We start from the raw sequence: 70,302 nt of genomic DNA on the forward strand, positions 1-70,302 counted from the left end.
TATTTACAGTTGTATCTGGAATTTCTGGATAAGTTTGAGAGGAAGTTTGTCGCCCAGGGAGCCTATGACACCCGCAATATATTCCAGTCTCTAGATCTTGCATGGACTTTACTTCGGATTTTCCCTCGTGAGCTTCTTCATCGTATACCAGCCAAGACTCTTGACCAGTATTACAACCGGGATGCTGGTAATTGATGATCAAACAAGTTCACATACCACCTTAGTCTCCTGCTCAGTCAGGGCCTAGTGTCACGGGCAATCGATTTGTTTATTTGATTTCTTGCCTAAGTCCACATTTCTTCTATCCAGCAAAAATATAATAAAGGTAAATCTGTTTTGAGTGCCTCATGTTCCAAGCCTGTTCAGTTAATCCGAAAGAAGACCTTATAAATATTGTGATTCCTATGCCATTTTTTACTTTTGGTTGGGTAAAATATTACTTGTGTTGCACACAGTTCGGGATGGTTGGACTTTGTGAGCTGCTGCTTTTCCAGTGTATGTTTGCTTGTTTCACAATCTTATTCATTTTGTAATTTCATTTCTTAGGATATTTGTAATCAGGATAGTTGTCAGTTAGACACTTCCTTGATGTATTTATCTGTTTTATTCTATTTATTAATAATTGAAACAAGCTTTTTAGGCTGGGGAATCCAGCAACACTGGCTTTTGTCGCTATCATTGTAGGACCAAGCTCCACATAGTAATATTTATCCATTATTATTTCCCTTGCACGGTACTTCAGTGCTTGATTGCTGGGTAAATACGGTTATTTCAGTCTGTGCAGGAAGCTATCACTTAACAGTAAGCACGCCTGACCAAATTATTGGAGTCGTTCATGTTGGTGTGTCTGGTTAATTGTGATGATCAATCTGCAAGCGAGCTTGATTGAGACCTTGCTTTGGCGGACTTGACTGTCCACAAATCCCACCTTTTGTTAAATCAAAGCCAAAAGGGGGGAAATAGACACTTGATGGAAATAAAAATATTGTAAGAGGAAGTATCTAAAACAACGATTACAGATCTTAAAAGCAAGATTTTTTATTTTTGTTTTGAAGGCAAGATATCCTTTGCAAACATAAATAACTAACAAGCCTTGAGCTAAAATCTTGAGAACCAAGAAAGAGAACTCTCATAATCTCAACCAATATCAGGTCTTCTCTCATTTCCGTAATTTTTCGAAAGTCTTTAAAAATGCACTTTTAGATTAATCAATTTAAAGATGTCTTTTTAGGTCAAAATACACTTCCGCATTGACCAATCCGAAGAGTATTGACGGTTGGAGAATAAATTATTTTTTTCTTCTCTCATACTCATTGGTGCTTTACTATCACTTTGAGCTGCTATTAGCTCAACTTATAGAAACATCTCTTGTAATTGGGTCACACGAGTTGAGGAAAAGGGATTGATACTAACATTTTAAATATTTTGTTTATTTTTAAATGATAAAAAAGTTTTTTAATACACTATTTTTCTTTTTTTCTATGACTAATGTTAATAATTAATATTGTTAGTATTTTGTTGGTGGAATCTTCTTATCACTCCACTCTCTAACTTTCCATTCAAGCCACGAAATCAATCATATATCTCCCTTTATTTGATAGAATCTTACATTTTTTTAAAAAAAATTAATTTAATCTCAATTAAGTGACAACCCCTCACAAATGGATCAATATGGTTGAAATTCTACTTAAACAAATGACAAAAGATGCACATTTTAAGGGTTTTAAACATGCAACATTTTGATATGATCATTGAGATCAATAGAATAATGACTCTTTTAGTTTATTCTATAGGAGGTATTTTAGTCTATTGTGTGGTTGGTATAGTTATCTTATTACGTGTCCAGATATATAAGCATTGTATAGTTTCGTTATTAGAAATCAATTAATGAAGATAAATGTTTGTTTTATTTTGTTATTCAGTTTCTCCCTATTCTTCCCTTTTTTTATTTTAGAACCATAATTTCCATAGTTTCATAGTGTTGATAGAAAAAGATCATACTATCAATTTGATGCTTTCATTGAGAATTGTTCATGGAAAATGCTACATATAAATTGGATTAAAGTACTTCGTTGTATGTGGATGAAATTGTCAAAAATGAAAAAGGCTATCATTGGATCAATGTTGATAGAGTGAAAATCGTCGTAGACATCGACTCTTAAAAAATAACAATGTTAAGAGTTTTACATTGAGTAGAACAAAATGTTCAATATGGCACTTAAATCATGAAATTTTTCCATCTAATAGTTTGATTTTGAGATAGACTTTCCTCACAGAATTAATTCCTAACACATTTTTATGGGCATGTCTTTAGTAGACATAAAGGTTCAAAACTTTATGTTCTGAAGAATGTTGGGACCAATCTTTAAAAATAGTAGGATTTTGAGTTTGATAATATTCTATTGTTGATTTGTTAAATTTTTAAAAATGAACTAGAGGAAATAACTTTAGGGATCTATGACATTTTATATTTAAGAGGTTAGAATCAGGAAAGTAAATTAAATAAATTTTCTTCCTTAAAATTCATCGTGACAATGACTCATCTTGAAGATAGAGAGCCAAACATTTAAATTTTCTTGCATGCTAATACTTGATGATGTAACATGTGTATTTTGGCATTGAAAGTGTGAATATCGATTTGATTATATTTGGTGTTTTATCATAACTTTAAGTGTATTCATCTTTTTCGAATGACTTTTGTTTGAGATTGAAATTAGATTTTATTTCTCAATGTTTTGAGCAGAAACTTTACTGAAGTTAAAGAAGTATTGATACCTTAAATAAGACCACAAGTCAACAAACAATAAGTTGTCCAGTTTTGAACACCATAGACCTTCTTGTGCATTATGTATCAAATGGCTTATTGTTTGTAAACTTAAAGGAATCAAGTACACATTAAAGAAATTTTGAAACAAAATTTTGTCTGAAAAATAAATGAGTTGTGAGCCTAATGTTTATGGGGAGGACAAAAATTATATTTGTGTATTGAATGTTGGGTTTTAATTCTTTAGAGTTATGCTTTACTTTGAATTGAGATCCAAGAACAGAAGGTTTGTAGACTCTTCTGATGGGTCACACTTGAAGATGTGTGGAATTCTCCACTCGGTCACACTTGAAGACTTGTGGACTCCTCCACTCAGTCACTCTTGAAGATGTGAATAATCCAACATGATAAGGCTTGTAGACTATTCCACTAGGTCAAATGTGTGAAATTCTCCACTCGATCACACTTGAAGACTTATGGACTCCTCCACTCAGCCACACTTGAAGATCTGAAGAATCCAAAACGCTTATGCCCTAAAGAGTTTGTCGCTTTGTCGACTGGACAAACTATCCAAAACAAGAAGGAGCAACGACGATCCAATATAATGTTTGGATTGAACCCATTACAATCTAAGCGAATGCAACTCAATACATAAAAAAACGTGATATTCAACTTATACAACTCATGTACGAGTGACATAATGACATTCGTACATCCAGTTATCCAAAATAGGTGGTGCATCACCGCACCTAGTTAGTCCTAAGATAGGGTGAAGCGATTGGACAAACTATTCAAAACAAGGAGGAGCAACAACAGTCCAATATAGTGTTTGGATTGAACCCATTACATTCTAAGTGAATGCAACCCAGTACATAAAAAAAATGTGATATTCAACTTATACAACTCATCTTTGTACGAGTGACATCCGTACATTTAGTAACCCAAAATAGGTGGTGCATCACCACACCTAGTTAGTCTTAACACAAGATGAAGTGATTGTGACCTGTACGGTAGACAGTAGAGAGGTGGCATGTCCGTGCACCTAATAAGACATAAATCCCCTAAGGCACCACAAGGACTTGAGGTGGAGTAAATGGGTCTGGATCAGAAGGCTCTTTTCCCATGAATATTCACCTATAAAAGGAGAAAATACAACTACGACAAATGATATTTGAATATTTTTGAACAATATATTATTCTCTCATAATGTTTGATATCACTGTATTTCTTGTTTACACACGTAAACAATTATAATTTCTTCATGTTGTTTGTTTGCAAGTGAATCGTTAAAGAAATTGGTGGAACATATATAATTATATATTTGATAAATGTTTGTCATTAATCAAAATTAATAATCTTTTTATATCTTCTAAATAAAAATGTTTATAATTATAATACATTAAGTATAATTTATAATATCGAATAAAAATAATACAGTTTATTATAAAATTCGTACACATTATTAATTTTTTTTATTATGTAGGGACTAAAATCAAATTTCTTTTGTTTCGTAAATATTAAAATAATATTTATTTTATTTTACAGAAATTAAAATTAAATTTCATTGATTGTGTATGAATTAAGTTTAAATTTATTAATTACTCAATTATTAAAAACTAACTACGTGAAGGACTAAGGATTAAAACAACAACATTTGTAATTTATAGGACTTAAATTACAAGATTTATTTTACAGAGATTAAAATCAATTTTCTTTTGTATTTAACAACGACTAATTGCATATTTTAAAAAAAATAATTGATAAAAAATAATTAAATTCTAATTTTGTTGTCTCTTTATCTCTCTTTAATGTATTTTGTTTATCTCTCTTAAATCTTTTTATGCTCACCATATTAGATTATCAAGTCTAATGGTGTAAACTAATCTTTATCAACTAATATTTTTATATTAATTTGTCTCATGCTTTTTATATTAGAGAGAAATAATATGTGAAAAATATATAGTTATATATAAAAGATATATAGTTTGGTATAAGTGAAAAAGATGAATATTAGAAGCATAAGTATTAAAAAACAATTTAATATTATTTGTATTTTGTTTTCAATCCAAATTAATTTGATTAATTTAATAAATAAACTGAACTTTTGAATTTAGTTTAGTTTTAATAAACAATTAAATTTAATATATATTTTTTTACCAAATAATTAATTTTTAATATTAATATTAAGTGATCCTATAAAAATATTAATATTTGTATTTAACTGATCATTAATTATTTGAACTCAATTATTTAAAATATATTACATCATATTTTTTAATTAAAAAAAATTATAGTTATAAAAAATAAATAAAACTATTTTCCTGAATCAATAACTTGATAGTTAACAAGAAAAAGATTTAACTATCCTACGCTAAAACTATTCTGTATGTTGATATGGTCTATATATTAAGGGAAGATGGCATAACATAATTTGAATTACGGTAAATTTATAAGCAACTATCTTTGGTTCTGTTGTACTTTCGCCGCAAAGAAACACAATGGACGCATTCGTCGATCACTACACGGTGCTAGGGTTACCTTCCGGCGAAGAAGCTGCAAACCTAACCGATAAAGACATCAACAAGGCTTACAAATTCAAGGCTCTTGAACTCCACCCCGACAAAAGACCCGACGACCCCAACGCCGCCTCCAATTTCCAACAACTTCGTACCTCCTACGACATCCTCAAAGATGAAAAGGCTCGAAAGTTATTCGACGACCTTCTCCGCGTCAAGCGCGATAACCAGCGCCGTCAATCTCAGCGCGACGGAAAACGCCGCAAAATGGTTTCCGATCTCGAAAAGAGAGAGCGCGAAGCTTTTTCCGTCGATCCTGCTGCGAAGGGGAAGGAAGAGGAGGAGAGGATTGCGAAACAGTTAAAGGATGAGATTGCGAGGATTCGTGCTATGCACGCTAAGAAAGTGGTGCCGGATTTGGGTGGAATGAGAGAGAGCGTTGGTTCCGGCGGTGGTGGCGGTGGAGTTGATCAAGAGAAGGTTTTGAAAGTTTCGTGGGAGAAGGTTGGTGAAGATTATTCAGCGGATAAGTTGAGGGAATTGTTTTCAAAGTTTGGTGAAGTTGAAGATGTTGTTATCAAAGGGAGTAAGAAAAAGGGTTCTGCACTTGTTGTTATGGCAACTAAACAAGGAGCTGTAAGTTTCTTATTTATTTATTTATATATACATTTTGAATTTTTTAATTAAAAGGTTTGCTACCTAAATTGATCTTGGTTGAATTGGTTTTTAAAATTGATTTTAGCTAATAGTGTTTTTTAAAGGTAAAATGATGTATGTTTGGATACATGAAGTGAAAGTGAAGTGAGTTGAAAAACTTGTGTGTAAAAAATGTTTTAAAGAAAACAAACAAATTTTAGTTTCAAATTAGAATCAAGAAGCAAAATCAATTGTAATCCAGAACCCCGGGACATACCAAAATCAATGTTAAGTCTTCAGAAACACTTCTAGCTCTCACCGAAGTGAATGTTTGAATTGGCATCGCATAATCACAGCGTGTCATTGCGATTTTGACAAAAACTACCTTTTGGAGTTTCAATAAAATAACGATGTCGCCGTGGTTCTGTCAATAGTCACCATCAATCCAAAATGTACTTAGAGGATGAAGAATCATTTAAAAAGTTGATGGCTTTTGGAAATTTCTAGTTTTGTTGGAGTTTCTAATGGTGTTGACTGTTGATTGATTTTTATCAATTTATGTAGCTGATCAAAGGCTTTGTTGTTGTTATTGTTATTTCTATTTGAATGATTGTTGTAATTTGTATGTGTGATATGCTGATTTGTGATTGTGGGTTTTTCTAGCTTGCTACAACTGGAAGTATGATTGGTCATCTTGCTAATCCATTGTTGGTTTTACCTCTTAAACCGGCAATGGCGGCAGATTCTTCAAGTGCTCCAAAGTCTGTGGAACCTGATAGGCTTAATAAACTAGTTGGGGCTGGTTATCAAGCTTTTGAGGATTCTGTTCTTATGAAACTGCAAAAGGTCAGCCATTTACTTATGCACTTTTCCCAGACATTATTTCCTGTGTTGAGTTTACAAATTATTGTATTAAACTTAAGTTTGATGACCACTGGGGTCTAGCACCAATGGTTGGTGCAGAATGTGTTTGAGTGATGTAATCCCAAGGTACTGAGTTCGATTCCTACCCATAAAAAAAACTTAAGTTTGATGCCAATTATCTTACATCATTTATGTTGGGTAGCACCAGATTTAAATTACAGTATTGGTCATAAGTGGTCAATGTAAATAATCAATCATTTATGTCGGGTAGCATCCAGATTTAAATTACAGTATTGGTCATAAGTAGTGAATGTAAATAATCAGGTTTTGATATACTTTTTTTAAAATCTACAATTGAAAGTGTGATATTTTTATTGTTGCCCATATATTTGGCATTAAAGGGCATATCCTGTACTTGGATATCAGTTTCATATTTTGGATACTGTAGTTGAAGCCAATGGAACTTGAGTGTTTTGCTTTTATATTATTAAAAATATCATAATAATTGTGAAGTAATGGTAATAAGACAACTTCATCTGTTATTCATTGCAATTGATAGTTTTCTGGTTATATAGAATATTTATTCTAGTATTTATGCCATTCAATAATAAACTCTAGTGAAGATGACAAAATCGAGCCCTGTCAACAAATAAACTGGACAGCATGATCTATACCTGGGCAGTACACCATTATCTTTTTCGTTCTGTTCTAGTTATCTGTCTATCAGACATTATCTTAGGGTTATATTAGGAACCAATTCTGAGTGAATCTCTTTCAATTTTGATGAATAAACGTAAACTGCTTCTCTGTACATTATGTGTTCCAGTGCCTTATAACAGTAATACTACGACCTCTGTCATTTATATCTTACCTGCTTTTTTGGCTTGTCTCTAATGCAGGCTGCAGCAAAACAAAGATGATGGTAAAAGATGTCAAACACTATTATTGATTATATGGAATGGTTATCCCCGGATCTTAATTCTTAGGTACTTGAACTACTGTTGTTGTCATCAATGATGCATAATCAGTCATTTGTCACCCTGAATCTTTGTATCTAGCTTTACTTCATGTGGAATAGTATTAGTATACTAGAGAACCTATGTTTTTCTTTTTGAAATGGAAAGAACCTATGGTTGTATTGTATTATGTCATATAAAATATATCTTGTGGCTGCTATTGTTGTTGGGGTATTATTATTATTTTGCATTCCATGTTTGACGAGTGTTTTCCCCGGTTTGAATAGCATGCATAGAATAACTAACTAACTTCAACATCTTTATCTCCTTTGCTTTTTAAATTAAGGGGAAGGTAAGTGGCGAGATTGCGAGGATTATATCTCCTAAAACAGACTGTGTTTTGCCTTTTTCATATTTGTTATACATAACAGAAAAGGGGGTTTGACAAGCAATATATATTATAAGTACAAATCATTGACCGGTTTGTTGTACTTGGTTGATTCTCAGGGGTCTGAAACTTGTGGTGACATGATTCAAGGAAGCATCCTTTTGATGAAAACCATAAACTGGAAGTTGAAGGAGGTGTGCGGTTTTAGTGCAGCCTTGGGTCCATGAGAAATGTTCTTGGTCTGCGAAAAGAGAAAACAAATGGTAGCAGATGCAAAGTCAGAGATCAATGGTTCCTATGATTGCGTAAAAATTTGAGTGTTAGTGTCAATATACAAGTCACGTGCTCTGGCTCAGCTTGGAATTCCTTCTGCTATCTGTATACAACACTAAAATGGGAGTCCGACACACTTAGTAGATCAAGTCTAATTAATAACCTTTTGGGAAATTTGAGATCCATCTAAGCTTACTCCGAACCCAATGGACGATATCAGGCAGACTTGGAATTGTTTGCAATAAACAATATAGGGTTATATGCGGTCAAGTATCCAAACTGGAGAATAATCATGTTCAGTGATTGTTTTAACTTTGCTGTATGCTTATTGATTTGTGCTATATTATTAATTGATTGTGCACGTGCCAAATAGTCTGCGAAGAGTGAAAGATATATATAGCTAAAAGATTACACAAACCAGTAAAAGGGAGAATGTATTGATCAAAGTGCACAAACAGTTAAACTTCATTCGACCTGTGTATCTAAGAGAGTATGGGACCTCTGGAGTTCTGGTAGGTCTTCTTTCCTGAGAGTTGATATTGACATGTAACCAGAAACGGACATTGTAATCCTTGTCTAAAGTCTTGATGAAAGAGAACTTGAGAATTGTTAATCCACTGAAAGTCTAGTCCATCAACGTGGAAAGCATTATTATCCATTAAAAACTAGTATGTAGAAATGGTTTTGGAATTCTTAATAAGAACAGCTTCTGAATGAATTCAGTATAATAATTTATTACTGTCAATAGATATTTTGACTGTTCAGTTCCAATTTAATTTGTGCGTCATGACAAGTGGTCATAGTGAACGGCCATTAAATTAAAGCAGACACAGTATATAATGAATTTACCAGGATATTTCGTTGGAGATTTGCAATTCATATTGCATTTGAATTTTTTTTCCCCTCTCAATTAAGGATATAATAAAGCGTTTGTTGTCTGTATTGAATTTATTTATAAACTATCAAATTTGTCACTGATTTTATAAGATGCTCTTAAATAGATCTTTAATATTACAAATATTTTAAATGTTTTGACTTATGAAAACATAATCATATCTGGTCTTCTATCAAATTTTAGACACAAAAACTATCAAATTAATTTATATAATTAGGTATGATTGATAAAATTAACGGTTCAATTAATTTAAAAATGTAAATTGACATTCTTACTTAAAATTAAATTTTATCAATCAACACTTCAAATATTTTTAAAGTAGCAATTTAAATTTAACAATCTAATATATATATTTTTTTATTTATATAGTTAGTTTGTTTATTTTAAATTATAATAAATAAATTATAGATGATAAAAATTAATTTTAGTTACAATAACAAAGGTAAAAGTGAAAGAAAAAAAATTATAAATTATAAGTTCATAAACTACTTAAATTAGCTTATAAAAAACACTATAAGCTATAAATGCATAAATAACTATTACTATAAGTTCGTTTCTTTTGCTTTACCAAACATAGCCTTAACACTTATTACCTATTAGGTTTTATATTTTGAATAATTAGTTATTATTAATTTGGTCCATAAGTAAAATAATGTTAGTAGGAAGGTGTACACCGCTGATTTATAAAGTTGTTTACTCTTAGGTTAGTTGTTAGTAATTCTTTTTTTCTTCTGAACTTAGACTCTCTTAAATTCAAAAAATAAAATAAAATTATAATGAGTATCACCAACATGGTATGACACAAGTGGTTATATTTAAATGTTTCAACCGTTTAATTGAAAATTTAAGAATTGTCTAATGCGTAAGAAAAAATATATGTTTTAAGAATTGATTTTTTAAATAAATTTTCTGCATATCACTGCGATTATATTCAAAGATACTTGAAAAGAAAAAAAAGATAATCAAATAGGATTTCAAAAACATTCTTATGTAAGACATGGATGATGAGTGATTATTATTGATTAAAGTGAAAGAATAATAATAATGTAAGATGAGAATATGATTTTTGAATAATTATTAGCTTTATTTTCACACATAAATCATAAGATTAGATATTTTTGCTATTTATATTGAATTTTGAGAACCAGGCCAACGAAACAAAAAGGGCTAAACCTAAAGAGAAACCGAAGGCGTGAACAATGTTTTGTTGATTGAATGTGGTGAGTGAGAGAGTGTAGTTGTAGACTAGGGGTGAGGGTTTAATTTGCTGGCACAATCAAAAAGTTATTTGTATTTTTCACTATTTTGTGTTTCGCGTTGCGCTTCTTAATATTATTATATCAATTCTTTCTTTCAAAGCTTCCAAAGTACCCTTCACTCTCTCTCTAACACCTCTTTCTCTCTCTTTCGAAAACCAAAACCCACCGAATTCGTGGTTTACTGATTCCGGCAGTGATGGCGGCGGCGGCGACACCATCGTGGCAACCACAGGAGCAAGGGTTCAAAGAGATCTGCGCCCTATTGGAGCAGCAGATTTCTCATTCTTCTTCCGCTGATAAGTCTCAGATTTGGAACCAAATTCAACAATACTCCAACCTCCCTGACTTCAACAATTACCTCATTTTCATCTTTTCCCGTGCTCAGGTAATTCATTCCATACTCTTTACTTTCATTTTCCTCAAAATAACTAAATAAATTTATCAAAGGTTCTTTTTTTATTTTATTTTTTATTTCCTAAATTTGCTTCATATTGTCTTGTTCTGCTTGGATTGGGAGATTTTTAGTTATGTGTAGGTTTTTGTGTTTGATTTGATTGTTCTGAACTGAACTGAGTAATATCTAGTTGACTGATGAATGTGATGACTAAATTATTGCTGCAATTTGGTAGCGTTACTCAAACGGTTGTAGTCACTGTTTGTTATTCTGTCGTTTTGTAACTACTTGGTAGTGTTGTTTTGTTTGTTAGTTAGTTCATCAATTTCCACCAATTTCGTAACTACTTGTTCTTTGATATCATATGTCTAAAAGGGTAAGTATGTGTATTTCTCAAATGCTTTGAAATCATTGAAATTATATAATTTAACTTCGATGGCATTGCCTGCAAATTGCAATCACGTATTTTGAGACTTTTTTTGCTCATGGAGGTGTAAAACACGGTATGATCATCAAAATGCATGTTTGGATTGGCGACATAGTCTGGCAGAATCATGTGATTTTGAAAAAAGCTACACTTTTGGAACTTTAACAAAATTATAGTGTCACCCTGATTTCGTCAAACTTTCAGTAATTCCAAATATACATGGTCTTTTAAATGCTAGTTTATATAAAACTACGTGTTGTGCTATGCGGCATTTCTGGTTTGATGGATTCCTGGATTTCCTGACGTAGCATTGATAACTGTGCTGCTTTCGTAATTTTCTTTTGACCAGGGAATATCTGTGGAAGTTAGACAAGCCGCAGGTTTATATCTGAAGAATAACCTGAGAAATGCATATAATTTAATGCGTCAAGAGTACCAACAATACGTGAAATCAGAGTTGCTGCCTTGTCTTGGTGCAGCAGATAAACACATAAGGTCTACGACAGGAACTATTGTCAGCGTTGTTGTTCAAACCGGAGGAGTTTCACGGTGGCCTGAATTATTGCAAGCCCTTGTAAATTGCTTGGACAGTAATGATCTAAATCACATGGAAGGTGCAATGGATGCATTATCCAAGGTATGCTCCCCATTTTAAAGTCAGTATAATCATAATATGCTTAAATTACTGTTCTAGCTAAAATTGTTCGTGTGTACAGAAATTATAGAGTACTTTCATTATTGAAGCTACACAGAACCCCTATAGGGAGGGGAGAGAGAAGGTTATTTGATAAAAGAGACCAAAAACATAATTAAGTAAAAAACCAAAAGGCGACTTATAGTTCTCCTTTTGTTTATCATCTCCCTTCTTTCTTCCCGTGATTCCAAATAACAGAAACGAGATGAAGGCTTGGCAGCTTTAGAATGGAAGATCTTATGCTTTGTTGAAATTTTTGAGCAGATAAAGTTCTTGATATTTGATCTCTAATTTGGTAAATTCTTATATAAAATATACAATTGAAAGTCAAATTAGATGGATAGAGGCTCTATGCACTGTTTTTTTTTAAATGGTTGGAAATATTCCATTTCCGGTATCAAAGACTGGTACTTCAGATTCCCTAGTATTGTTTCCATAAGCACATTTAAACACTAGTTATTTTACTGCACATGCAGATTTGTGAAGATGTTCCCCAAATTCTTGACTCTGATGTACCAGGGTTAGCAGAGCGTCCCATCAACATATTTCTTCCCAGATTATTTCGGGTAACATCAGTATTTTTTTCCCTTTTTGTTTTTGTTTGTGTGATTATATCTTCCAACTGTTCCTTTATTTATTTTTTTATTTTTTTGTTTCAGTTTTTCCAATCACCTCATGCTTTATTAAGAAAGCTATCGTTGGGTTCTGTTAATCAATACATCATGTTAATGCCTTCTGTAAGTATATCATGAGACTTTATCATCCCTGTTTTTTGGTTATTAAATATAACATTGATGATCGGAATTGATAATAGTAGGCTAATTCATTCTGTTTAGGCCTTATACGTATCCATGGATCAATATCTTCAAGGTCTGTTTGTTCTTGCAAATGACCCTACTGCAGAAGTGCGGAAGTTGGTAAGTTCTTAATGCCTTATTGTGTGAATGTATTTGATGTAACTCAAATAAAATATTTTCTGAAATCGTAAATTTCTGAAATACTTGATGCTCTCTTTCCAAATCTAGCTTATTTTGGTTGGTTTGGATAGGTAGTAGTTGAAGTCTTTCGTCATGTGGCACTGCCCTCTACTTTCTGCATATTCTATATTTTATGTATGCATTATTTGTACGACTCTGGAGAGTCAACCCTGGACTGTATTGATGTATGAAGAAACTTAATTTTTGATAGGTTTCGTTATTCATAACTTATATGAAGGAGATCGATTGACTCCTAGTTTCTCAAATCAGCTGTTTCTATTTCTTATTAATGTTGGAATTAATTGAGACCATCCTTATTTCCATTGACGACCAGGTTTGTGCAGCATTTGTTCAGCTGATTGAAGTCCGTCCGTCTACCTTGGAGGTGTGGGCTTCTTACTCTAGTTCATTTCAGTTTTTAAAGTGCTATGGGAACATTGCATATTGGGCTTTTTATTGCACTTTATAGATTCCAATCACATTACACTTCATATAAGTGTTAAGTTGTTTGAGTAAGTAGAAAACAAGAAGCTGGAAAATGATAATGTATTTCATCTGGAAACAGTAAAATCTGAATATGTTACTATGTCTTACAATCTTATCTTTTGTTTTATTTTGTATTAATACAATTATAATATTTGACATACTCAAACAAGAAAGCACCAAGTCTGGTGGTCATTTGCTTTATTTCAGATTAATTCGATTCTATCAGCTCCCTCTTTTCTGATCAATTGTTAACCATGCTGCAGCCACATCTAAGGAATGTGATTGAATACATGTTACAAGTCAACAAGGACACAGATGAAGACGTGGCCCTTGAAGCCTGTGAATTTTGGTACTATTTGGTTGAGATTTTATTTTGTTAATGTACAACTAGTAGATGGTGTTCGTAGTATATATATATATATTGTTGTGATGATTCACTAGGAAAGGAATAAACTAAATTATAATTGTTTGTTTTATGAGGAAAGGGGGAGGGGGAAGAGTTCGGTTGGATGGCTACTGTCTATAATATATTCCACAATGAGAAGTATATCCCACAACGGTGTCTGATCTTACAAATTTTTTTCTCTGTATAATATGTTCACTATGATGGCATATCAATAATCAATTTCCTGTTTCTGAAATCAGCACACTAATGAAAATAAGAGTTTGATGTTTCTATAATATGGTTATGCTGTATCCTAAATCCAGTAAGCTTTATAATCTTTTTCTTTTTGATAATTGCTATTGCAGGTCTGCATATTGTGATGCTCAATTGCCACCAGAAAATTTGAGAGAATACTTGCCTCGTCTTATTCCAGTAAATCTAATTATAGACATTTTATTTTATAGTTGTTTTACCGTGCAAGGTTTTAAATTTGAAATTTATCCGTTTCTGTTGCATCTTTGCAGATATTGTTGTCAAACATGGCTTATGCGGATGATGATGAATCCGTGATTGAAGCCGAGGTTTACTCTTTGATTGATTAGTGTTTGTTGATGCCTTTGAATTAACTCTTGTTAATTTTGATTATGTGGCTTTGTTTTTTTCTTTCAGGAAGATGGTTCTGAACCTGACCGAGATCAGGTCTGATTGATTTTGGCTGAGTTACTGGATTTCTTTAGTTTGACATGTTTCTAATTTTAATAGTTTTTTCTCACAGGACCTTAAACCTCGATTTCATGTATCAAGGTTTCATGGATCAGATGAAGTAGAAGATGATGTATGTTATATCTGCTCTGTTCATTGCTTATTATGGTCATTTGTTTAATCATTCTGTCTCTATTTATTATAGTTTTCAACTTTTCATAGCTTTTATAAGATGAAATGACAAGAAAAAGATGCTTTACTGATCTGGACTCAGAAATTTTTCATTTTCCATATTTAAAGGATGACGACGTTGTCAACACATGGAATTTACGGAAATGTAGTGCTGCTGCTCTAGATATTCTCTCGAACGTGTTTGGGGATGAAATCCTTCCTACTCTGATGCCTATTGTTGAGGTGCTGCTCTAGAATGCCTATCGTTGAACTGGTGATTTATAGACTGTATACATGTAAATAATGTGTTAAACAGAGGTGTAGGTATAGAAGACATAATGACCACAAACATTTTGTTTTGCTGTATACTCTCATTTTGAATATCCTATTGATTTGTGTTGTAACTGAGTTGCTTCTGGATACATACTATTGTATGACATTAATTTCTGTACATGCTGTTACTACCTTCTGAGGATACTCTAAAATTTGTAAGAATTTGATTAGGCCAAGTTGTCAACAGTCGGAGATGATGGTTGGAAAGAAAGAGAAGCTGCCGTGTTGGCACTCGGTGCCATAGGTGAGGGGTGCATCAATGGTCTTTATCCTCATCTGTTAGAGGTATGCTCTGTTATTTTCTTCTGATGACTTTAATGCAAAAGCAGATGGCTTAATTGTGGGAAAAAGTTTAATTTGTTTTTATATTTGATTAGTATATGGTAGACTGAATTCTCATTTCCCTCAGACAACTTCTTGTTTAGGCCTTACTAATCGTTGTACATAAATTTATAGCTTTCAGTAGATCTGCTTTTGTTCCAAAACATATGATCGCTTTTAGGATAATTCTTGCTTGATAAAATGCTTTGTATGGTTGTTCTCTTCTTTCATACTAATTTATTATGGTCACGTTCAATTATTCAATTACTGTCATGCCTTTCTGGATGATATATTTCCAATCCTTGTGAAAAGAAGTAAAACGTTTACTTGACTACATTTAGTTACATTTGCTTAGTCACCATCTTTCTTATTTTATTGAGTCAGGTTTTTTGATCTATTTTATTTGATCCCCACGGTCATACATCAATCAAAATTTGATGTTTAAATACATTCTTTTGTGCTGCCCATATTTCATGCTAATTAAATAAATCGGAAAACTAAGCCATTCATTTGTTCTGGTTTTATAGATTGTGGCATTTCTTATCCCTCTTCTTGATGATAAGTTTCCTCTGATACGGAGTATTTCATGCTGGACAATATCCCGGTTTAGCAAATTTATCATTCAGGTATGCATGTCTTTTTGTTCCCTCCCCTGCAATTGAACATCAATTATCTGTTCGAGCTGATGTTTTCAAATTTTTATAACTTCATTCACGTTTTATATTCTTAATAAATATTCTATACTAATACGGTATATTTGTTATTCCTGATGTTATTTCAACCAATTGTTCTTATTACATGCTCCACTACTTATGATCACATATTAAATATTCTGATTTTAGCTTATATATTTTATAAATGCACATCCATCATGATCCGTGGAAATTGAAGTCAATCTTGTGTCGATGAAAATCTTCAGAGAGTGAACAATTGACAAAATGCATAATTGGGTGGAAGGCTTTCCCTCATGCATATCATGCTAATAAAATTTAACATGCACAATCAACATGATAATTAGTTATAACTAACATAGTTTATTGATCAAAATCACTTTCTACATGGAGTTCTTAGAGGTTATGTCAAATCATAGAACAATCTCAATGGATCTTGATCATTTGGACCATTGTAGTTTGTCCAGTTTATTTAAAAATGGCAAAACCAGGAGCAAATATTGTTTATTAATACATATGAAACAATATCTGAGTTTATTGATTTATAGTTGGATATAGTGCAATTTGGTGTATATAAATTTCATTTTGGAGAGCTTGTTTTAAATATTGATGTGTGTGTAGGGTATCGGGCATCCCAAGGGATATGAACAATTTGATAACATTCTTATGGGTCTTCTTCGAAGAATTTTGGATGATAATAAGCGTGTACAGGAGGCGGCTTGTTCAGCTTTTGCTACACTGGAAGAGGTTCTGACTACAATTTCTGTTCATCTATCCTTATTGAATTAGTTCATTTATTTTGAATATATACAATTCTCAAATTTGATTTACTTATGGTAGGAGGCTGCTGAAGAGCTGGCACCACGCTTGGAAATCATATTAAAGCACCTGATGGTTGCATTTGGGAAATATCAGGTGACCTCCCAACCTTAATACTCAATTTTGTTGATGTTTCATGTAAAATGTGTCATTTGGAAGAGCACTCCCTCTATTGTTGCTGTATCTTTTCCTTCTCATTATATCTATGTTCAGGCATCTTTAATTGTAGTTTTTTGTTCTAAACTTTAGAGGCGAAACCTCAGAATTGTATATGATGCTATTGGAACTCTAGCTGAAGCTGTTGGGGGTGAGCTGAATAAGGTATACCAATCAACATTCTTCCTCAACCTAAACTTTTCTCTTTTTCTCCCAAGTTATTTTCATAGTTTATCATCAAATATTCTCTATTTTTCTGTGCAGCCTGTTTATCTTGACATTCTCATGCCACCATTAATTGAGAAGTGGCAGCAACTTTCAAATTCAGACAAAGATCTCTTTCCACTCCTAGAGTGCTTTACATCTATAGCACATGTACGTTTGTCTGTTTTTTCTGGTATATGATATATTTAACAAGTTTTATCCCGTCTGTACTGTACTGTATTTACTTTCAAAACATTTATTATATGTGTGTTTCAATTTGAGTATGTCTTAGAATTTGGGATGGAGCTTAACTCCCATAAAGCTAGCTCATGGGGTGAGGGTTGCCCCCCTCCCCAATATAACCATTGTTAAAATAATATCATTATCCAGTGTGACGGCCCTCTCACGTCTATGATTGAACATCTGAATTGTGAAGTTTTTCAGAGTGAACCCTCTCATGTCTATGAAATTAGACTTTGTTTGATATTATTTGCTAAAAAGAGGAATGCTAAGAACACACTCTTTTTCACTTTCTAAAAAATGTGTTGACTATTTATGGGATAAATTGGTCATAGAGTCTGTTACTAGCATTCTTCATTGCTGGAATCCTTTTTTAAAAATTGCTTAAGAACTTGTGGTCACCTGTGGTACTGGTTAGACAGTGCTATTTATATTGTTATGCAAAAAATACGATGTCCTGCTTCTTCTTTCATGAGGTTCTAGGTACCATAAAATGGTTGTTTATGTTAAAGTTGACAGTGAATTCTTTGCTGTTGAAAGTGAGTAGATTTATTTATTACATTTGAATATTAATAGGCTTAATGCTAGCAATTAGAAGTTAGATTATAATTTTGTTCTCGTGTTGTATATGCTTTGAATATTAGGAAGCTATCTGTATCATTTGGAGTTTATTTGTGCCATTAATATGCATTTCCTTGTCTGTCTTGAAATTTTGGTATTAAATTTGTAACAGGCACTGGGTACTGGATTCACTCCATTTGCTGAACCTGTATTTAGGAGGTGCATAAATATAATTCAGACCCAACAGTTCGCAAAGGTTCTGGTCACTTTTACGCATTAATCTACTAAAATTTAGTTTACATAATACCTTCGTGGAAAACTCAGATTTTAAACACTTCGACAGTTTCGTAGGTGTTGTCTGACATACTAATTTTCAGTAGTGGGGAACTAATTTTGAGAATTTTTTTGTTGTCGAAGTAGTTAAGTGTGTTTTATTGTTTTGTTTTGTTTCTATTTCAGACCGATCTTGGTGCAGCAGGGGCTCAGTATGACAAGGAATTCATTGTATGCTCTCTTGATCTGCTTTCTGGACTAACAGAGGGTCTTGGCAGTGGAGTAGAGAGTTTGGTACTTATCCAAAACTTTATTTTTGAGATATGAGATCATGCATTTTTGTTAGTAAAGTATATTTCTTCTTCTTGGATGTTATTTTCCTGTAATATTTTTGCTTATTTAGCTCTCTACAGCTTTAAATTCTTTACTCAATAATCAATATTGGGAAAAACCCGAGTCCCACATTGAATAAATATAAAACCTGAAATGAGTTTATGATGAGAGACACTCTTCTTCTTACAAGTCAGTTTTGTAAGGATTAGTTGCACCTAATTTAGAAACATAACAATATGGTAGTAGAGCCTATCCATTAGGCCACTCATAATTTATATCCACGCACCATGCCCAATAGTGCTGGCCGTGATTCATGATTGGGAAAAATCTAAGTTCTACATTGAATAAAGTTAAGACCTAAAATGAGTTTATAAAGAGAGCCACCTCTTACCTTACAAGCCAGTTTTTGAAGGAGGAGTTAGATCCAATATAAAATCTAATACTCAAATAATTGCAGTAATTCACATATTCTTAACTTTAAAAGACATATTTTGCTTTTAATCTTTATCTTGCCTCCAAACCTGTAGTTTTTTTCTATGGATAAATCCTCTAAATGGACAGCTATTCTGCATTTTCTGAATTTTCCGATTCTATTTGACGTATTGGTATCTGCTTGAGCATAGTTAAACCAGAGATTGCATGATTTCTTGATGTTATCTCAATTACTATTCTGCAGGTTTCACAATGTTCTTTGAGGGACCTACTTTTGCATTGTTGTACGGATGATGCTTCAGATGTTCGACAAAGCGCCTTTGCCTTACTTGGAGACCTTGCTCGAGTAAGTTGAATGTGTATCTGCTTATGGTCCTTAAACACAGGATGTAGGAAACGATACATAAGCTGGTCTTTAATGTATGTTTGAACATAAATTGAGTTAGTTTTAGGAGCCATGAGTTTTTGTTTGGGTGGGGAGGGAGCAGGATTTTTGTGCATACCGTATCCTAGTTGATAGCATTCTAAGATTGGTTATTTGGCTAGGTGTGCGCGATTCATTTGCACCCTCGTTTGTCTGCATTTCTGGAAGTTGCTGCCAAACAACTGGTATGTGTGTGCCTGGTATAAATTTAGCTATACGGTTAAATTTATTCAATCCTTTTTTGATTAGCCATGTTTTATGTACAGGAAATTTCTAAGGTACATGAGGCTATTTCAGTGGCAAATAATGCATGCTGGGCAATTGGAGAATTAGCGGTTAAGGTATGTTATTGGTAAATGCTGTATTCCAATAAAACAATAGATGTATGGAAATTACTAGAATCTAATTGGCAATGATGGACTTCAATTTTTAAAATGTAATTCAAAACTGTCAGAGGTAAGAATTATGACAAAATCAGTTTTATAAGCTGTGTTAGACAATACTGATACCTTGAACCTGAAACACCAACCTTCATATGCTAAAAGATAATGTATAGAGGCATATGGTAGAGAAGCATCAGACAGGGAAGACGGTCATATTGCTCCCAGCAAAAGTAGTCATTGCTGATTTTCCCACTTTGATCATCTTTAGTGAGAAACCAATATGAGAGATTAAACTCAAAGAGATTGAGATGATGTCCTTTTGATCACAACTTCAACTTACTGGTTTTAGATGAGAAAATTTCTCATTCAATTGAGCAGAAACTGAGTAACAGTCTTTTGAAACTGAGAAAACACCTGAACATACTAAGTAGGAGGGTGTAGATCCTCTTAATATTGGGAAAATTGGACGATGTGGCCTTAGCCAAAGTTGAACTTGACTTAGGATACGATACTATAGTCTATGCTTTCATTTTAAGAGAAAGCAATAGGTTAGAGTGAGACGAGAGATGATTTTCTTTGGACTTTTGTGTTTTCATTCCTGAGTGAACTATGTGAGCTTTTCTATTTGTAGAGTCATATACAATATACTATATAGCTTTTAGCTACGAACTCGTACCGCTTTGCACTTTTTTATTCCTTTTGAAAATTCATACATGTATACTTTTTTCAGTTATGTGAAGTATTGTTATTTTATTTAGTAAACATGTCTCTAAATTTTATTTTATGCCTTTAAGGTTCTTTGATGGAGTTTTGTGCATGCATTCACTAATTTTTTTGTTTGATAACTTCCACATTAAATTTTGAAAAGCATGCTCTTCATTATTCATCTGAATTTTTAATAAGGTGAATATTGACGATAATCTTGCCAAGGCCTGAATTGAAATGGAGTACTCTCTAAGATTAAGGCTTTGGATGTCCCTGAATATTCTGGGTTGCTCTACTACCTAATTTTGGAGTGGTTTCTTTTGGCACGGAATTGCAAATTTTCTAAATAGTATGCTAAATTAAATCCTTGTTTAATGTGTAAATATGTTTGTTTCTTTTTTCTTGATGGGTTCTGTTTTCTTGTTTCTTATGTTCACTTTGTTGGTGTGAATAGCTTCTGATATTTATTCCACTTCACATTTTAATCATTTTTATGTGAAACATGTCACATTGAAATACAAATTTTGATTTTCAGGTTCGTCAAGAAATTTCTCCCTTCGTTTTAAGTGTAATTTCATGCCTGGTCCCAGTTCTTCAGCATGCCGAGGTCACTGTCCTATCATACTCTGTATTATTGATAGCTTTGGAGGTATTCAGTTGCTAATTGTTAATCGTTCATGTGGTTTTTAGGGACTCAACAAGTCACTTATAGAAAATAGTGCAATAACACTGGGGAGGCTTGCATGGGTCTGTCCAGACCTTGTATCGCCACATATGGAGCATTTCATGCAACCTTGGTGCAATGCTCTATCACTGTAAGTTATTGCATCACTTATGTGCTTTCTTCAATCACGACTTTCTCCAATGAGCACCTAACAAATATCTCCTGTTTTCTTCTTTCATTGCAAAAAAAAAAAATGTTTTCGGCAGTTAACGATGCATGATAAATTTTTGTCAATAAATTGCTATTTGTTATAAAAATTTGTGCCGTATTCCTTGTTTCGCCATTTCATCTTAAATGGATTTAGTTCATTATTTACCCCATACATTCAGCTCGGACTTGGGGATTCAGAACCAATTATTTTCAGCATTGGTTATGAATTGACCCTCTTCGGAGCTGAAGTCTAGTCCTGCGCACAATGAAGACTAACAACATTTTCAATGCAATGATTGCACTGACATTTATATGCCTTTTTTGAGCTAGTAATCCAGCTTACAAGTACACAACAGGTCATAGGCATGTAACTCTCTGTGTCATCTAATCTTTGGGTTATATAGCAGCTATCAGTTAGTGTGTTAGATCTATTCAGTTAATTGTTTGCACTTAGCAGATATGTTGTAACTGTAACAGGGTTGTGTTAATCCTATCTCTCTTCTATATATCTCTTGTACTCTCCTTTTAACATTCAGAAAACAGCATTCAGAGCTGGTTCTTATCACGTGCCACAACTTACTAAAATATCCTTCCATGTACTCTGCCACCTCAGTTGTGTTTCCCGATGAATCCTGCATTATTAGCATTATACTCTCCTCTGCCACCGGTAAATTCATCTTCTCCACCTAATGCAATTCCGACTTTGGCATGTATATTTGTTGGTATTATCGGAGAATTAGATGACACTTAGAGTATAATTTCCCTTTTTCACGACTCAATCATTCATGCGGACATTGAGTTTATGGAATTGGATCTTCTGTTTGATTGAGAAAAGACCCTCGAAAAATGTCTTCGTGTCAGCCTATTTGAGCTCATTTTCAGATTGCTAATATCCTCTATAGAGTCACTTGATTTCTTGAACTGGAAAAGCAAGCCTATTGTCTTTGATCAAGCAACCTTGGCCTATTTTCCCTGAGCTTGAGGGGTGAATATTGTGGGTACAGTATGCAGCAGTATATGTACAGTATTCAGTTAACTGTAATAGGGTTGTGTTAACCTGTGTCTTTCTTTTACAAATATCTCTTAACACTCTTCCTCTAAATAACAAGATTCACACAAAATCCAGATCTAAGTTTCTTCTGTCTCTAAATTCTCAGTTGTTGAATTGTGAAATTGTTTCACATATTCATAGCTTGTTTATCTCAACATAAAGTTTAGTTGGTTTACTTTTTTGCAACTGGTCAATGGTGTAGTGCCTTGTTCCTGTATATGTATATATTTGGGGCTTGCACATATAAAGGAGGGTAAACGAATCTTTGAAAATCTCTACTTTACAAATTGATCATGATTTTAGATGTCCACTCATGCTTTGCAGGTTATCTAGTGTATCTATAAATTTTCTTGTGTGATTTGTGGCAGGATACGAGATGATGTTGAGAAAGAGGATGCTTTTAGAGGTCTTTGTGCTATGGTATGCTCTTCCTTTTTCACACATAGAACTTTGTACACCTAGAGTGGTCCAGTAATCAGTGCTTTACAATTTACATTTGTTTCCAGGTCAAAGCCAATCCTTCTGGAGCTCTGAGTTCGCTTGTTTACATGTGTAAAGCAATTGCAAGTTGGCATGTATGTTTTCCAACGTCACTGTTATCTTAAATGTCAAAATGATTTATGGTTTTTGTAATATAACCTCTTCTGTTGTTATGTATAGGAAATAAGGAGTGAAGATTTACACAATGAAGTCTGCCAGGTCTTGCATGGGTATAAACAGGTTAGTTTTGTTTCTCTGCTAGGAACACATTGACCTTAGAACTTTTATGTATTGGTTATAGCTGCAAATGAAATTAAAAAATTAATGTAAGTGCACCCCTTGTTGCCTTCTTGGTAGACGCGTCCCTTTGTATTCTTGTTAGAAGTGGCCCATTGTATGATAAAAATTGGTATTAAGTAGTGCTTCATTCTTTGTCTTAAATCCTAAAAACTTGGGGGAAGTTTATGTCAACATGAATAGCCAAAACTAACCGGTGAGTGATATTCCATGATTATGCTATAGATGCTGCGCAATGGAGCATGGGACCAGTGTATGTCTGCTTTGGAGCCGCCAATAAAAGAAAAGCTTTCAAAATATCAAGTATAATTCAATTGAGTGAGCATTGTATCTGCATTAGCCTTGGTAATTTTGTGTTGTCGAGCAATATTGGAGTCATAATCATATGGAGCTAGAGCTTGTTCTTTGTGCAATTTTATCGGTCACAGGTATCAGTATCTATACAATTCGTTGAGCTTGATGATTACAAGCAGTTCCTCAAGCCTTCAAGGTCTCATTTGATGGTGTTTCCTATGAGAAATGTACAGGGAAATGGCTTTCAACCATTGGAAATGCTTGATTCTTTGTTGTCTTTATAGTAAAAAAAAAGCCTTAATTAGAGGCTAGGAGTTTGATTCAACCTTTGAGTTCATCGTCACAGTTTTCCAATATTTTTTAGTGAGTTTATAGGTTTCGTGTCTTTTGATTATACAGTTTTGTACCACTAGATAGAGAGGGAGAAGAAGGGAGGGGGTGTCATGGCCCGACAACCTGTAGTTTCCTGCGTATTTCTTGTTCCATTGTTTGTAAAACCGATTTCAGCTATGTGTTGCTCTAGGTAGGGCATCGATTGAATTTTGATTGAGACAATAAACATTTAAACTTAAGCCTACGTCATTCACCAAATTTTTAATTTAATCTAAAAGTATTGTTAATTTATGAATTAAATACATTAATTGTTGTTTCAATTTATATCCTATTTGTCTCTTATGAAAAGAATTTGGATGGAGTATTTGTGTTTCTATTGGCATAAATTTTTACATTGTTGCAAGATCCCTTGTTTTGTTTCTTAATAGATTCTTTCTGCCGTGGTTCTTATCATAATCAAAATATCTTGATGTAGTGATAATACATAAGTATTATATAAAAAGAAAGTGATAATACATAAGTTTATGGTCATGTGAAATTTATATCTACAACGTTTTAGATTCTGTATAATTTTATTATCGTGAGATTTTCAGCCAATCCTCTAAAATATGGCATTTTATTAGAAATTAGTTTTTGATAGTGTATTTAACCTCATATGAGTAAAAATGGGGTGGATGAACATGGGATGGGCTTAGTATCCTAACTGTAACTGTAATCTAGTTATATACAAGATAGATATACTTTGGTTACTGCTTACTTTATTTTTTATTTTGGTAATTATTCAATTTAGATTTAGTTAAAGTCGGGAATGTTTATTGAACTTCTTTCTTCGGTTGTAAACTTTTTTAGATTAGATGCAAGAATCCTTAATAATATTTCGTCAAATTAGGGTACCAATATATACACTTTTTTCTTAGGGGTTCAAAATATTCTTCTATACTAATAAATATATAAATTGAACTCATATCATTTAAGTTTTTATAAAATTAATTATTATGGATTGCCGAATTAGGCTCAAATAAGCTTCTAATTCCTGTAATATACACCGCACTAGTTTAGTCACATAAAATTTGTTACTGTCTGCTTCTGCAACATTGGAAGTTGCTTTTAGTTTTTATGCTAATATAAAATCGAAAATATGTATATCACGCTGTATGATAACACTTAATAGGTAAAAAAAACAGCAATACATATCATAAGAAAAACAAATAACAGCAGTACAAATCGCCGTTCTTACCATGAAGACTACAAACTTACAATGGGTCAATTGTGGATCACTAGCTCGTTGTCAAATTTGTTTATCCGGTTTGAGGTATCAATATTTGTGACACAGAAAATTGGAAGAACATGTTCACAATTTATTTGAATTGATGTTCAATTTGTGACATAAATACTTGTATAAAGTATTTATGATATCTAACTTGGATTGGCAGTCATATTAATTTGTTGCATACATAAAATTGAAATGAATGTTGATCAGTGTGAAACACACATATATCTTTGTGAATTGACAAACTGATTCTTAGAAGCTGCCAATTCAATTCTTTCCCATCTCTTTTGTCTCTTCATATCTTCTTGATGTGCCACTGATTCTTTAGCTTCCATGTTTATGACAACCTTTGCATATAGATCAGGATCAATATCTTCCACAACCACCTTCACACTTTCTGTTAGTTGCCTAACACTCTTGCTCCAATGCCACTTTAGATTCTTTTCCACTCCTTCTACTATCACTGGAAGTACTTCTCCTGTTCCTGTTGTTGCCATTTTGTAGAACTGTTCATTGTTCCATACATACAGTGCTCTCTCAGCTACCTGAAACCACTTTTACATTTATATGCTTCATAAAGACTTGCAAAAGTAATCCTATGTCTCAAAATACAAGCAAAATTAACACAAATTTTATAAAATATTTTATGAGAATCTCTTTAGAAAAGTAGCATGAGAATTTACCTGAGAATTCCAACTGTTGATACATTTTGTAATCTGAGTACATATAGGCAAAGCCAACTTACGATATTGATCAGGATCCAAATTCTCAACCAAATCTTCCAATTCTCCAATCAACAAAATCTCCTTTTGACAATTTGTAACTGGCCAATACCTCAAAATCCCCCTAACAACAACACCTCCAAGCATAGGCTCTTTCTGCACAAACTGTGACACACAATAAGCAAGTTGCCTGTGATAAACTTGCATCCCTTTAGTCTTATGTAAAGGAATCAACACTCTCATTAGAAACAACTTGTGTTCTTCCTTCAATGGAACACTAAATCCATTCACTATAGTTCCCCATATCTCAAGCAACTCTGCTATACCATAATGTTTCTCTGTCTCAAAAACATAGTTCAACAAAACATCTGTCATCGATTTCCTCATCGCGGATCGTTCCGAAACAAACTTAGAATATATCTTGTGGTAAACATTTTTCAAACTCTCACGTTCCCTTGGATCTTCTGATTGAAAAAGTGATAGAAGATTGAGTAGAAAAGAATGATTCATATATATTTTAAGTGTTTTTGTTTCTGTGGTATTAACAAGTCTGAATAGAATTTCATAAACTATTTGTAAATGTGACCATAAAGGTGAAAAAATTGAAATTGGGTCTTCTTCATCAAGAAATTCTGATATAGGAGAAGGATTTGTAGGTGGAGGAAGTGGTCTAAAAAGATTGGCCGAAATCATTGAAATTAAAGGGTCTAAAACTTTTTCATGAACTTGTTTTTTGGATGATTTCAACATAGCAATGAGTCTTGAAAGTTGGAGTCTTTTTGAGTCTCTTTGTGCAGGTGATTCTGATGGGTCAGTGAATGTGAAAACAAAAGTGCAGTAAGAAATAGTTGAGAGAAGTTCTTCATTTCCTGATGAACTTGGTGAAGATGGTATTAGAAAAAGTGGCTTTTCTTGAAAAAAAAAGTCTTGAAGTGTTTTTTGGTTTGTTTGTGGTGAAATTTTCTGGCTTCCCATTTTTTTTTCTTCTTCTTGAAAAAAAAGTTGTGTTTGGAGTTTGAATATAAAGGACAAGTAGACGGAGATTCTTTCCACAAGAAGCTTTGGTATGTCCAATGTGTTATGGAAGCATTATAAGAACTTTCAAATTCTTGTGTTTGTGACATTATATTTAATTAACAAGAAATGGACATGGTATCTTCTTTTGATTGTTCCTTATACTTTCTTTTGGATGTTTGCCACGTAGGATTTTCGGTATGTTCAATGATCTATATAGTCTTTATCAACATATTGTTGAATTGACAAGGTCCTTTTTTATATATTCATCTAATCATCATTAGTTAATGCCTTAGTTTTGTTAATGGGTCGTCACTAGTTAGTACCTAAATCATTATATTTTTCAGATGACAATGTCTAGTTATGAAAGAAAGAGACAAAGTTGTTCATAGAAAAAGATAGAACAAAATATGTATTATTATGTATTGGTATTTTTAATCTCCGTTTTAGGAGATAGCGACGGATTTAGAAATCGACTAGGTTGACTAAAAAATTATAACAAATTTTACATAAAATTAAATAAAAATAGTTATTTTTTGAGAGAAAAATAATAATAATAATATTAGTGTGAAATATTCATTGACTTTGTCGATAATTAATCTACATACACCAAAGATGTTATTTGACCAACTTTAATGAAGTCTTCTCTCCTAACTATATATTTTTCAAGACTTTACATAAAAAATTTGATTTTAATTTCACTCAAACTAATGTAATATTTCTAATAAAATAGTTAAATAATATATATTAGATAATTATTAAACAATATATATACTTCCTAGTCTTCAATATCAAAGGAAGTTGAGTTAAGGTTAATGTATTTAATCTAAAACTTAGACTAAATATGTTCATTTTTGTTATTTTGTTTTCTTTTATATTTGATATTGGAGAAAGTATGTAACAATAATAAATATAGTAATTATTAAATAATAGATGCAATAGTAACGAATAGCTTTCAAAGAAGAATATAGATGCATGATTACATTATATTATACATTAATATTTTTTTTAAAAAAAATATCATCATAATTAACTCACACAACTGCGAAGTATCGGATACGAATTCAAAACAAAACGTTTTATCTAACAATATTGACATTTGTAATTGAAATTAACACTACATGAAGGGGCTCAACCATGAGCACCCCCCCATAAAAAGAGAAAAAATAGTTGTAGTAAGGACTAATCCTCTTTTAAAAAAATCAACATGAATATCACCTTATTTTAGTACTAACCTTTTTTGTTGATAAATCAAAAAAGTTATTTACGCAGCTTACTTGGATCAAGTCCATTACAAAAATATAACATGTCAAGTTAAAAATTCATGGGCTTTAGGCCCCTTCTTTTATTAAAAAAACAAAAAACAAAACTATTCACAACTATACATGCACTAACTAAATTCTTTGAAGTATCAACAAAAGCTATAGTGTATTTCAATAGTTTGGTTTAGAATAATTTTTTTTGAATTTTATAGGTTATAAATTCGATCTTTATTGATACATTGATCTTCTTTACCTTAAACTGATGTTTTATTCTCTTAGTATCGTGTTTCTTTTAGTGTCCAAAAAATGTAAGTATTGATCACATAAATATAGTTGAATGGGTCATATGATAATGAGCTCGGTCCTTGGACTATATATCATTTTCTATGGGCAGTGATTATTACTTGATGGCTTCAACTTGGGCGTTTTTTTCCCATTATATTCTATATAAACTTAAATGTATTTTTAGTCTATTTATTTTGTTTAAAATCAACTTTTAATATATTTAATTTTTTTTTCTTCTTTTGTTAACTAATTCTTAGAATTTTTTTTTTTCTCCAAATAATTTGTTATTAATTTTATTAAATATAAATTTATTTTATTATATATATTAAAATATTTAAAATTAAAATTATTTTTTAAAAAAATATTTAAAATTTATTTATATTATTTTTTTTTTAATAATTTAATTTTTTTAAAATATTTATATCAAATAGTTAGAATTATATTAATTTTATTTTAAATACTTTAATATTATATTTCATATTTCAATTTACCACATTTTTTAAATTATTTAATATTTATATATTAAAATATTAAAAGTTATTTTATTTTATTTATAAAATAAAATATTTAAAATTTTATTTATTGTAGTTTTATTAATTATTTTATTTTAATAAATAAATAAAATTCTAAATATTTTAAAGTTTAAATTATTGTTGGATAAAATAAATAATTTTCAAATAATTTATTGAAATATTTTAATATATAAATAAGATAAATATTAAATAATAAATAAATTTTAAATATTTTATAAAAAATTAATTTTAATTTAAAATATTTTAATATATATATATATAAATTGATTTTTAATATATAAATAAAATTATTAAAAAAATAAATTTAAAAGAATGACACATTAAAAAAAATAGTGGAACCAAAAATTAGTTAATAGGACAAAAAAATCCAATTTTAGAAACCTGAGACTGAAAATTTTATTTTCAGCAAAACAGGATACTGCATTTAAGTCATAACAAAATTACCTTCCACCTATGTGTATATTTTTTATAATGTATAGAATTTAAAGTGAAACGATATTGTCTCAATATAAAGTATGAAATAACTTAAAAATTAATTTAACACTCACAAGATAAACTGCATTTACGTACCTCTATTAATATTAACAGGAATCAAATTTACAAGCATGTAAATTTATAGGTCTCTTTAATACTATACAAAGTGGAAAAACTAAAATATCAACTACTCCATCTCTCATTTTATTTAAAACTGAATACCTGATTCAATCACTCACACACTATTTTTTCACACATGCATTGTTTACCAAAAATACAACTTAATACATAATTTTATCTATAAGTTACTGACAAGAATAAAAAATATTCATTTTATTTACAACTATATACCTAATTCAATCACTCCCACACAATACAAACTAATACATAATTTTATCTATAAGTTACTGGCAAAAAATAATAAAAAATGAGACAATGAGAATCAGAAATAAACATTACAAAATAACAAAATAAATAACTATTTTCAATTTACACATCCCAGTAGGCTAGAGTGACAAATTTTTTTAATGAGAAATACTATATACTATTAAATATCAAAAGATAAAAATATTATATTAAAAATTGTATATCTAAATTTGAAAGTTCAAATTTTGTTTTTGTTAATGTAAAATTTTCAGCTTTGCGATTCTATTGGGTAGAGCAGTTTTGCAGTAAGATAATGATTATTGGAGTTAAATTGAAAAGATAAATGTAATGATACAAATGATTTGATCAACTTCATGTCTAGATAATGGTGTGAGAAAAAATAACACGTTTTAAAAATTAAGAATATAAATACACTTTTATTTTCTTAAAAAAAAGAAAGTTTAAAATGTCTTTTGGCCCTACAAATAATTTTAGTCTATATAAGTTTTTTTGTATGTATTTAGTCTCAAACAATCGATTTCGATCACTAAAAAAATGCTGATAAATTGTCACGACACGTAGGTCTATAAATATACACCAATACATCATCTTTTATGATATATTAAAAATAAAATATTTTATATATTATCAATTAATAAATTTATTTATTGATCATTTAATAATTAATATTATTTTATGAAGAAAATATAAATAAAAATTAAAAAAAGAGTTTAGAAGTTTCTGAAAAAACTCGTCATTTTCAAACGGTTGATTTGGCATTAATTGATTTGGAGTCAATGAACAAATATTATCATGATACGCAAAACAATACATCTAAATTAGGTGCTATGTCTGATGCTGCTTCTCATTCTCTTGACTCATTTCAAAATTGAACTCTTTACAACTACTGGATGTACATGATGCTTTTTTATATGGAAATTTAAATGAAGAAGTATATATGCAACTTCATCTCATTTTAAACCGTTCTCTTAATAAAAATTGTAAATTTGTAAGATCTTTATAGTGTTTAAAACAAGAGAGTAGAGAGTAGTTTGCTAAATTGTCTTTTTTTGTATTTTAATTTAAAATTAGCATCTCAAAGTCAAATATCTGGCAACATTGAAAGAGTGTGTTCATAAACCGCAATACACAGGTAAAATATGTTTTGTACGCATTATTTAACGTTGGCCTTCTCGCAAAACTTCCTACAGAGAAACACACCAGACTTATCAACAACCTCTATCCGATCGAACATCATTTTAAATATTAATTGGTAAACTCATCTATCCCACAACAACAAAGCCAGGCCATATGTTAGCATCACCGTCGATATGTATTACTGAATAAACCACATTACTAAAATTATTTGCTGGCACTAAATATATATTTAAACAAAAATATCATATAAATGGTTATGTTTTTAATCGGGGAATTATTTCATGAAATTTTTCCTATTGAACAAAATTGTATTATATAAATTGATATGTTTTGATTTGGAAATTATTTCATGAATTTTCCCTACTATTGAATTAAATTGTGATTGGGAATTAGTTTATGAAAATATGAGAATTGATAATGTGAGAATTAGTTCATGAAAATGTGAACGAATAATTTTTTTTCTTCACATTAAATTAAATTAAATTGTGATTGAGAATTAGTTTATGAAATTTTAAAATATGGTGTTTAAGATATAGATCTCTTATTTTACGGTAATATTTTTTATGTGAAATTTTGAACGAAATTTGATACATTGTTAAACAATTTTATTCACGAAGATTGCTTATCTGATTGACTAGTTGAAGCTAATTTTTGGTCAGTTACTAAAACTATTTTAATGTCATATTTTGATTAGAGTTTACGGAGATATATTTACTATCATATAATTTGTTTTGTTGATGAGAGTTAATAAAAACAATGTTTACTTTCATATTGATGTTGATAATTTAATGTCATATTGTTGATGAGAGTTAAAATATGGTGAAACTATATTTATTGGTATATAGTCACACCATGAAAAAACAGTTCATCCCAAATTCATGCCAAAAAGTTCTAAGCCAAATTCATGTCAAATTTATGCTCGTTGAAACGGTTCAAGCCAAATTCATGATAATCTCAATATTATTTTTTGGTTGGATGCTAATATCAATATCATAAAAAATTCAAAACATGTTTTCTATTCACATTGACAAAGTTAGAACTTGTGATTAATTTTACAAGCAATATTAATTGGATATTTTTCTTACAAACTTAAACACATGTTATTACACTAATCCAAGAAGTGCACTATATTTCAATAACCAAAATTAACAATTTTCAAAATCAATTCTTCATTTCATTTAAAATTAAACTCATATATAATATTAGATCTCACATGAATCTTCCATGAATCTTCAGACTTGTTATAAATTTCCAACTCAAAAGAGGGCAATCAAATTTTATAAAATGCCCAAATTAAAAGAGGATTATCAAATTTTGGATAAGGAACCATACAAAATTTCTGAGTAAAGAAGAAAGTTTGTATATAATAAGATTAGTTTTTTTCTTCATATATTAGAAATAGGAGAGAGGACAAAACAACAAGTTACAAAATCTAGTTTACATGTAACTGCTTGTCAAAGTCAAAAATTACAAAAACCAGATTTCTCTCTTCATTCCCAATCTTATGTGACTTGTATGTTGACTTCCATTCATTCAACCTTGTCTTCATCATTCTTATTTCTTTTTGTTTTGTATATTACACAAGAATTCAACAAAATCTCCTACCAACGGATTGTATCTAAGCCAACTGAAACAACCGCAATATAAACATATTAAATTCTCGAACAAACCCTTATTACTATTATTATCACCCAAATCATAATAAGATGATGACTTGGACATAGGTTGAAGATATGCTAGAGCAGCTCGTTTGAGAAGATGATTTTTAAGTGAGATTTCGTCTTCTTTCCATGACGTAGAATGTGACATTGATATGATATCTCTCAAACTTATATATGACGTTGGCACTATCATCTCTATCTCCAAATCCAATCTACACGAATTAGAATTTAGTGGAAATAATTTAGACTTGTTCGAACCTCTAATCATATTTTCTATTTTGTATTTTTTTTTTTTTTGAGAAAGTAATTGATTATTTTTTATCAGTGAGGTTTTTATATGAAGGAGAAATGTCTAGAAATTTGTGTATTCAATTAAATTAGAATGGGGAAAGAATTCATAATAAAGATAGAGAGAATTGATTTTGGCCATCCAGTGGGTGGAATTGAGTGGTTTGTGTGTAATACACATTTTAGAAATGACTTAAGTTTGCATTTTTTTTTCTTTTTCAATTTAATTAATTAGCCATGTTTTTATCATTTACTAGTGAGTATGAATTTAGTTCTACATTATCGATTAAACAAGTTAAATTATTAAGAATGACATAAACAAATCACTTTACAATATAAGAATCTCACAGTTAAAAAAAGTTCACACAATGTGATAGTTTATAGATTAAATTGATGATTTATGTTTTATTTGAATAATTATCTGTATGATACTTACAGATTAACATTTTGCTTTGGTTGATTTTTTAACATTTTTTATTTGGTTCTTTAAATCTCACAACATGCACGACTTTGTCATTTTTTTTTTTAATTTTCCTTTAACTCCATAAAAACAAAAAGCATTGTGTACTTATTAGATGTTGAGATACTCATAACACTCAATAAAACTAAATCATCAAATTATATTTTTAAAAATTAATTAATTTTAATTAAAATAATCTAAAAATTAATTAATTTATTAGTCTGGTAGCGATTCTGGTTTTTACACTACTGCAAAATTTAAAATAGGAGTTAACCATAATAAACCAATAAACCAGCAGTTTTTACAGTTAAAACCGGTTATGATCTGGTTTTTACAATTCTGTGGCAGTTTTATGTTTGGCCAACTCCCAATATAATCGGTTGATTCAGATCCATTTTCCAAACATTTGTTACTAGTTCCTAAATCTTAATAATGATGTGGGAACAAGACATTGGGGACAAACACTTGTCATCTTCTTTCTTTCTAAGTGGAAGATGTTTGTCTCTCATTTTCTAGCAAAGTTTTAGTTGCATTTAATTTTACGTTGGAAAACTTGTATCAATTTTTATTTGGTCAATTTTTTAAAACTATTTATTGCAGAAAAAAAAGGTTAAAATAATAAATACTTAAAGGGATTATAAAAAGTAAATAAATAATTTTATTAAAGGATTAATTAACCCGTTAACTTTGAGAATTTTGAAATAAATTTCTAAACTAATTTTTTTCTTGAATTAATATATTTGTTGTAATTAGATCATTATGTTACATTTGAATTATAACAAAATGACTTACTTTAAAAAAAAATTATTTAGAGACTTTTTCAAAAATCTACATTAATGGTTATTTTAATGGTCATCTTAGGTGATATTTGAATTGCGTCCCTAAAAAGTTATAAAGTCAATAGTAAATAAGTCATTAAACTCTATCGGTTAAGAATAATGTAATATATTTTTTAAAATGATTTTAATTACTTTTGAACAATAAATATGGTAGACTACATCACTTTAGAATAATTTAGATTCAAAATTGTCAAAATTAAAAATGATGAATCTGTAAATAAATTTATAACGTAGATTAAATTAAATTAAATTAAATTAAATTAAATTAAATTAAATTAAATTGTGATTGAGAATTAGTTTATGAAATTTTAAAATATGGTGTTTAAGGTATAGATCTCTTATTTTATGGTAATATTTTTTATGTGAAATTTTGGACGAAATTTGATACTTTGTTGAAAAATTTTATTCTCGAAGATTGCTTATGTGCTGACTAGTTGAAGCTAATTTTTGGCCAGATACTAAAACTATTTTAATGTTATATTTTGATTAGAGTTCACGGAGATATATTTACTATCATATAATTTGTTTTGTTGAAGAGAGTTAATAAAAACAATGTTTACTTTCATATTGATGTTGATAATTTAATGTCATATTGTTGATGAGAGTTAAAATATGGTGAAACTATATTTATTGGTATAGTCACACCATGAAAAAACAGTTCATCCCAAATTCATGCCAAAAAGTTCTAAGCCAAATTCATGTCAAATTTATGCTCGTTGAAACGGTTCAAGCCAAATTGATGATAATCTCAATATTATTTTTTGGTTGGATGCTAATATCAATATTATAAAAAATTCAAAACATGTTTTCTATTCACATTGACAAAGTTAGAACTTGTGATTAATTTTACAAGCAATATTAATTGGATATTTTTCTTACAAACTTAAACACATGTTATTACACTAATCCAAGAAGTGCACTATATTTCAATAACGAAAATTAACCATTTTCAAAATTAATTCTTCATTTCATTTAAAATTAAACTAATATATAATATCAGATCTCACATGAATCTTCAGACTTATACTTGTTATAAATTTCCAACTCAAAAGAGGGCAATCAAATTTTATAAAATGCCCAAATTAAAAGAGGATTATCAAATTTTGGATAAGGAACCATACAAAATTGTTTATAAATTGTTTAGAGACTTTTTAAAAAATCTACATTAATGATCATTTCAATGGTCATCTTAGGTGAGATTTGAATTGCGTCTCTTAAAATTATAAAGTCAACAGTGAAGAAGTCATTAAATTGTATCGGTTAAGAATTATTTAATACATTTTTTTAAATGATTTTAATTACTTTTGAACAATAAATATGATAGACTACATCAGTTGAGAATAATATAGATTCAAAATTGTCAAAATTAATAATGATGAATCTGTAAATAAATTTATAACGTAAATTAATATTATAAAATGGTAAAATATCTATAAATTGTTTAGAGATTTTTTAAAAAATTTACATTAATGGTCATTTTAATGGTCAATCTGAGGTAAGATTTGAATTGCATCCCTTAAAATTATAAAGTCAATAGTGAAAAAGTCATTAAATTATATGTTGGATAGACTTTGAGAGAAGAAATAGTTATGAATTAATGTTGGATAGACTTTGTTGAACCAAGTTGAGCCCGTATTGTCTCTTTTGGGCCACGCACCTCTGGGCCCACCATTTGCTCAGTATCCAACATACCCCCATAATTTTAAAATGCCAAATATTTTTTTCTTACTATTTTATCAATTCAAATTAAGATTTATCGAAATTTTTTTTTTAAGTTTTTCGGTATAGAAGGTTTCTAATGGAAAACTTATTTAAAGTTTTCCGGTACTATTTTTTTAAAAAAAAATTGATGTGTACCGGAAAACTTCTTCACAAGTTTTCCGGTAAACCCCTTTTGTATCGGAAAACTTGCGAGGAAGATTTCCGGTACACACCATTTTTTTTTAAATAACTTTTTTTTCAAAAAACTAGAAAAAGTTTTTCTGTTAACTACTTTACAGGAAAACTTAGAAAAATATTTTCGGAATGTAACTTCTTTATCGGAAAACATAGAAAAAAGTTTTCGGATAACTTCTTTATTGGAAAACTTGGAAATAGTTTTCCGGAATATATAATGTCTACCGGAAAACTTAAAAAAAATTTCCAGTAAAATTAATTTTTTTTATAAATGTTAAGATTTATATGAGGGCAAAAATGTCATTTCCTTATAATTATTGAAGTAAAAGTAAAATGTAAAGGGTACAGGGTAAATTTTTTTTAGTTTAATCGGCCAACTTGACCCAAAATATTCATTCACTGATAAGTGAATATGATGAATGTCCATCCATCCCTAAAGTCTGATTCAATAGTATATTTTACCCTCAAAACTTTAACTAAATAAAAAGTCAAAAAATAAATAAATATAAGAGACTGAATAAATAATTATTTTAATATATTTATTTAACGTCTTACAACTTTTTCTGATGGTGTATTTTAAAAACTATAGAAAAAATATTATAATAAATAAGTTTATTTATTTTGATATTTTTTCTTATAATTAGATTAGATAAGATGATTTTTTTATTTATAATTAGGATCATTGCTACTACCTCCGTATTCATTGTTAAAATATATATTTTATTTTATTCACTCTCACTCGTATAAGTTTCAGCCGAAAAACCAAAGTGTGTTTTTTGCTTCTTAGGATTTTTAGTAGTAGGATATATAATTCGTTAAAGTATGAAAAACACCATAAGATGCTGCTGAATTTGATCACACATCTTTGCTTTTGGGAACTCATCAATTAATTCTTTACTCCCTTTTTTCTTACTCCTTCTTTTTATAAGCAATTCTTTACTCTCTGTCTTAGATAGACATTGTGGAATCAAATTTCTTTTTCTGAGCATATAGAATCAAGTTAAACTTTAAAGACTCAAAATGTTAGCATACCTCTTTTCAAAGCATATCCTACTATCATTTTCCCAATATATATAATCTTAATATAATAATGGAGAAGATAACACGGTAGATCTGTCAAAAAAAAAAAAAAGGAAAAACATACACATGATAGAGATAAAAATTACGATAATAAGAAATAGAGGTATAAAAGAAATTAAAAGACAACACCATCCTTTGGACTTTAGTTCACTTTTTCTTTTTAATAGGAGAGGAAAGGAATCCAACGTTTTTTTTTATATATAGATATTACAAAGTAAACTTACGAAAATATTCAATTATTTTTTTTTTTACTCAAATTATATCTTATTATATAGATATTTGTATATATACTATTAGAAAATACTAACATCATGGCATATGTATATACCACTTTAAAAAAATTGTTTTATTTTTACATATAAATTGTATATTAACATTATTATACTTATAATTATTTATTTATCTCACTTTCTAATTCATGCAACCTCCATTTTTCAAACTATGAAAGATTATTTTGTAAAGTGAATAATAATTTTCATAAAATCAATAAAACGACTTTTACTATTTGCTCAAACTATGAAAATATTTATTTTACTATTTTCATCCTTGAACATGTTACAGTCATGAAAAACTTATTTGTCCACTTTTACAGGACATCTTTCAAATTTTTATTTATCTATATAAATACTATAATGGGTCTGTAAAAAATATAAAATAAATACTACAATTGATAATTTTATTTTCTAAAGGGTGGCTGTGGAAAAACAATACAAATTGCAAATATTTATTTAAATGTTGCTCGATAAAGCAGTCGTCCAATAGTTCAAACGCACGCCTGCGGACCAGCTCGTTGTGCTACACGACATGGTTCGACAATTTGTTAATTCCTTTGTTTTTTTATAGTAAAACTCACATACAAAATTCACATGTATTACAAAAAAATATTATCACTAAATTTGTCAAAAGTATGTGTTACATTTTCTTAATTTCCCTTATTATTTTGAAGTACTATCTATCCCTAATTATAATCTCATTTTTGGAAAAAAGAGTGTCACTGAACATAAATATTTTTTGATTTATTAGATGCATTTGTTATTATTTTTTAAAATATACTTTTTATTATTACTATTGGTTTAGTATAAATCTATAGGTATATTATAGGCTATTTGAACACCAGAAGATTGAGATTGGTTTGACCTATTTTAATTTTTTATTTATACTACTTATTTATTATTATTTTTTCAAATTTACCTTTTATCAAAACTAGCTTATCATATACCTATATTGACTCAACTTCGGAACACAAATGTATTCTAAAAAATTAGAAGTTTTAATTTTTTGAAATGTTTTTATCAAAAGTTGGTTCGATTTGGCGGGGGAACATACGAGTCGATTACAATATTAGATCATTGTATCGAAAGTCTTCCTGATTGTGTAGTCAAGAGGCGTGTTACGTTGTTGAGATATAATATCAAAGTCTCTTGTGGTACTAGAACATTTGATGTGTTGTTGTTCCCAGCGGTCCCCGAACTCTCCAACTGAAACTGAAAAAGATTTATTGGTTTGGAATTGATTTTTTGGATAAAAATGAAGAAGATGAAAAAGATGAGTGCCATGAAGGTTATGGAAGAAGAATGTGTATGACGATTTTTTATTTTTCATCATTTGAAAGTTTGGACAATTTGTAAGTTATGGATTTGAAGGGTATAAATTTGATGAGTTTTTAAAATTTTTAGATTGAAAGAGACCATAAATTTATGGAATTGTGAGATGAAGATGATGATTGTGAATGTGTGCCTCAAATAAAAAAATAGTTAGTTATGCTTAAGAGTTGTTATAACTACTTTCGGCCAAGTTAGTTATGACAAAGTGATTATAGTTAGTTAAAGAAATGTCTTTAAATACTATAATTGTAAATGCATGACTGTGTTGTGATGTAATGCTGCTTAACATTGATTGAGAGAGAGACATATACAATTAGATTCATAGAAATTCAGAGAAGACAGATCAAGGGAGAAAAATGAGATTGAGTGAAAATGATAGTATTGTTGGTTCATAAACAGTGATAGATACTAGGAGATCAATCTTGAGAAGACCTTAATCTTTTAAAGTTCAATTATCAATAATTGATTAATCTTGTTTGCTTGCCCGTGACGTAGGTCTAATTAATTGAGACTGAACACGTAAATTATGTATGTTATTATTCTTCTATCTTTCTTTAATTTTCGTTTACTTTGATTTTGAAAACTGATTTTAAAAACTGCAGAAAAGAGAACGTTAAACCGTCTCATTTTTCTGATTTTCTGTTTTGTTCAAAAACGTTCTCCGTTTTCAACAGAAAACCAATAACGTTCTCCATTTCTTTTTTTCTGCAATTGTTTGTCTTCTATTTTGTTGGTTAATTTTTGTTGCAGATCCCAATATTATTTTAACAATGATAAATACACAAAACTTAATGTTGATAGAACTAACCAATTTGATTAACATAAATACAGTTAAAAGATCAAAACATAATTAAAAATAACAATAAATTAAAAGAGTAAAAAAATAATTTAGCCTATATTTAATTGCTTTTTTTTCTTCTTTTTTTCTTACAGGAATCTGCAAATATCATTTCATGTTCTTGTGAATTTCATGACACATAAATTAATCACTCCTTTAGATCTCAACATCTAGTTAGAGGTGCAAAATATCATATTAATTGGATTATATTTATAAATTGAATTGAATTGTATTGCAAAAAAAAAATCAATCAACTAAATGATTCATAAATTAAACTATATATTTTAAATAAATCAGTTAATTAAATTTAATTCAAAAATCAGTTTAATTATTTTAATTTTTTTTAATCTCAATTAAGATTTTTTTCTTGAAAAAATATAAAAAATATCGGTGAAAAAACATTTAAAAAAAAATCAACATTTTTTTAAATCATTTTTTTCCTGAACATTTTTTAATTTTTTTTCAAAAAATAATGGAAACTTTTTATGTCGAAAAATTTTTTACATCTATTTTTCTCGCAAAAAAATAAAAAGTTTGTCTCTTAAAAAAATTAAAATTTTATTGTTTAAAAGAATTTCAAAATTATTTTTCTAAAGACCTAGTTCGAAACCTAGTTTAACTAAAAATTTTTCAAATTATTAAATTGATTTCAGTTTAAACTTAATTTTAAAGTGACTTTTAAAAAATGAACTAAACTAATTCAATTTAATTTAATTTAATTTTTACATGATAAACTCCCTTACTTTGAAACTGGTAGATTTTATTTATTTATTTATGAAATACTAGTGCTTATAATTTACAGTTTTATTTAACAAAGCAACTAGGGCAATTTAGTATGCAGGATGGATTCGATGTTGGATAACTTATTGAAAAACTCCATTACTAAATACTTTCAATCATTAACCTAACTTCTATCGTTCACTCCAAGCGACTCACTTCATCAATCAATATTCTCTTCTTGTCCACATCTAAATTAAATATCTCAATCACCCAAATAATTACACAAATATTGTGCCAGCCAAAACTTTTCTATTTTTTTAAACAGCCAAAACTTTCTTTAAAGCCAAGAGAAAATATCAAAGGAAAATATTAGAAATGCTAACAGGTATTTTAAGAGTATTCTTTATTAAGAATCTAAATCTATTTTTTTTTATCTTAAAAGTGTATTAAAAAGTGTAGATTTAATTTTTTAAAGTTTAAATTTTGTTATTTTCAATATAAATTTTTTATTTGTTTTATTTTATAACAAGAGTCCTTAAGATACTCGTTAATATGACCCCAAAAATATCTACTTCAACACTTTCAGTTTAAGTAATGTGTAATTTTGCCCTTTCAATAGTTTTTGTAATAATTTTAATTCTTCAATTTAAAAATTAAATAAATATGGTCTCATGTCAATTTTTCACCTAAAATCTATATAGTCTCAACTTTTAACAACTGTAATAAAGACACTTGTTGATATGATCATTTATTTAAATATTTATAACATGACAAGAGACTTGAGATTTAAAATAATTTTAAATATTTTAAATTTTATTATTTATTTTTTAAAACAATAATAAAATTTGAAAGATTTTATACCATTGAGATTATGATTTAAAAAATAAATAAATATTTATATTTTGATTAGATTTGATATTTTAATCGGTAAGTATTAAGTAAAAAGAACAATAAACAATTTAAAAAAAAAAAAAAAAAAAAAAAAAAAAAAAAAGCAAAAAGCAAAAAGCTATTATCACAACTCCCTAGCAAAAGGAACTCTTAATAGCTAGCATATGCTTAAAGAAGATGTTGCATCACAGGAGGTTGCTCTTTCAAGTAAGAACCAACTAATCATTGTTTTTTCTTGCTCCTAATATTGTTACTATATAAAATTGTGGCCGGGCTGGTCAAGATTAAGACTTGGTTTGGTAAAATTAATTTACTGATGACAGTTTATAATTTATAATTAATAGTTAGTTAAGTTAATTGATGTGGTTGAAAAATTAGTATTTTAATTGATTTAAAATGTAAAATAGTATAAAAGGACACTCTAAATTAAAAATAAATTTTATCGATTAATGTTTAAAATATTTTTAAAATAATAATTTAAAATTTATTAATTTGATATATTTTATTTATTTATTTTAAATTAAAATAAATAAATAAAATATTTACTTTAAAATATTAATTATTAATAATATGAATTGTTTTAAAAATTATTCATTAAAATTATTTTAAAAATTAAATTATATACATTATTTATTTAAATTATAATAAATAAATTATAAAGTGTAAAAAAAGATTTTAATTACAATAATAAAAATAAAATTAAAAGAAAAAATGATAAATTATAAGTTTAGATGCTATTTAAATTAATTTATAAAAAATGATATAAACTATAAAATTATCAAATAAAATTTATAACTGATTTTCATGAACTTATCAAATAGAGCTTTAAACCGAGATTTGACGATTCCAAAATGTGGAATGCGCCTGACTACACTTGAATGCCCCTAATTCATTTTTGCAAAAATCCACACTCTATCTTTTGTTATTGCTTTTGGTATTTCCTGCCGAAAGCACAATTTAGGTATGTTTATGAGTATTTTTCGGTTTTATTTGGCCAAACATCTTATCTGACCAATCAAAATTCTTCAATTTAGATTAGATAGGATTCGTGTAATTTTTTTTATCAAACTCAAACTAAAATAACTCATTGGGTCAAGTTGAACTAAATAAAGTCTAAATATATCAAATTTTCAGTTAATATTTTTCTTTATATTTTACTTTAAAGTAGTATTTCTTTCTGTTTGTGTTTTTAAATTTGATGTATATGATTATATTATAAAATAAATATATTAATTTTTATTGACTAAATTTTAACTCAAATATCTTTTAATTAAAAAAAATTTAATTATATTTCGTTATGTCAAAATTACCCTTGAATATTTCTACTTTGTATCCCTCCCATTCCTCGAGGTCACTCACAATCTTGTATGAACTCATAAATCTCATACATAACCAATTTTTCTTCTAATTTTGACCCAAAGTTATGGCCGTGAGTCCATGCCATATTAATTTCTCTTCTTTTTACATGTTTTTGTATGTTAGTAAAATTGAATTGATCGATGTTTCCAATTTCCAACTCCTAACTACTTTAGGGAGATTAATACAGGATTAGTAATTAATAATTTAATAATAATAATAAAATTGAGATGTTAACTTATTTGTAGTACTACTAGGAGTAGTGTGTGAGTAGAATAAAAGGAAGTGGCCATAGATATAATAAAGTGTGTAGAAAATGGTTAGAAAAGTTGACGTATGAAGGAAGGTCTCACGTTGAAAAGCAATAACATGCGAGATTGTTTTGTTCCCTACATATCCATCCACACTGATTTTTTGTTTAATTTGTGTACGCCAAAGTAATGCCACTAATACAGTAAATCCAACAAGCATTACATTGCGTTAACGACTATATGATCCAAATGCATATGCATAACGAAGCTTCCAAGCCACGTCTCCTTCTTTTCTTGGTTGTGTTGTGTTGCGGTTAATATCGATATCATGAAAGCACATTTGGAATCTTCTTTTTATCCTTTTCTCTTTCTCTTTCTCTCTCTACCTTATTGTCTTTCTTTTTTTATAAACATTGTCTTCTTCACTCTTATCATCACTCACACTATCAAAACAGGGAGATCCAACAAAAATCTATTAAAATTTTGAAAGAGCTAAATTATTAAATTTAAGGATTAAATAGTTTTTAATTTTATATAAAATTTTATTTTTAACTTCTATAAAAAAATCATATTTTTTAGTCTCTACAAAATTATTATCTATCAAGTTTTAGTTCATGCTGGAATGTCAACGTATATTTTTTTAATATATTTTTGCAAACATATTTACAACAATATAAAAAATTCTTCTACAAAAACTAGATTCAAAATTCGATATCTATGTTTATATTTTTAGTACTTTTAGCATGATCGTATACATTTAAAAATTTATATTTAATTCATTGATTTAAATTTGTGTAAATGAACTTTTAATAATATTCTAAAAATACTTGTAAAAAATCGTTCAAAAATTTAAAAATTGAAAGATGATTCATTTAAGGAATGACTAAAATAATTTGTAGAATAATGTTTTATAGGACTAAAAACCAAATTTCAAAATTCTATAGGGGTTAAAAATTTATTTAACCTTTAAATTAATAATAAATGCTAAATTAGTAATAAATCATTATATTGAATTATCTTTTAAGTGAAGATTTTTATACACAAATTAATATTTGCGTTTAATTTCATTGGATATTAAACTCAAGTAATATTAATTGGATTAAAAAAGTATTAATTTTTATTACTTATATAGACACACAACACAATAAAGAGAAGACCTTAATACCCAGACAAAAAAAAGATGTCAATAAAAATAGTTTAATTTTGTCAAGGTTTTTCAGTTTTGTTTTGTTTTGTTTTGTTTTATAAGTACATATGATCTATTGGTGATTAGTTTGTAGTTTAAAACATCTCGCGTCTTTTAAAATTGTATTATAGGACATGGCAGGTTGGATTCATCGTGGAATTCGTCTCTTCATTTTTACTTTTAAAATAATAAATTTAAAAATTATATTATTATAATCAATATAATAAAATAATAATTACTATTACTATGTTTATCTCTAAATACGATCTTTTTGAAAAAACAATCTTGTCTATTTTTATAGGATATTTTTTTTCTTCATTTTAATTTGCATTAATTATTTTTGTTCTTACACAATTCTAATTAAATACATTTTTTTTTCTGTAATCATCAATAAATACAATAATAGAAACATAAACTAATTTTATCTCTTAAAAGATAAAAATATAAAAATAACATAATTCATTAATAAATTTAATATTACTATCAACTCTCTTAACTCCCATAATTTAATCAATGTAATTTATATTCAGGGACAAATATAATATTAGACAATCATAAAAAAAAATATTTTAAAATTATATTTTTTCTAGAGACTATATTACATTTTATAATACATAAAACATTAAATAAAGTGAATAAGTTAATTAGTATAAATTTAAAAATAGTAAAAAAATTTACTAATAGATTCATGGATGGATCCGTCAAAATTAAGATAAACTAAGGTGGGGTACCCATGATTACATGAAGTCTTGCCATGCCTACCAATAGCAATTTACATTATGAGGTGAAATTCGGTTATACTTAAAAAATAAAATGAATGAATCTATTATAATATTTAAAACAAAATTTTCCAAAATTCTTCATCTATGCCACATACTTCAATATTTGCCAACTCACCAAAATTCTAATGTGGCACATTCCAAAATTATCTTCTATTCCATTATGTTTTGTTTCTTCAATATATAATGCAAACTTTTTCACTTGCCCAAGTACAATTATCATATAATTTCCGTTTTAACTTATCACTCAATGACTCATCAATACACTTAAACAATTCTAATTACTCATCAAAATTTTCATTTCAATAACTCATACAAAAAAATACAAATCATCACAATGCAAGTTCGAATACATACACACATCAAAATCTTTAATACATTATCTATACCACATTATGTGTGACTAGGGATGAGAATAGGCTATGCCGTCCGACAGGGGCCTATGGTCTGACCTATTTAGTAAAAAGGCTAGGCTCAAGCTATTTTTAAAGTCTATTTAGTTAAATAGGTCAGGCTCAAGCTTATAAAAAAACCTATTAGCCCTGACAGGCCGACATATATATATATATATATTTAATTATTTATTAATGTTATTTTTTATTATTATATTAATAATATTATTTCCTATTTTAAATTCTATCAATTAAACAATCACTCAGCAGTCATTTCATATTCGGTAGTCATTCCATATTTGGTAGTCGTTCCATATTCGGTAGACATTCAATTAGTCAATAACTCAGTAGTCCTTCCATATTTGTTTGATATGTAATAATGGGTGCATTTGTTTCAGAAAAAAAAAATCTATTATTTGAAACCAAGAATTATGTGTTTAGGGTTTAAAGCATGTTTGTTTTAGGTTTTTTTTAAATTATTTTGTTAGAAAAATTATTTTTTATTTAATATATATAGATATTTACATTGATATTGGTATGTGGAGAGTATGTGGTATGAGTAAAGCATTTAAATGTTTTAATATGAATAAGATTTTTAAATAGGTTTTCAGGCCAGACCAGACTTTTAAAAAGGCCAGCCCAGACTGAAAAAAAAGCTTATGATAGGCCGTAGGTCAGGCTCAGGTCTAAAAAATTAATCGTATGCCAAACTCAGGCCTTTCAAAGTCTGGTCTGGCCTGACCTATTTCCACCCCTATGTGTGACACACCATTAGTTCACAGATACTTCAATAATATTGTTTTTCTATTGTCAATTATTGTTCAAGATCATATATCAATATTATTACATTGGAAATGAGTTTTTTTTTTCCTATGTTGAATGTGTCTCCCATAATTTTTTTTTGCTTTTTACAATTAAAAAAACACAAAGCATAATTGAAAAAAAAAAGAATAATATTAAATATTTAGAAATGAAGAACTTATAACTATCTCATTATTGACTCGAAATTTTCTATGTCTTAAACATTCACAAACTTTTTTTGCCTATAATTTTTTCAACCACTCTTGAAGTTTCTTGACTGTGTCAAGTAATTATTTGAACAATTCCAATGCACACACGAATGAATTATTTCAATATTTTGAATTTAACAAACTATCACTCATGAATGAATATTATAATATATCACAAAACACACAATATTATTTAGTGCATGGATAGTGAGATCGACAAAATTAGGATGAACATATAAAATTGAAAACGTGAAAAAGTACATAAATTTAAAAATCGAATTTTCAAAACTAACAAAAATTATATAAAATGAAGAAATATTATAGCTAAATGTATAACTTTAACAATAAAGAAATAAATAATTATTTAACAAATATATTATTAGAAGAACTACTTCAATGAAATTAAAAAGGTTGAATAAACTAATTCCATATTTAAATATATTTTACATTAATTGTATTAGTCAACAATATTTTATTTTATTTTTTGTACTAAAGTAAACCTAAGTTATATATAATAATTAAAAAAATATATTTACCTTAAAATACACCAACACTTAAATATAATATATTGTAAAACAAAATTAACTTTACTTTTAAATTACATATTATTATTATTTTATACTCAGTAATGTATTAAATTCTATTGCAACTCGCGAGTTAATATCTAGTTAACTTTTAAATGAAAGAGAGGGTCCGGGCGGGCCCACGGCTGGGCCATAGATCAGTTTAATTGTAGAAGCAACCGAATAACGAAACGGATTATATATTGAGTAGAACAGAGTGGGCATTGTGTGAGTAGTACTAAACTCTTTGTCTCTCTACTCCTTCAACTTCCAAATATTCAATTCAAGCTTATCTATGGAGGGCATAACAGGCCTTACTCACTTATTAGTCACAATGTTTCTGGCAGGCATTGGCGGAGTAATAGTCATTCCGGCTATCACCGACGTCACCATGGCCGCACTTTGCCCCGGTCAAGATGAATGTTCTCTTGCCATTTACCTCACTGGTTTCCAGCATGCTGTTAGTCTCTCTTCTCTCTTCTCTCATATTTTTGCTTTTCAATTTTCACTTCATTTCTGGATATCTGGATTTTAGATACAATGCTCTTTATATAAATTTCTTGCTAATCTATTATATAAATTTGCATAAGTACACGTGTTTTTTTCTTTCTTCATAAGCGTCCCTGCATATACAAATTAAGTCATTTCTGTGTTATCTGTAAGTAGTTAGTTTGGTTAGTGATTTAAAAAACGCGGAATCAATTTAAATATTAGTATAAACAAATTTGAAGTAAAATATTTTTTTAATTGTGTTTAAGTTTGTGTGTGTCTAAATCATGAACTTATGAGCTTACTAGTGTTAATTATTAGTTGAAAGTCATTTATTGATTAAATTAAGCGATGTGTCTTTTTCTTAGGAACTATAAACATACTTGCAAGTTACCTAAGCTAAGCTTTTAGCTCTTGCAGTGTGCATCTTGTTTTTTTAAAGGTCATACATACTTGTCACTAGCTTGAAAGATATTAAATTCATTGGATAAAAAAAAAGATTGTTTTTTTTAGTATTAAAGAAAAAAAGAAAGATGTTTTCGGCAAGAAAAGGAAAAAAGTTAAATCACATATTATCAAAGAAAGTGTGGCTTTTGATGACCACGACTCTTCTGGTTCTTATTTCTCTTTCTTCTAAATCAAGCAATGGATATACTACCTCAAGTCTTAAATACAAAATCTAATTGGTTAAATTATGAAAATTAAAAAATTGATAATGATATTCAATATAACAAATTAAAGTGATTAAAAATTAATTGATGATATTTTGATGGATGTGGCAGATGATTGGAGTGGGATCAGTGGTGACCACACCTTTAATTGGAAATTTGTCTGATCGGTACGGCAGGAAAGCGTTGATCACACTTCCTCTCACAGTGTCTCTCATTCCTCAAGGTACTACTAGTCTACTATTAATATATATTTCAGTTTAGTGTATAATGTTATAAGAATTATAAGCTATTTCAACCGTAAATTATATTTTTAAATTTTTTTTATAATAGTAAATTGTATTTTTTACAAATTAATTTAAATTTTGATAAAAAAAATAAATGATAAAAGAAACACCACCACACATTCAAAGATTAGAATGATAGTTTAGTCTATTATTAACGAGAGTCAGATTTTAGTTGAGGACTTTGAGGTGGAAGCATATGTCTATTCTTATTATATGGTCCTGGTGCTTTTTATAGGGGAATTAATAATTAGTTGAAACAATGCGCATATTGTATTACTATTACTATTATGGAGACGCACCACCTGCTTCTGCTATACAGATCTTTTATACTTTACACTCAAATAAAAAATCAAAACTTTCTTTTCTATGCTCGAAATCTAGCTCACTCATATGAATCCCAATGGTAATAATTTTATCACTAGTTTCATCACTAGCCACTAACATTAAATTATAATTTTTTTACTTTATTATTTGATTCTCGAGAAAAATAGACTACATAAGTAAGTAAAATTTAATAAAATAATATTACAACGAGGATTCGGATTTGAATTTTCTAAAACGTTTAGGCTAATAACTTGCTTAAATTCAAAGCTATTTCTACTAATAGTACAGTGGTTGCATAATATTAAAAAAAGATTGTTATGCTTAGTAATTACCCTTAGGGGTTAAAAAAACCAAAAATTCAACTAAACTGCTGAACTGAACCGAATCGAACTGGTTTTAAACTGAACTGATTTATAAAAATTGAAAACCTAACTGTTTTCGAACTGATTTTTTAAAACAAGAACTGAACCGAATCGGTTTTCAGTTTTAAAAAATCGAACATAATCCGTTTTTAATTTAAAAAAACTGAACCGAACTAGTTTTTATTTCAAAGAACTTGAACCGAATATATTTTTTTAAAAGTAATTAGGGGTAATTATGTATAATTTGGCCTATATGAACAAAAAAATTAAGTTAAACCAGTTCAGTTAGGTTCAAAATAAAAAATCGGTTCACCATTTTGTAAAACCAGTTTGGTTCGGCTTTTTGAACTGAAAACTAGTTCGGTTCATTTTTTCGAACTGAAAATCAGTTCGGTTCAATTTTCAAACGGTTCTAGTTCAGAACTGAACTTTGTCCACCCCTAATTACCCTATCCCTATCATCTGTAATGCCGATATTTCTTAAAAATGTTTCTTTATATTAATTTTTAATGAAAAAAAGTTACGACAAAAATATATTTTGTACTTAATTTATTATTTGTTTACTATATATTTACAATTACTTTAATAATTTGAGATAGAGAGATATTTCAAACAATACACAATATGAGACAGGTGGAATAAAAAAAGGAAGTCAAGTGCTTTTTGAATTTTGATTAAAAAAAATGCTTTAAAAGAATCAATATGAATGACTGTAATTGTATAATTAAGAGTGCAGTTTAAGTGAAAAAATTCACTGATGTTTCTTCACGAAACAGTTTAGTTTTGTAATATTAAAGAACAAAAAACAAATCTTAATAATTAATCGAAACCTCTTAAACGACAGGAAGTGAAAGAACTAAAAAAGAAAAAAACTTAGTAAAAATGAACCATTGATGTACAGTATATGCTAATATATTCTGGTGTTCCCTTAGTGGGATGTCTAATTATGGATGTCTCATCTACATAGAAGCACATGCTCACCCATCATGAAGGTGTGCTAATACGTCACTCATCTCCTTACTGTTTGGCACTCAACGCCATTTTGAACCTTTTGATCATGAGGTTACCAATCCTTTTGCTTTTCATAGTTTTCCTTCATCAAATATAGTGACCTCCAATAATTATTAATATTCTTTTTGTATAATTTGTGTTGGCTATTGAATTATATGTATGTTATACCCCAAAATAATCGGATTGGATTTGATGCAGTCACATGGACCTTGACAATCCGATCATTAATGGAATTCATTGTCAGCTTTCTATAAAATACTCATTTGATCGTGGCTTCCAAATACATCATAACCTAAACTCGTGCCGACAAATATAGTAATGCTATGAATAATTCAATATCCAAATTTAAAAATAAGTTTTGATATTTGTCAGTTGAGCTAAGAGTTAAGTACAATAATAATTATCTTAGTAACATATTTCTAACCTAACCTGAGTTGCTAATTTGGAAAATATGATACTGAACATAAAATGGTTCAAAAGTTATTAGTACACTTGTTAGAAATTGTATTTATATGTGTTCATGAGTTCGTCCTAACTGAATGTTATTCATTGTTCCTAATAACAATTTTTCTACAACTTCATTATTATATCAAGGTTAATTGGCATAAATACTAATTAAGTAAATTAATGTTGTATATATGCAGCCATATTAGCATATAGCAGAGCTACCAAATTCTTCTATGCATACTATGTGGTGAAAACTCTTGCTGCCATTGCAGGCGAAGGAAGCTTCCATTGCCTAGCTCTTGCATATGTGGTACTAACTTCACAGTCCCATAAACCTATTATTCAATCAAGTTCATACACATAAATGATTAAAAAAAAAAAAACTAACATTATGTAATAATTTTGAATTACTTCTTAGGCAGACAAGGTTCCAGTTGGGAAACGAGCGTCGGCATTCGGAATACTTGCTGGTGTTGGATCAGCATCATTTGTTGGTGGAACTTTGGCTGCTAGATTCCTATCTCCAGCTTTGACATTTCAGGTTAAAATAAAATTCATTTGCTAGCTGTTTGAGGTATCTGTCATAATATTACTATTCTGATTTTTTTCTGTACTTGTGATTGGTTTATGAAGGTTGCTTCAGTCTTCTCAATGATAGCATTGGTGTACATGAGAATTTTCCTTAAGGAAAGTTTACCTATGAGGCAGCCATTATTGAAAGAGGTAGAGGAACCATGCATTCAACAATGTGAGGATGATATGCCACAAAGGACAACAGGAACATTTAAGAAACTGCCTTCAATGGGAGATGTAATTTGTTTGCTCAAGTGTAGGTAAGTAAGGCAGTGAAGATATGTATACATATCTTGCATTGAGGGAATTTAATCCATTTTTGAATGTTCTTATTTGTTACCAACTCAAGCAGCTTATTTGATAGAGTTGTTTATCTTACAAACTATACTTTTGCAGCCCTACATTCTCACAAGCCGGAATTGTTTTACTTTTCAATAGTCTTGCAGATGGTGGCTTGATGGCTGTATTGCTGGTAAATTTTTACTTTCTCTATTTCTGATTATAGTCAATTAATGACATGGCATGGTTTTAGAAGCAATAATCTTACTACAAATTTCAAATTCTGTAACTAATTGAAATAAATGTCCTGCTTCATGCAGTATTATTTGAAGGCGCGTTTTCAATACAACAAGAACCAGTTTGCCGATTTAATGATGATTAGCGGGATTGGAGCTACTTTGACACAAGTACGCCATACTCCTAGTTTAAGTGTTTTGTTTAATTTGACGTGTTCTTTCAATCTGTTCAACATTTTTAGTTTCCCTATATATTTCAATGGAAGATTGGAAATGTTACACTTTAATTACTCATATTAATTAACTAACCTCTTGTTGTTTTTTGTACTTGCAATTATTTCCCAGCTATTTCTCATGCCCATATTAGTGCCTGCTGTAGGAGAGGAGAAGTTGCTCACAACAGGGCTCTTTGTTTCCTGCATAAATGTAAGTTCAAGCCTGACATTTGACAGTTCCCTGGATTTCTTCATTTCTTGTTTGAAAGCATGCTAGTAGTATATTATAATACTATTGATGAATTGATTGAACCATATGTAATATGGTATTCGGCTCCTCTAAATTTATCACATTAGTAATATCAATCGTTGATGAACAAATCAGTAGTTGATATTGTATATATATGTATCAAAAGTTACAAACAAGTTGAAGTATCAACCATTGATTGTCTAACTTTAATATCTATTTATTTTAGAGGAGTCAAATCCAATTGAACCATATGCTATGCTAGTGCCTAGTAGTATATTTCAATACCGGTAACACTTAAGTTTTTCGTGAATCCATATAGACTAATATGTTAACAATGGTGAGCATGCAAAATCATAGAGGAGGAAGAAGAACAAAAGAGAGGAAGAAGGACCCTTAGGTTAGGGTTTCAATAGAAAATGAACAAAGCTTACAATGTTAATGTTACAATGGGTATATATAGTAGATAATAGAAAAGACTAAACCAACCTTACTACTAACAACTAACAACTAATAATAATATTAACTAACACAATTAGCAAAAACTAACAGAGTTAGCATTGATTCAATTCAAACAAAACTTTAGTTATAAAATTATTGTAGTATCACAGCAGTTATGCAATTTTCATTCTAGTTTGTTTTCTCCTTAATTTTATTTTCTAAGTCACCTCATGATTAGTTTATTATGCTATGCAGATCTTTATGTACAGTATATCTTGGTCAGCATGGGTAAGTATTTTCAAAAAGCTTGTCATTTGCTAAGTTTATTATATTCTGCCAAACAATCCTTCAAGGCTTTTGAAAATCATGCAGGTACCATATGCTCTAGCAGGTTTCTCCGTTTTAGGTGTTCTTGTGCGCCCAACAGTAAGTGTCTTTTACTTGTATATGTTATTACTTTCTCTAATCTCTATCATATATTATATTTGTTTTTGTTTTGATACTTCGGAATAATACATACTCTAATCCCTCACTGCACAATTGGCACAGATAACCAGCATTGCATCCAAACAAGTCGGACCTAATGAACAGGTATCCTGTTAATTATGTTTTATTGTTGAGTAAAATTCACGAGTTTTATCAAATAGAGAATGGGGGTATACATGTGATTTTTATCTAATAATAAAAATGTGTTGAAAGAGTATGTTAGTTTGAGAATACAAGATTGGCTCAGAAAGTTCAGATTATAATTAATATTGAAAAGTCATACAATAAAACCAATTATAATCGTTTTAATTAAACAGTCGGATTAAGCATTGAGTGAGAACTCCGCTTAACTTATCTCTGTATGCTTAGTAGTTTAGTTTTTGGTTTAGGGAATGGTTCAAGGATGTCTCTCAGGAATCACTTCGGTCGCCAACATCATTTCTCCATTAATTTTCAGTCCACTGACAGGTAAAACTATAATTAGGAGCAAAATATATGAACACGTGTAGTACTACTGAATTAGAGGGAAATCAGAAACTGAGCTTTTACATGGTATGCAGCCTTATTCCTGTCAGAAGATGCACCGTTCAATTTTCCTGGATTCAGCTTAATGTGCCTTGGGCTAATCCTGGTAAGATGATCTTTCGACCTCAATATTCAGCACCTACAGGGGATAATTATTAGTTGTTTTCATTACAGAACCAGAGAATTGGTCCTACCCTTTAAATTAAGAGTGACATTATTATGTCTAGAATATTGATATCATGGACATGTGTTGCATACTTGCACGTTTTCCTTGGTCATGCAGTTAACATATCACATTGTATTTCAGATGACAGCATTTTTCCTTAGTCTAATGATCCGTGCTCCTCCTCCTATTGTGGATGATAAAGTTAGTAGTAACCGTAACCGCTGCACAGACACCTTGGTCTGAGCTGGGATATAAGTTACTTATTGTTTGTGCTCAGAAGCAACAAACATAATATCTCATTCATCATTTTGCCTAAGCAAAATTGTTGTACATAGCCTATCAGAGATAAGTTAGCAAAAAAAGGGAAGGAACCATACTTTAAGTACAGGTTCTACTTCTACTGACAATATGTATGCTTTGACACGTGGAAACCAAGAATTCTCAATGGTGAATTACAGAAAAAGGAACATGGTTCAGTTAAGTTGGTTTTGAAAATAGTAAACGGGTGAACCAACTGGTAAAGCACAGAATTCCCTGCAATTATCAAGAGGAAATGTGGTATGTATTTATGAGCCACAGTGTCTCATCAGTTGTGTCTCAAACCTTCAAAACTTAGCAATATTATTTCTTGCATTCATACAGCCTTAGATTTATATTGTTCTTCATTTTTCCGGGAGTTTCCTCAAGCTAGCGGGGCCCGTTGGACACTTATGTTTCTATATATAAGTTAGTGAAGGACTGTAATTTTTAGTATGTTTCATGTTATGGATGATTGACATCAAGTGTGAACTTGAACTTTGTAATGTAATGATTGATTTTGATTATTAAGCTTTTCTTTTTGTTGAGAAAAATTCTTTAAAAAAAAAATATTGATCAGTCCATTGAAATATTATTTACACCTCTGAGTATAGCGCTATAAAATGATGTAAGGAAACAAGGCTAAAACACACTGATTAAAAAGGTTTTTATTATAGCGGAACTTCAGAGATAGGCCAAGGGGCAATGGCTGAGAGTCAAACAAAATTGATCCTAACCATTTGACAAGATGAAGAGAAGCAAAGGAAATAGTTATGTAATATATTGTACATTATCAAATTCATGACAGTACAACTATACATGCACATATTAATATATAACTATACAAAGCAATCCTCTGACAAACTTTACTATTAAGCATGAAAACATAAACAATATACACAACACCTAAACTAAAATTCCTTAAGATCAGAGGCAGAAAATATATGCTCCATAATCTGGCAATTCATTCATGTAACAGGGAATATATCATCATTGTCGGGGAATATATCATCATCATTGTCGCTATCTATGTCCATGTACCTGAACTTAAGATCATCCCATCCAGGACCTTTATAATTAAAACTTGAATTCAGATAGCAATTCGTCTCCTGAAACAAGTTCAAGTGATCCACAAGCTTATGATACGCATTGCACCCACAGCACTGCCAACAATGGAAAAACAAATATATGGTAAGCTTTCTTTCCTTCCATTCTCATTAGAAATTGGACATGACATTCTCACTTTTTTTCCCGTACACTACTTTTTACATCCCTTTTTTGCATTGAAAATTGTCCCTCTACAATATCCACATCAATTTTTTTAGAGCTGGTTTTAAGATTTTAAGTTCAACCGGGAACCAGGAGGGTTGAACTGGACTTTCCCAGTCATATATTGTGGGCAACTATGTAACAATATATTGAACGGATATGATATACATTTGTTAAACATACAAAAAAAAGAATGTAAGAAATATTATAATCATGATATTATCAAATTTATAAGCACTAAATTAACAAGTCTCTTTCTCTAATATTTAATAATCCCACAATTCAATGTTTTAATATTGAAAATATACTTAATTCTGGCAGAACAGGATCATACTCATCTCTTGGTGATGAGTGGCAAGCCATGTTCCTACTAGTACAGTGCACGTGTCACCAATAAATACATGCTTTCTTTTTTCATATAATAATAAAATTTCATGAGAGAGGAGCAGGAGGGAATCTGCTTGGTTTCACACTTAGTAGTTAGTACACTCAAAGTCATTAGTCTCTTTGGTTTGCACAAACAACAAATTATTCCAAAACCTAAAAGAACATAAAATAATATGAGATTGCATCAAGAGTTATATTAAACAACAAGAATACCGTCTGATGTCAAGGGGAAAAGTTAGTTAACTGTTGAAGATTAAAAAAACAATCAATTTGATTCAAGTCATAATCTATATGGGATTTCCCTAGTTATTTATAGAGGGTTAGTCTTAATGAATCAAAGAATTACAAACAAATACTGAAACATAAGTGTTGATATTCCTATCAGCTTTTCTAATTCTAAGGGATAACTCGAAGTCTTGCAACCATATGGCAATTTATGCTTGTCATCTTTGATATCTTAAGTTTCAGACTCCAATGGTATATTCCAATATCATCGTCAAATTATTAATACCCGTTCAGGATTTCCCCTTATGTATGATAGCTTTCACCTAGGTATTTCAGTTTAACGGACAAAGTGCCTGTCTTGTGCAATTCATGACAGTTCACATAAATAATAGAACCAAACTTTGAGCAGTTAAGCTCTACAAAATCATTATGCAAAGCTCCACTGTCTGAAAATTCCGATCATATATAATATAACATACATAAAAGGTTTGGTGTATAATATTCCTACTTCCTAAAAAATCGTTGCATCTTGCAGAACCACACTTGACAGAATGAAATCTTTCAATATATACTGACATGGGTTTATAGACAAAACAAAATAAAAACCGAGAAGAGCTTATGACATAAATGCTTAAAATCAATGAGCTATTTGACTATGTGTTGAAAATCTATTTGATATTTGTTTTCATTGTAAAAATGGAATTTGGGGAGTGAATATAAATTGAGCAGGGGATGGATGGTAAGCTTCACATAAGCTAATTTCAGAAGCTTGTTAAAATAAACTTTAAATAAGCTAAGTTCAAACGCTCCTTCAGTTGAAATCCAAAAATTAGATTGACAGTTTAATAGAGGTTAAGGTTAACAAAAACAGAATGTTACCTGAACGAAAACAGTGCCATCAGTGTAAGCATGAGGGTTAATAGCGCGCGTAGTTCGCTGGCCACAGATGGTACAAGTAAAAGCCACAAGCATCCTTCGCCTCGGGGATTTTGTGAAGAGTGACCATGGGAAAGTGGAGATGTTCCCTGTCCCTAATTGATCATCACTGCCAACAGCAGGAACAGAGGGCCCTTCCATCCCTGAACCTGTTGTCCATCCTCTACCCGTAGCAGCACTCAAGACCAGCCCCATCGCCGCATCCTGACCCCACAAATTTTGATCAGAATTGAATGATTTTCAAAATAAAAAAACAAAATTTTTTCATCCATTACATATAATGGAAATGAAAGGACCTTCTTAAATTTCAGATATTTTAGCTGTGAAGTTCAAATTTAGAGAAATGAATGTGACAACTGAATATTTTCTTGATGACTGACCTTTTGAATTTTCAGATATTTGTTTTATGGCAGAGAAATTGATTGAAGTAGTCCTCCGTAATGAAATATAAGCAAAACTTAACATCATCTCTCATATTTAAGAGTAGTATTTCTAAAATGCCCTCATTTAATTTTACTTAGGTAAATTTAGACAATAGACTTAATTTTTCATTGGAATTGCATAGATAAAATGTGAGAAAAGATGTTTGTGCATAATTTGATAATTTTGAGTTATTTTGGTAAAGGAATGAGACAAATGAATTGAATATTGTAATAATAACGAAGAAACCTAAAAAACAAAAAAAAAAATGAATAGGAAAAGGAAAAGAAGATCGATAGATACATTAGAAAGAGGAGAAAGGGAGAGGCGTCGATGAGAAAGAATTGGAAGGTTGATGTTGTTGATCTCATCCTTTGATTTCGATTTGGAGTCTAAATCGTGACCATCATCACCTGAAACGAAATGATAATAATAATAATAATGAAATCAATAAAAGTTGAGAGAGAGAGAGAGAGAGAGTATCTAATACGCACGCTTGGAAGAAGGTAGACGAAAGTGAGTGGGCTTGGAAGAAGAAAGGGAAGTTCTTGTAGTTGAAGAAGGGAAGAAGATGGAAAAAGAGGGTAGCGTTGCAGAAGAAGAAGATGAGCTCAAACTTTCCATTTTCAGATTCTCTCTAAACTAAACTAAACAAAACAAAACACTCCCTTACTCCTCACCTCATAATATTATACAACAACACACCGCAAATAATATTAATATTTAATATTAATATTTATTTTAATATGAGGTGACAAAATGGATTTGTGCACCCTCATTCTACTAGACAAAATAGGTCAAATTCATTACTTCGGTATTTTATGTTATGATATTGTAATTTTATATTTTATATATTATATATTCCAACTTCGTAATAAAATATAAATGATTTAAATAAAGTCAATGTATTTCATTTAAAATTCTAAATAAAATATATTAATTTTTTAATTAATTTATAATTATAGGAGTATTTATCATTAAAAAATTTATCATTATATTCCAACTTCGTAATTAAAGGAGTATTTATCATTAAAAAATTTATGACCCTTCATTTGATAATTTTTGAGTTGATTCTAAATGCGAATGAAAATATTTATTCATAGTTATCTGAATTGATTACTTCATTTAAGATCTTAAATATAAAATTTTATATTTTTAGATCGAGTCTCATTTAATCATTACATCATTGGTATAACAAATTATTTGATAAAAATTCACTAAACTTTTGATAAAAATATTAAAAACTTAATAATTTTTTTAAAAAAAAATCGAAAATGAAATGGACTAAAGGTCAAAGAAAATTAACAACTTTAAAAGAAAATAAAAAATACATCACTCAAATCTACTCACCCGCAAAACCCAGCAAACTCATAACGCAGAACTCGGTTGACATTTGGCTTGTAAATTGCAAACTTAATTTTAAATGGTTTAACAAAAATGAGAACTGAACGCACTTATTCTTAATCGATGGTCACCCATTCAAAATCTATTTTTCTAAATTCTGTATAGATCAAATAAGCTTTGAGATAATTTAAATCTAAGTACAATTAATTGCCTAAGATAATTTAAGTATTATTATTATTAATAAAATAACTTATATTACTATCTCATGATTTTCTATTATAACTACATAAAAAATAAATAAAGAAAATTACACTCACCACCCTTAAGTTTAAATCTGACACACCTCCCTGTAGTTTCTAGTAAGCAATGGCGTTAATTAGTAATATTTTTTGGTTTCATTTAGAGGGAACAAATTGAATCTTGGGCCAGGTTGCTCTTTCGTCTCACCTTTCGCATGCTGTGGTTTTGGGATGGAAATCAAGTCTCACCCTCATAATAAATAATAGTCGATCATTCGTTGGTTTTTTTCCCCCAATTTGTAAAGGCCTATCGTTTCTTGCTACTTTGGATACAATACTTGACCCCTTCTTACAAAGTTTTGTGCAATATTTTATAAAAAGAACAAAGACGACGTGGGAAATTGAATAATGCTCACAACAAAACATTGCTCAGAATGGGGCATTTTCATCTTCTGAATTCCAACAGCATCATTGCTTAGCTACTTGAGACAACACTGAAGTCTTGGGTGAGAGTGTGAGACAAAACAACAAACATCTCGTGGCTAAAGTTATACATTACTTTTTTGGAAACAAAGATGAGTTGCCTCATGCAACCTCTGAGTTGTGTTTCCTTCAACACCTTTCAGGGGATTTGGGTTTACACCCCTTTCCTCTCCTTAGGAGTTAGCCTCCCTCGGTTGATGATGTTCTGATTGATGCTTTTACTCATTATGTTATAATGCACCCATCCTTCAATCCTTCACAGCCCTCAAGTCATCCCTTACTTTCATAGTTGAATTTTAGAAAAATCATAACAAGTTTTAAAATACTTTTATCACTTTAGAAAAAACATATATAATAAACTGTTAAGGCAAATTCTAACACAGTTCTTCCCCCATTTCCCCGAGACAAGGGAGCCAGCTTCTTGAATAAAAAAAATTTAGTGACTCTCAATCTTCAGTTCTAACAAACTAGGCATTTTTGTATAGCCATCAGAATCGTATATTCAGGGGGTCAAAAAATTGATTTTAACCAAAGCATGTGAGGGGAAGATTTTCTCCAAATCAATCTTTGAGAGCCCAAAAGATTAAAGCCTTAGACAAACAACTAGAAGAGAACTAATTTACATCACATACATAAACATAAAGAGCTTAAAACTTATGTGCTGCTATAAAATAAAATCATAAAAAAATTACCACATAGAATTTAAGAGAAGTTGTATATACTGTTAAGACAGTACGCAAGATTCCACTCAACAGTTATTCTTAATCCTATGTTATATACAATTTCTATCATTCTTCTGGAAGGCCCAGAGTCAACATGCACAACTCAACTCAACTCAACTGAACAAGTCATCTTGGCTGATCACATCTCCATCATCATCACCATCATCATCGGTAGAATCATCGGAAATAGTATTGAATGTCAATATCAACTCTAAAAGTTCACGATCTGCAGCAGCACGTTCAACACTGTTTTCTGTCCTAACCCTCCGCCTCGGAAGTGAAAACAGTTGCAACATCAGGTCTTCTGGAGAAGCTATCTGGTACATCCATCCCCTAGCCTTGGGTTTCTGTCGGACACACAAATTTTTTATCAATTTGCATCATTACAAACCACAAGAAAAATTATCATCATTGCCATTGTCATCATTATTATCATCACCAACACCATTGTTGTCACCATCATTACAATCATCGACATAATCACCATCGTCATTTTCATCGAGATCGTCGTCATCACAACCTTCATCGTCATCGCCATCCTCATCCTCGTCATCAATATCATCATCATCATCAAACATATCATCAACATCATAAATAAACATATCATCATCCTCGTCGGCATCATCATCACTCTCATCATCATCAAGGCACATTTCATTGTCATCATACATGAGAACCTTTTTCAAAGAAGTAACAGCAGAGAAATTAGTTCCTCTGCTGCTCAAATAGTTCACCATGTAACATAAATATCAACCATATGATTTATCATTTAATAAGAGCAGTATCACTGTTAAATTCATGTAAGTCAAGGACTTTCCAAGACCAGCATATTAAATTTTCTTTTATTAGAATTTAGAACCATTTTATAATCAAGGGTAAATATTTTTAGATAGATGAATATTCAAAAAGAATTAAATGCTCTTTCATAAAAATATTTGAGATAGTACTTATCATGCTTGGCATTCATAACACCAACCCAACTCCCCACGGCCAGCATGTTCAAGCCTTGTAACGATGTTGCTGATATCAGCTTGTCAAATTGTTAGGTACAGGATTTGGGCCTAAGCCCGACTAAGGTGATGAATGGTGGAGTTGGTTACATTTGCTGATGTGACTAGTTTGTTACAGGGAAATGCCAGTTATATAAAGGATAGGGATAGCAAGAGTGAAGGCATTGAGTATTTTTTTAGAAACCTAATGGTTTGGGCAAAGAGAGAAACCCCCTTATGAACTGCCGTGTCAAGAAAACCAGATATTTTCCTTAAAATATTATTTTAAACCAAAATCACAAGCTCTAACCACAACCAAAATCACCAGCTCTAACCACGTCGGCTATGTAGTCAGTAGCAGAAAACGTAGCGTAGCGGCCAACCCCCCAAAACGCTATAGCTGCAATGTCAAAGTCCAGAGACACATTATGTTAGGAACCCAAGAATTGGATTCCTAGGTTTTAGAGGAAGAACAATAATATTTAGAAAAAACAGATAAGAAATAATAGGAGATAATCTCTCCAGAGAAAATGATATACAAAAGGGGATATGCTCCTCCCAAAGAAAATGATACACAAAAGCGGATATGCTCCTACAATGGTTTACACCACTCAATTTCTAAAGTTGATAAAAGATCCTTTCTAAAGGGGTAGAAGTCTATGTTTAAAGACTTCCAATACATTAGGACATGGATTAGGTCCAAGGTAACTAACTAATAACAGAAACACCAAAGCAGTTACACCTATACAACCACTAACAACCTAGGAACACAACTACTAACAAATTCCTAATTATCCCGATTTCTATATCCTAACACATTACACACACTTTCAACCATATACATATGATGGCTAAAAAGTATAATAATGCACAAAACTAAACACATTTTCATAATTAATTACCAAAGCAGAGACAGAGAAATAGGGAAGAGGAAAGGAACTAAGATGAGGCCATATTAGGGGACTGTTAGCATAGAAACATACAGAAACTTATAAACAGAGCAGAATAATGGTCACCGAGATGGAAGGAAAAGGGAGGATAAGAATGGTTGCTGAGAAGACGGGAATGTTGGCACAGAGAAAAGGGAAGCTTTCTTGACAAGAATCAGTTGCGGCAAAGAAAGGAACAAAGGGGGATGGTCACTTGAGAAGAAATCTCTACCTTTCCAGAAACAGAGTGCTGCGATAGTAATGTTAGGAGAAGAAAGGTTGTAAAATTCCAGTAAAAAAATTACTTAGAGTTAAAAAGACAAAGAATGAGGGTATTTTAGACTTTTCACTCTTTAAAATTGAGGGTATTTTAGACTTTGCGCTCTTAAATAACTGTTGCGGCCTCCTTTGTTTTCTTCCTCATCTTCTCCGAGATTGCACCACGAAGAATACCACTACAGCTGCAACCCTAAAACGCGCTGCAGCACTGCTTTGCATAGACCAGAGCCGCTGCGCCGTGCCGCAATTGTGGCCACAACAGTCGCTATTGACTACATAGATGCCAGTCATAATTTTAGTAGTTCGTACTTCATAGGGTTTCAAATCCCTCCTAGAATAACATAAAATCCCTCCTCTCCTCTCCCTTCTTTTGTCCTGGACTACATAATCAAATCAAAACAGTCTGGTTAAGGGAAGGTTTTAAATATTTGTGGTGTGGGTGACATCAGACTTGTAGATTCTTGACATCATCTACCGAAGATAATATATCATTTGCGGTCGAGTTTTGACATCAAATAACTAGTTCACGAAGACCGAATTTGTACCTGCTCAATATTTTTGGGCAAAGTAGCTTTCTCAAGGGCCTTTGGAGTCCATATCTTGATGTCATGCTCAATACCGCTGCTTGCAAGAACTGTTGTATGAGGATGAGACTCAATACAGTTCACAACATGCTTGTCTGCTTCCATGACACGAACAAGCTGACCACCTTTCTTTTTCCAAATGAAAATCCGACCGCAGTCTGACCCACTCACCACATACTCACAATTAGGACCAAAGAAATTAACACCCTTGACTGTCTCACAATTCCTGTGTCCTTTAAAAACTTGAGGGGTGATTTTCTCATCAGCATCCATGTTTGACTGAGATTGAACAGATCCATGACTACCTTCCACTTCACTTGTATCACTGCTCACTGATGAAGGGGACATAGGAACAGGGTCCAGTCCCAAACCCATATCTTGTGTAAAAAGGTAAATAAATTCATCATTGTAGGACACAAGAAGTTCCCTTTGTTCAGAGAAGGCCAGGCCTGTTATTCCTACTCGCTCATCGCCAATCAAATGCGGAGGGCAAAAGTAGTCGGTCGGTTGACCAAAATCAGTTGATCCATCCCATTTATATTTGCGGATATCAAAAAGTCGCGTATACTCGTCAGACCCAGCAACAGCAAAGAGATTTGGGTTCCTTGGATCAATTGCAATTGCATTAAGATGGATGACTGGCATGTAATTCCATCTATCCTTAAGTGGCTTGCACGTACAAAGTTCTGTTGCAGTCCCAGTTCTCAGATCAAACTGATGAGATATAGTTAGTAAAAGAGGAATAAAGGATAAAGAACAAAAAAACATTAGTAGCAAAAAGTCAATCACTCACATGTTGTACTAATCCATCTTCACCGCAGGAATAAAATATATGAGAGCTGCCGGGCTCAATAGCCAACTTATGAGCCCGTCCTTGATGCTTGGCCAATAACTTGGTCTCTATTCGTCCATTTTCAAGAATTTGAGCATGTCTCACCTAAAATTGACAGTTTTCTTTTTAGTAAAAAAAGAATGGCTTAAGAAGATTCATGCATATCTATTATATAATAATACATGACCAAGTTTATCTAGACTTTGAAGTACATGACCAAGTTTAGTAAGTAAAGAACCGGACTGATTACCACAAATCACAGATTCACAATGCACAGGGTATATTAATTGTTAGCACATCTAAACGGAATAAGAAGGATCCTTATTACATACCTGGCCATCAGCAGCGCAAGTGACGATGCTCCGATCATCAGAGTGAGGCATGAACTTTGCTTGGAAAACATTGTTACTATGACCAGAATGGAAAGAGAGTTTAATACGGGAAGTTTCCCAATCCCAGAGAATAATCCTCCTGTCATCAGAACCTGAAACAAGAATGTCACCATCTGCATTGAAGCATACAGTGTTTACACAACCTCTGTGCTTTTCCAGCTTTGTGAATACATCAAGTCGAAGGACGAGATCCTAAAACACGTGAGTGACATCAAATTCATTAGAGTAAAGCTTTAGAGACTCATCACATTCAGATCCATATATCTCTTGAAACCCTAATTATTCAATTTAATGATAAAAAAAGTAACTACCTAAAATCAAGACGCAAAACAACATAATAGCGTTTAGAAATGCACGATTATGAATTTGAAAACAAAACACAGTACACAATAATGAATTGGAAAAAAGGAAAAAGTAGTAGTAGGAGGGTAAAGTGACGTACCTCGTTAGCGGCGAGACGGTTGGGAAAAATCCTGGCGGGTAACCGACCAAGCTCACGATTAGAGAGATCGTGAAGGGGCTTGTAGACGGTGGTGTTTCTTGGCCTTTTGTTCATCCTGTAAAATGATGAAAAAATGTTATGGTGGTGGTGGATACCTTATGATGTGATGTGATGAAAGTGAATGTGAGAGAGTTAGATCCTTTCTTTCTGTTGCGTTGCGATGATCCTGGAAGCTGTTATTCCTCCTCACGTCAAATTGCTTGCTCCAAACCACCTAGCTGTCATTGTTAACAACGTGGCATGGCACCCACGCCTTTTAAACACTATTGGGCCCCCGGACGCTGATGGATTGGGTCGATATGTACCCGAAATCCGAACATCACCTTCTAATATATTCTTTGACACAAATTACTTATGTCCAAAATACCCCTGTGGAAGCAGCCCGAGCGAGTAATCAAGAGGAAGGGACATTTCATTTGAAGATGACGACGACGCTAACATTTCAATTTCAACTTCAACTTCCAACCCAACCATGTCTTAGAACTCGCTGTACGCTAACCAAACAGGGCCAACGATTTCTCACAAAGATCTCCACCACCACCACTAACACCAACACCACGGAAAATCTCATTCGAAAATTCGTACAATTCTCTCCCAAATCCGTACTTCTATCCACTCTCACCCACCTCCTCTCTTCCTCTCCTACTACCTCCAACCTCTCTTCTCTCGCCCTCCCTGTAAGTCTCTCTCCTTTTTTTTCTCCCCAAATTACCCTCACAGTCCCATACTAATTACCCTTCAAATTCTCGCTGCAGCTCTATACAAGAATCACCCAAGCACCATGGTTCACTTACAACCCAACCATCGTCGCCGACCTCATCGCCCTTCTCCACAAACTTGGTCGCTACTCCGAAGCCCAAACCCTAATTTCCCAAGCCATTTCAAACCTCAATAACCAAGAACGAGACCTTGTTCTCTTCTACTCTAAACTCTTGGACTCACACTCCAAACGCGCTTCTCGTACCGGCTTCGATTCTGCTTTTTCTCACCTCAACCACCTTCTTCACACTTCCTCCTCTTTTTACGTCAAACGCAGAGCTTATGAATCCATGGTTAGTGGATTGTGTGCAATGGATAAGCCTCGTGAAGCTGAAAATCTGGTTCGGGACTTAAGTCGAACAGATGGTGATGATGATAATAATGGTAATGGACAGTTTCGATTTCAACCTTCTGCTTTTGAGTTCAAGGGTATTTTGTATGGATATGGAAGATTAGGTATGTTTCATGATTTGCTTAGAGTTGTTGATCAAATGGAGAAAAATGGGTTTGTTATTGATACTGTTTGTTACAACATGGTTCTTTCAACTTATGGAAAACACGGAGAGCATGTCGAAATGGTTTCTTGGCTTCGAAGGATGAGGGATTCAGGTGTTCCGTTCTCTATTAGAACATACAATTCTGTGTCGAATTCCTGTCCGACGATAATGAGGAAGGTGGTGGATATGGATATGAATGAGTTGGTGTTATCGATTGAAGAGTTGAATGGAAGCTTGGAAGGAGGGGAGGCTATGGTGGTTAAGGAGTTGGTTTCGTGTTCGGTGATTTTGGAGGAGGTAATGGTGTGGGATTCTAAAGAGGTGAAGTTGGATTTGCATGGATTTCACTTGGGTTCAGCTTATTTGGTTATGTTACTTTGGTTGGAAGAGATGCAAAAGAGGTTGTTGAATGGTGAGATTCCTGCAGAAATCACCGTGGTTTGTGGGTTTGGAAAGCATAGCAATGTGAGAGGCGAATCACCAGTCAAAGTGTTGGTTAAAGAGATGCTGATGAAGATGAAAAGTCCACTCAGGATTGATAGAAAGAACATTGGCTGCTTTGTTGCTAAAGGTAAAGCTGTCAAAAATTGGTTATGTGAATTGAGGAATCCATGATTTAATTGAATGAATAGAACTTTGCTACTACATGTATGATGATGAAGAAGATATACTTGAAACTTAAATGATATGACCAACATAGTTTTCCATGTTCTTGCTAATGCTATGCTACTGGTATTTATTGACTTAAATTACTGTGCTGCTGTTCTTCAACATGTAGTATCAAATATTGCTTATCCAAAGAAATGTCAAATTAAGTAAGAACGTTTGTTAATAATATAAAGTAGACTTAAGGGATATCATAAAATATAGGAATGTTAATACTTAATAGGGATATCATATATTTAATAATCACTGGTTCGTAACAGTTCAACCTTGAACAACACAAGTTTCACTCATAGGAAAGAAAACTATATTTTATTCAAGATTATATTGAGATAGTTATTTTACATATATATCACTCTTAGGGAAAAAGATTATTTTAGATCACGTCCTCCCAGACCATCATCTAATTGACTAATCCAAGAAAAAAGGCTCCCAACTAATTTCATACCCTAATTTTGCCAATACCGTGGCTCCATATTGCCGACAAAGGGCCAGTGTCAAGCGCGCAGAGACGTACAAAGTACGATAAAGAAATACATAAAACATGGCAAATGTAAAGCCGCACCATGCAACACTAACACAAATGACCCAGTTGGGAACGAAGCTGTAGATCAAAATAACACCAGATATGCTACCAAAAATACCAAAGGTTGCAAAACCTGCAAGAGCAAAAAGAACCCCAAATGTCATTCTTGCTAGCCTGGAGTTGATATAATTTGTGCTTGGACTCCAGCTTGAAGGTACTATAACTGATGTGAAGCAGTTCATAGATACTGCACATAAACTCACTCCAATTTCAACTGATAGAAGAAATATCATGTACCATATCTTTTCCTTAAAAAGGGGATGTTTTCCACTAGTATCGTTTGTACGAATTGTGAGAAATGCACTCATCTCCAGCGTGATCATAAGAGCTTCAACAAATAAATAGTTATTTGCAATTCCATTTACTTCAATTATAGCTTTTTCAGACAGTTCTAGGTGTTCCTTATAAAATACATCTTTTGGTGTCATAGATTCTTCATTCTTCATGGTTTTGTATATAGGAGGAACTATCTTCTCCACTTCCTGCAGGGTAAAAAACAAATAGACATTAAATTAGGAAGATGAAAGTTATAATTGTATATTAAAGATGCGGAATTATGCAATGCACCTGAAACCATAGTTCTTCACTATGAATAATAAATTGATTAATTGGTGATCCAAATCTTCCTTCAGCTGCTAACTTTCCAGCCAAGTGTAGAATATTGTTTCCTTTACTATCAACATGTAGCGCTAAAATGTTTCTGTATGCACCCTTGTGGAATATTAGACGAAATACACTTGTTTGTCTATTTGAAATTGCAATTTGAAGCAAGTTTTCTCCTTGAGAATTGACTTCCAAAAACAAATTGGGGTTATAGTTAAAAAGATAGTCTAAAACCATAAAGTTTCCTGATTTTGCTGCGCTGAACATTGCTTCTTTAGCTTTTTCAGATTGTAGGACCTGGGTGTCTTCCTCTTCCAAAGCATTAAAAAACAATCTTAAAAAATCTCGGTATCCAGTTGCATGCTTATTGAAGGCTAGCATTAATTATAAATAATTAAGTGAGCTAGTTTAATTGATATGTAGTTATCAATTAATAAATTGAACTTTGTATTACTGAAATATATAGTAATAATGTTTTTTTGACAGCAATACATAATTGTTATCTATCAAAGGACAAAACTTGAATGTTTATGTATTCATTATTTACTAACATATCAATTTATTTAAATTTAATATGATTTTGTTTATTCTCTTTATTTTGACAAAATGATTTTGTGTAATCTATTAGATACATATTCCAGGTTTTGAATTCTGATTGTAGAACGGTAAAAACAATCACACACATAAATTTAAAGAGCTAACTTGATTCGGCAAGCGCTTCCAAGGCAGTTAATCCCTTTTCATTTTTTGAAGTGGCGAGTCTAGGATATTCTTTCAACAAACCCAATGCCCTTGCTGTGATCACAAATGAGTAATGAATAATTTATTGAAACAATAGAAAATTCAACAAAATCGTGAAAACTTAAAAGGACTTACTATAAATGTTGCATGTAAAGGTCAAGAAAAACAGCTTGACTTTATCTTCAAAGGGTAGATTAATGAGCAGCTCTTCTCCAGTTTTATCAAACAAAAATTTAACCATATGAAGTTGTCCAACTAAGGATGCCAACTGAATTGGCAACATCTCATCTTGGCCTCTAATCCTCAACAATACTGGGTTCTTGCCAAATAAAATTTTAGCAATTTTTATATTCCCTGAAATGGCAGCTATACAAAAGGCAGTATTTCCATCTGTGTTGAGAATTTCCAAATGTTCTATGTTTGTAGTACGTTTTACTAACTTTTCCACAAATCTAGTGTTTCCCAATGCCACTGCAATGTGGAGTGCTGTGTCACCCTTTGCATTCAAGGAAGCATATGTCCAATTAGGATGAGTTTTATCGAATGATGAAGCAACAGCCCAATTCCCTGATGCAGCTGCCATACAAATGCTTCTTTTATATGCTCCTTCACATTTCATGTGCACTTCATATCATCAGATATAGCATTTAATATGTACATGGATAATTTATTTTTAGATTTATCATATATAATATGTACTTGGGTTGGCTTCTTTGTAGACTACACAAATTAAAAAGCATAGAAAAACAAGTTATTTAACACAATTTTTAACATACCTTATTTAATTGAGTAAAATTTACATAGGTCCACCAAAACATGCGGCTCTCATAAATTTAGTGGGATTTATGTGTATTTTAATCAATTAAATAGGCTCTGTCAGAAAATATGTATTAAAAAAATATATTGCTAGCATTATTAAAAAAATCAAACGAAATCAAATTTACAAATTAAGTTGTTGGGCAATGAATAAGTACTAGTTTACGTACTAGTTGTTCATGCAAGTGATGTTAAAAATGCAAGAAATATATAACACCCATAGTACATTAAGAAATGTTTTTTCGTTCCTTATTTTTTTAATTCAACTTGTGTTTTGAGTCCTATTCTCCATCTTGTTCGAAATGAAGAAATCAAACGTTCTGTTTTTTTTTTTTTTCTTAAATGATCAATATTGATATTTATTAATAATTTTATTTAAAAAAATTAAATGATCCTCTTATCATGTTGAAAAGTTATTTATGTGGCTTTTAAGATAAAAATAATTTAACCTTTAGTTTTAATTTTTTTTCTCATAATAACAAAATCAAAGTCAATATATATATATATATATATATATATATATTGTTGGTGGATACTAGAAAGTCGACATTTGCATCAACTAGTAATTTTTATTAAAAAAAAAGTATAAACTAACTAATATTTGGATATAATTGTTTTCGTGGTTCTTTAACTTAATTTCAAGCAACACTCCAATCATTTATATTTTATTATTTTAATTTAGTCTTTTATTTAATTTTAAGTAACAATTTAATCATTTATGTGTTCAAATGTCGACAATGTCATAATTTTTTTTTACAAAAAAAAAATCAACAAAACTTTCAAACAAAATTTATAAAATTAATTTTTTATTTTCAATATAATACAAATTTCATCAAATTCATAAGTCAAATCTTTAAATAAAGTTTGGACTAAAATTCTGTTTGGAGGACCAAAACTGAGGAGAAATAAAATGAGGGGACTATTTTCGCGATTCATCTAAAATAAGAGGACTAAAACTACAATTAAACTTTTAAGATATAAATGATCAAATTCTTACTTAAATTTAAATAAAAGACTAAATAAAAAAAAAAATAATAAATTATTATCTAAAATTAAGTTAAAAACCGTATGAACAATTATATTTATAATTTATAACTTATGACTATTCTGAACAAAATAATTTCTTTTTTTTAGAAACATAAGAATAAAAAATTCCTTTGCATTATGGTTGTGGAGCCCAACA

At 30.6% G+C, this 70,302-nt stretch overlaps 9 protein-coding genes across 13 annotated transcripts in view; 5 read left to right on the forward strand and 4 right to left on the reverse strand.

Moving 5' to 3' along the window:
* The window catches only part of LOC101502961 (V-type proton ATPase subunit B 2), a 6,981-nt gene extending 6,322 nt beyond the window's left edge, over positions 1-659 (forward strand). Inside the window, exon 15 of the mRNA XM_004497137.3 lies at positions 10-659. Coding sequence (XP_004497194.1) covers positions 10-195 — 186 coding nt within the window. The 3' untranslated portion in view covers positions 196-659. The remainder of the gene's footprint in view (positions 1-9) is intronic.
* Positions 660-5,182: 4,523 nt separating this feature from the next.
* Positions 5,183-8,758, forward strand: LOC101503848 (uncharacterized). 2 transcript variants are annotated; one of them, XR_189694.4, is made up of 4 exons: positions 5,183-5,916; positions 6,580-6,762; positions 7,680-7,766; positions 8,244-8,758. XR_189694.4 is itself a non-coding variant. In XM_004497139.4 (3 exons), the coding sequence occupies exons 1-3, from the start codon at positions 5,263-5,265 to the stop codon at positions 7,698-7,700; spliced, it is 858 nt and encodes a 285-aa protein (XP_004497196.1). In that variant the 5' UTR covers positions 5,183-5,262; the 3' UTR covers positions 7,701-7,956. The 2 variants fall into 2 exon arrangements, 1 of the variants encoding a protein (XP_004497196.1); XM_004497139.4 differs by lacking the exon at positions 8,244-8,758 and having other exon boundaries at positions 7,680-7,956.
* A 1,679-nt stretch (positions 8,759-10,437) lies between these two features.
* LOC101504261 (transportin-1) lies at positions 10,438-24,215 on the forward strand. The gene is made up of 29 exons (XM_004497140.4): positions 10,438-10,936; positions 11,722-12,009; positions 12,543-12,632; positions 12,726-12,803; positions 12,903-12,983; positions 13,378-13,428; positions 13,793-13,878; positions 14,280-14,346; positions 14,439-14,495; positions 14,584-14,613; positions 14,690-14,749; positions 14,917-15,030; positions 15,292-15,405; positions 15,969-16,067; positions 16,734-16,859; positions 16,953-17,027; positions 17,181-17,252; positions 17,352-17,462; positions 18,265-18,348; positions 18,552-18,659; positions 19,375-19,476; positions 19,677-19,739; positions 19,821-19,895; positions 21,178-21,249; positions 21,333-21,457; positions 22,936-22,987; positions 23,074-23,142; positions 23,228-23,287; positions 23,570-24,215. The coding sequence occupies exons 1-29, from the start codon at positions 10,748-10,750 to the stop codon at positions 23,651-23,653; spliced, it is 2,682 nt and encodes an 893-aa protein (XP_004497197.1). The 5' UTR covers positions 10,438-10,747; the 3' UTR covers positions 23,654-24,215.
* Positions 24,216-25,096: 881 nt separating this feature from the next.
* LOC101504593 (serine/threonine protein phosphatase 2A 57 kDa regulatory subunit B' beta isoform-like) lies at positions 25,097-27,074 on the reverse strand. 2 transcript variants are annotated; one of them, XM_004497141.4, is made up of 2 exons: positions 25,925-27,074; positions 25,097-25,795 (listed from the first exon to the last, which is right to left on the reverse strand). In XM_004497141.4, exons 1-2 carry the CDS (start codon positions 26,936-26,938, stop codon positions 25,448-25,450), a joined length of 1,362 nt encoding a protein of 453 aa, XP_004497198.1. In that variant the 5' UTR covers positions 26,939-27,074; the 3' UTR covers positions 25,097-25,447. The 2 variants fall into 2 exon arrangements, with proteins under 2 accessions (XP_004497198.1, XP_004497199.1); XM_004497142.4 differs by having other exon boundaries at positions 25,097-25,786; positions 25,925-27,072.
* Positions 27,075-47,092: 20,018 nt separating this feature from the next.
* On the forward strand, positions 47,093-54,449 carry LOC101505114 (uncharacterized). Its single transcript, XM_004497143.4, has 14 exons — positions 47,093-47,329; positions 48,141-48,252; positions 50,655-50,767; positions 50,876-50,998; positions 51,091-51,290; positions 51,427-51,502; positions 51,630-51,716; positions 51,891-51,971; positions 52,704-52,736; positions 52,821-52,874; positions 52,998-53,039; positions 53,324-53,402; positions 53,495-53,565; positions 53,767-54,449. Exons 1-14 carry the CDS (start codon positions 47,165-47,167, stop codon positions 53,866-53,868), a joined length of 1,338 nt encoding a protein of 445 aa, XP_004497200.1. The 5' UTR covers positions 47,093-47,164; the 3' UTR covers positions 53,869-54,449.
* Positions 54,450-54,677: 228 nt separating this feature from the next.
* LOC101505438 (uncharacterized) lies at positions 54,678-57,842 on the reverse strand. The gene is made up of 4 exons (XM_004497144.4): positions 57,654-57,842; positions 57,463-57,572; positions 56,683-56,943; positions 54,678-55,085 (listed from the first exon to the last, which is right to left on the reverse strand). Exons 1-4 carry the CDS (start codon positions 57,781-57,783, stop codon positions 54,891-54,893), a joined length of 696 nt encoding a protein of 231 aa, XP_004497201.1. The 5' UTR covers positions 57,784-57,842; the 3' UTR covers positions 54,678-54,890.
* Positions 57,843-59,864: 2,022 nt separating this feature from the next.
* Positions 59,865-64,734, reverse strand: LOC101505774 (uncharacterized). 2 transcript variants are annotated; one of them, XM_073367921.1, is made up of 6 exons: positions 64,597-64,734; positions 64,395-64,507; positions 63,893-64,144; positions 63,522-63,665; positions 62,690-63,442; positions 60,151-60,624 (listed from the first exon to the last, which is right to left on the reverse strand). In XM_073367921.1, coding segments are annotated over exons 1-6 (1,557 nt in total). In that variant the 5' UTR covers positions 64,598-64,734; the 3' UTR covers positions 60,151-60,330. The 2 variants fall into 2 exon arrangements, with proteins under 2 accessions (XP_004497203.1, XP_073224022.1); XM_004497146.4 differs by lacking the exon at positions 64,597-64,734 and having other exon boundaries at positions 59,865-60,294; positions 64,395-64,530.
* Positions 64,735-64,738: 4 nt separating this feature from the next.
* On the forward strand, positions 64,739-66,481 carry LOC101506627 (pentatricopeptide repeat-containing protein At2g17033). The gene is made up of 2 exons (XM_012714786.3): positions 64,739-65,131; positions 65,210-66,481. Exons 1-2 carry the CDS (start codon positions 64,739-64,741, stop codon positions 66,323-66,325), a joined length of 1,509 nt encoding a protein of 502 aa, XP_012570240.1. The 3' UTR covers positions 66,326-66,481.
* Positions 66,482-66,663: 182 nt separating this feature from the next.
* The window catches only part of LOC101506302 (uncharacterized), a 3,862-nt gene continuing 223 nt past the window's right edge, over positions 66,664-70,302 (reverse strand). The window contains exons 2-5 of one of the 2 annotated variants that reach the window (XM_004497147.4): positions 68,439-68,909; positions 68,265-68,357; positions 67,527-67,936; positions 66,664-67,441 (exon numbers count right to left, since the gene is read on the reverse strand). In XM_004497147.4, the coding sequence (XP_004497204.1) occupies positions 66,785-67,441; positions 67,527-67,936; positions 68,265-68,357; positions 68,439-68,909 (1,631 nt within the window). In that variant the 3' untranslated portion in view covers positions 66,664-66,784. The remainder of the gene's footprint in view (positions 67,442-67,526; positions 67,937-68,264; positions 68,358-68,438; positions 68,910-70,302) is intronic. The other variant, XM_073367920.1, reaches the window with a different exon arrangement.

Source organism: Cicer arietinum, chromosome 4 (genome assembly GCF_000331145.2).
Source record: "Cicer arietinum cultivar CDC Frontier isolate Library 1 chromosome 4, Cicar.CDCFrontier_v2.0, whole genome shotgun sequence".
Lineage (NCBI taxonomy): Eukaryota > Viridiplantae > Streptophyta > Magnoliopsida > Fabales > Fabaceae > Cicer > Cicer arietinum.

Coding starts and splice junctions, on each gene's coding strand:
- LOC101505438 (XM_004497144.4), bottom strand. CDS start 57,783: ATGGAAAGTTTGAGCTCATCTTCTTCTTCTGCAACGCTACCCTCTTTT. Junction 56,944..57,462: donor CCCTTTCTCCTCTTTCTAAT/GTATCTATCGAT, acceptor TTGTGGGGTCAG/GATGCGGCGATGGGGCTGGT. Junction 55,086..56,682: donor ATGGCACTGTTTTCGTTCAG/GTAACATTCTGT, acceptor CATTGTTGGCAG/TGCTGTGGGTGCAATGCGTA.
- LOC101504593 (XM_004497141.4), bottom strand. CDS start 26,938: ATGGGAAGCCAGAAAATTTCACCACAAACAAACCAAAAAACACTTCAA. Junction 25,796..25,924: donor TCAACAGTTGGAATTCTCAG/GTAAATTCTCAT, acceptor TAAATGTAAAAG/TGGTTTCAGGTAGCTGAGAG.
- LOC101506627 (XM_012714786.3), top strand. CDS start 64,739: ATGGATTGGGTCGATATGTACCCGAAATCCGAACATCACCTTCTAATA. Junction 65,132..65,209: donor TCTCTTCTCTCGCCCTCCCT/GTAAGTCTCTCT, acceptor TTCTCGCTGCAG/CTCTATACAAGAATCACCCA.
- LOC101503848 (XM_004497139.4), top strand. CDS start 5,263: ATGGACGCATTCGTCGATCACTACACGGTGCTAGGGTTACCTTCCGGC. Junction 5,917..6,579: donor TGGCAACTAAACAAGGAGCT/GTAAGTTTCTTA, acceptor GGGTTTTTCTAG/CTTGCTACAACTGGAAGTAT. Junction 6,763..7,679: donor TTCTTATGAAACTGCAAAAG/GTCAGCCATTTA, acceptor TCTCTAATGCAG/GCTGCAGCAAAACAAAGATG.
- LOC101505114 (XM_004497143.4), top strand. CDS start 47,165: ATGGAGGGCATAACAGGCCTTACTCACTTATTAGTCACAATGTTTCTG. Junction 51,972..52,703: donor TCTTTGTTTCCTGCATAAAT/GTAAGTTCAAGC, acceptor TATGCTATGCAG/ATCTTTATGTACAGTATATC. Junction 53,040..53,323: donor AAGTCGGACCTAATGAACAG/GTATCCTGTTAA, acceptor TTTTTGGTTTAG/GGAATGGTTCAAGGATGTCT.
- LOC101505774 (XM_073367921.1), bottom strand. Junction 64,145..64,394: donor ACCGTCTCGCCGCTAACGAG/GTACGTCACTTT, acceptor CACGTGTTTTAG/GATCTCGTCCTTCGACTTGA. Junction 63,443..63,521: donor AAGATGGATTAGTACAACAT/GTGAGTGATTGA, acceptor ATATCTCATCAG/TTTGATCTGAGAACTGGGAC.
- LOC101504261 (XM_004497140.4), top strand. CDS start 10,748: ATGGCGGCGGCGGCGACACCATCGTGGCAACCACAGGAGCAAGGGTTC. Junction 12,984..13,377: donor CTGCAGAAGTGCGGAAGTTG/GTAAGTTCTTAA, acceptor ATTGACGACCAG/GTTTGTGCAGCATTTGTTCA. Junction 17,028..17,180: donor TTGCATTTGGGAAATATCAG/GTGACCTCCCAA, acceptor TCTAAACTTTAG/AGGCGAAACCTCAGAATTGT.